Raw genomic sequence first — 72,089 nt, 5'->3', positions numbered from 1 at the left:
CTCACTTTCCAAATGGGTCACAACCCCATTTCGTGGTCCGCTTTTTCTCTCTTTTCCTCCATGGAAGCTCTCTCAATCCGCCACTCCTCTTTACCTCCATGGCAACGCCGTCGTTTTCCGCCGTAAGGTGCAGGCTTTTAATCTTCACCTGCTCAGAACTACCGCTGTTTTTCCCACTAAGTTTGGCCAGGCTTTGTTGGACTATCGGGTTGAGAAGAGAGAGTCAGTTGATGATGGGTTTTTGGAGAGCTTTGTCAATGTGCCCAATTTGATCTCTATGGGCCGATTGATTTCTGGTCCTGTGCTTGGATGGTATGGTTTCTTTTGATAATTTATGTTCTCTTTAGTTGATGAGAATTTTGGGTATTGATTAGAGGGTTTGTTTGTCTTGTGAAAAGCTGAGACTTTTATTATTTATTTATCAATGAAAAAGGTTGTGTGGGTAGATGAGGAAATGAGAAGAATTTTCTGATCTTAGATAGTTTAATGTTAGATAGGTAAGGGTTATTTTGCTAAGAGCCTCGTAGCTTAATTGGCAACTTCCCATTGAATTTTAACTATAAAAAAAATTAGTGGATATTTTGCTTTGATCAATGTGCTGCGTAAAGTTGTGAATTCACATTTTTACTTAGTAACAAGTATATTGTGTGAAACGAGCCAATGACTTTTGGAATTTCCTGCTAAATCCGAACGGACACTTTCAGGGTTCAAATCCCCTTTCCCCCACTTAAAATGAATTAAAAAAAATGTATATTGAGTGAGACGAGATGAACACTAAAATGGGGGATTAAATTGCACGCTATTCAGTTGATTTCACTTCAAAGAACTGCATAAGGGACCATTGTAATGGTAGCTACTCATGTATGTCTATAGAGGGTGACTTTATCTAACATTTGGTCAGATGTTGTTTGGATTCTAGGGAGTTATAGTCATCTTGTTCTTTGCTAGGAATGACTTTGGTAAGGCCTAATTAATGGTTGGATTATTAAGATCTTGAATGAGGTCAAGCCTTGTTGCAAGGGCAAGTGCCTTCCACCAAAAGTGCTAGGTCACAGGTTGAGTCTATGAATCAGACACTCCAATAAAAATGGGGGTAAGGTTGACTACCATGACCTCTCCCAAACCCCACAAAAATGGGAGCTCATGCACTATGTACAACCTTTTTTTTATTTTTTATTAAGATCTTGAATGGGAATTTGAGAAGAGCAAGGGCCATATAGGTGGTAATCTAAATTTTTTAATACTAATTGATGTGGTTCATTTGGGAAAAAAATAGTAGAATGTTGGAGGGTGTGGAAATGCCACAAATTGTTGTTGCTTTAATCTTTCTTCTCTTGAACATAGGTTAACCCAGATTTTGATTCATCTTTTTACTTATTGCAACACTTGGATGTTCTTAGCTTGGACAATTGATTGTACTCTCTAGCTAGGGTCTTCCCTTGTATACTTATTGAGAAAGTTTGTGCGCACAGTTTTTGTGTCACAACTGTTGTCACAACCCTCACATGTGCGATTGTGAGTGGTGGAGAAAAAGTGATGGGTCCATAGTTCATCAATCACAGTGTTTGGCTTTGTTTCACCTTCTTGAATAGGTATGTCTCAAGGTGATTGATGATGGGGTGCCTAAGCGACCTGCAAACTTGGGGACACGAGGGCTTAGGGAGCTTAAGGGGCATATTTCTAATGTTAATTATGATGGAATCTCTTCTAAGAGTAGGAGCAGAGCTTCTTTGACTGATGTTGGGGTTGTTGGTAGTTTTATATGACTCTACGACTACAACCTGGAATGTGAGGGGGCTTAACAATCCCCAAAAGAGAGAGGTTTGTAAGAATCTTCTAAAAGAGTGGAAGTGTGAGATTGTATGTCTCCAAGAAACGAAGGTATCTTCTATCGACGCTGCTTTTGTTCGGAGTTTATGGGGTAGTGACTGTAGTCCTTTCATTGATTGGGTTGTTTTGGATGCTGTCCAGACTTCAAGAGGGGTCTTGCTGATTTGGGATAAGAGGGTTTTTGAAAAGATGGATGTAATTGTTGGACAATCTTTAGTCAGTGTCTTATTGAGAGGGGTGGTGGATGACTTTGTTTGGGCTTGTACAGGTGTGTATGGCCCCAATGATGATGGACAACAGTCTATTTTGTGGGAGGAGTTATTAGGGGTGTGTGCCAGGTGGCCCATGGCATGGTGTTTAGTAGGTGATTTTAATATTATCAGGTACCCAAGTGAAAGGCTTGACTATGAGTCTTTTAGCCTTGCTATGTTTGCATTCTCGAATTTTATAGAGTAATTCTTTAGTTGATTTACCATTAGAGGAGGCTTTCTTCACATGGTTTAGAGATTTTGGTATTCCCTCTATGTCAAGAATTGATAGGGCCTTGGTTTCTTTGGATTGGGAGGGACATTTTGAGACTGTATCCCAATGGGTGCTTCCTCGTGTTATTTTAGATCACTGCCTGCTTTTGTTGGAAGTTGGTGTTGTTCGACGAGGTCGAAGTGCCTTTAAATTTGAAAATATGTGGTTGAAAGCTGAGGGTTTTGTTGATAGAGTTAAGCAATGGTGGAATGGGTACAGTTTTGTGGGCTCTCTAAGTTTTATTTTGGCACAAAAGTTGAAGGCTTTGAAAGTAGATTTAAAAAAGTGGAATAGGAAGGAGTTTGGTGATTTGGCTTTTCGAAAGAAGAATTTGCTGACTGAACTTATGGGCTTAGATGCTAGAGTGGAGTTGGTGGGTCTATCAAATGAGGATCAGATTCGTCGTATTCATCTTAAAGGAGACATAGAACATTTGGCTTCTCTTGAGGAGATTTTTTGGAGACAAAAGTCTCGTGCCTTGTATGTGGAGGGGGGAGATAATAATACTCGTTTCTTTCATAGACTAGCAAACTCCCATAGAAATGCTATTCAAATTAAGAGGATTGAGGTGAAGGATGTTCTTTATGAGGATGAGACCGATGTGTGCTCTCAGTTTGTTCTCTTCTAACGGGGTTGTATGAGGAAACAGTGGTGGGGCGCCCTACTATGGATGGGTTAGATTTTGCATGCATTGGAGAGGAGGAGAGGTTGTCCTTAGAGAAGGAGTTCACGAAGGAGAAAGTCATCCAGGTTTTGAGGGAAATGGAAGGTGATGGTCTTGACGGTTTCACCATGGTTGTTTTTTTCACTAATGCTGGAGTGTTGTGGAAAAGGATGTCATGGATTTTTTGATTATTTTCATCGGCAATTTGTGTTTGAACGGTCTTTAAATGCTTCGCTTCTCACTTTAATTCCTAGGAAGTGTAATGTTGTTAACATTAAGGATTTTTGCCCTATTAGTTTGGTGGGTAGTGTGTACAAGCTGTTGTCTAAGGTGTTGGCTAATAGGTCGAGGACGGTTTTGGATAATCTCATCTCTGAGACTCAAAATTCCTTTGTTGGCGGAAGACAGATTCTAGATTCAGTGCTCATTGCCTGGGAAGCACGGATGCGGCGTTTGGGCCACCGCACCCACGTCCGACGTGGCCCGATGCGGGGACGCCCGGGTGACGCCGCTGCCTGCGCGTCCGTGCCGCGCCGGGCATTAAAAAACTAATTTTTTCGGCGCGATTCGCATTGATATGGCGCCGATTCGGGCTGACGCGCGCGAAATCGGGCCGATTCGCTCCGATTCGGCCTGAATCGGTACGTATCGGGCGCAAACTGATACCGGCCGAAATTCAAAAAAAAAAAAAAGTATTGCTCTTCAGCTAGGTTTTCTCCCATTCTCTGTATTCTAGTTATTATTTACTATTGCTCTTAAAATTGGTATATATTTATATAATGTGAAAAAAGTATGTTTAGCAATATATTAAAAATATAAATAAAAATATTTTTAATCGCCGCACCTTGCCGCACCCGCACCCTACTTTTTCAAAAATTGCCGAGTTCCGCACTCGCTCTCGCACCCGCACCCGCACCCGAATCCCGAAACGCACCCGTGCTTCATAGCTCATTGTAAATGAATGCTTGGATAGTAGGTTGAAGAGCAGATTACTAGGTGTGGTTTGCAAGCTTGATATTGAAAAAGCATACGACCGTGTGAACTAGGAAGCCTTGTTTTATCTGTTGGGTTAGATGGGTTTTGGGTTGAAATGAAGGGGGTGGATTAAGACTTGTGTCACTTCTGTCTGCATTTCAGTCCTGATCAATGGATCCCCTGAAGGTTTTTTCGATAGCTCTCGTGGGTTGAGATAAGGAGACCCATTATCCCAACTTTTGTTTCTCTTGATAATGGAGGTTTTAAGCAGACTTTTGAGGAAGATAGAGGAGTAATCTTATTTAGGGCTTTCATGTGGGAGTAGGGAATTCTGTCGGTGTGTATTTTCCATTTGTTGTTTTTTGATGACACTATCTTATTTTGTGATTCTTCTGGGGAACAGATGCTATCCATAATGGCATTGTCTAGTTTTCAAGTTTTACGGGTTTGAAGGTCAATGTTGGGAAAAGTGAGATTGTCCTTGTTGGGGAGGTGAATAATCTAGATGTAATGGCTAATATTCTTCATTGTAGAGTGGGCAGTTTGCCTATGAAATATTTAGGAATGTTGTTGGGAACTTCTTTTAAGACATCTTCGATTTGGAATCCTATTTTGGAGAAGATGGAGAAGAAACTATCATGGTGGAAACATCTCTATTTATCTAAGGGTGGTAGGCTCATGTTACTAAAAAGTACTCTCTCAAGTCTTCCAACGTACTTTTAATCTATTTTTACTATTCCTAAAGCTGTGGTTGCTAGATTGGAAAGTATTCAGAGGAATTTTCTTTGGGAGTCTTCTAAGGGGAGTTTCAAATACCCTTCGGTGGCTTAGGAAAAGGTGTGTTTACCCATTGAATTGGGCAGTTTAGGGATAAGAAATGTGGTGACGTTTAATCAAGCATTATTAGGAAAATGGTTGCAGAGGTATGGTCATGAAGTTACCCATCTTTGGCAAAGAGTTATCTTCACAAAATATGGTGAGGGTCAAGGGGGGTGGAGTACTAAAGTTTGCAGGAGGGCTCATGGATGTGGTCTTTGGAGAAGCATTCATGGAGGGTGGGAGAAATTCTCTAAGCATTTTTTTTTTGTAGTGGGTGAAGGCACTCGTATCTGCTTTTGGCATGATAGGTGGATTGGTGATAATACCCTAAAAATCTCTATCCTAAGCGCTACATGTGTTCAGTAGCCAAGGAGGCTTGTATTTTTGAGGTTTTGTGGATTCCGGAGGAGGTACTGTTAGAGTGTGGGATATAAGGTTTTATAGAGCTTTTGAAGACTGAGAACTAGCTACATATTGCTCTCTCCTTCAATTTATCCAATCTCATATTCCTCGGGGTGAAAGGAGCAATACTTTTTGTTGGCGGCTTAAAGGAGATGGTAATTTTGACACCTAGTCCTACTACCATGCGATTCGGGGTAATCCGAATTCTTTGTTTCCATGGAATGGTGTTTGGAAACCAAAGGTCCCTAAGCAAGTGGCTTTCTTTTTGTGGACAGCTGCTCATGATCAGGTTCTCACTTTGGATGATCTTTTGTTTAGGGGTCGCCCTTTAGCAAATCGGTGTTGTATGTGTTGTTGTGATGGGAAGTCGGTGGACCATCTTTTTCTTCATTGTCCAGTTACACATATCATGTGGACTTTTATGCTTTAGGCTTTTGGTATACATTGGGTTACACTAGGATTAGTGGCGGAATTGTTATTTTGTTGGCATCAGTGGCTTGGGAAGTATAATTTGAACATTTGGAATTTGATTCTAGGTTGCTTAATGTAGACTGTTTGGTTAGAATGAAATCGTCGTTCCTTTGAGGATACCGAGAAGATGTTGGATGAGTTAAAGGTTTTATGCAAGCGTAGTCTTTTTGAGTGATCTCGTTGTTGGGGTCTTACTGATTATTCTTCTCTCTCTGGGTTTATGTTTTCTCTTAGAATAGTTTCCTGATTTCCCTCTCTTTCGATGTTTGTTTTATTTTTCTTGTTGTTCATCATCATGAACTTGTACTCTTCCTTATTTTTTCATTAATATAGTTCTTTGATTACCTATCTAAAAAAAACACACGTAATTAAAGTGTGACAAAAGTTGTGGCAAATGGTGTGGTCTTATAAGAACTGATAATTATTATCCAAATAGTTTTAGGTTTTTAATTTCTTCTAGAGTTCATTTGATTTAAGCATGATTTATTTATTTCTCCTCCCTCTTATTCTTTATTAGATTTGCTTGAGCATTGTAATTGAAAGATTGATTGTTCTGCTCCCTGTGTACACTGCCGGTGTACATGGGTGATTATATTTTGGTTTAATAATTTTTTGTTACTTTAAAAAAAAAATTTGCCCTTATGTCCTCAAATTTTTGCTTATGCTTTAAAATGAATGTTTAAACTTTTCAGCACTTTTTACTGGAAATGTGATTAACAATTGTTATGCAGGATGATCACAAACGAGTGGTATTCATCGGCACTCGTTGGATTGGCTATCTCTGGGGCATCTGACTGGGTGTGGACACATTTTATTTTTATAGGAAATATTTTAGTTAGTATGCTTGCTACTTTAATTGATGAAAGCTTACCAAAATGAGATGTTAAATGCTTTTATTTTTCTTCATTCATTATGTAGCTAGATGGATACATGGCTAGGAAGATGAGAATTAATTCTGTAGTGGGTTCCTACCTTGATCCCCTTGCAGACAAGGTAAAAGTTCAAGCCTCTCTTCCTTCTTTCTTTTTGACCGACTCTCTTCCTTCTTCTTTTTTGGCTGACTCTCTTCCTTCTGAGCTCAGTATAATTGGCCAGTTGCTCGTTGCAGGTTGTATTTGGCTCATTTAGTCTGCCCTGTAGCTGAATTATGTTTTTGTTCCCCCTTCTTGATACAGGTTCTTATTGGATCTGTTGCTTTGGCAATGGTGCATATGGATCTTCTGCACCGTAAGTGATTATAGTCCCTCCCCCTCAATTTTTTGGTAGTGAAATAGTGGTGGTGTAAGCACATTGTCTTGCTTTTGCATTTGAACATATAATATTAAGCTATGACAAGTTTCCTCTCCCCCCTGGCTACACACACACACACAAGATGCTAATATTATCATTCATAAGGAGGATAGTGAAAATATAGAAGAGGTTGTGCTTGAGTCCAATAAATAGGCTACATTCAACAACGCACAGACACACACAATGCTGATATTATCCAATATAAGCATAGCAGAAACATAGAATGGTTGCTTGAGTCAAGTAACGGGCTACATTAGCTAACATTTTTGGGTGACTATCACTGGACTATATATATATATATCTGCAAGCAATTCCAAACCTAAGTCTAGCTAGATAAGCGCTCTATACTTTTGTTCCACATACTTATTCTTAGCACCCAAAAATTACTCTTATTTAATGTAATGACGTCAGCCCGCTATGCTTATTCCAGTATTTATAAAACTAGATGTCACTAATGTACATAGCCAATTTAAAATTACTGAGTTTTCAAATTTGCTGCTTGAACTAGTGCCTATTTAATACAGATGAAATTTAAAAATATGCCCTTTATGCCAATGAGTTTTAGCTTAAATGGCACTTTGTTCTCCCTTTATAATGGGATGGAAGGGTAAAGTCAAGGGTTGAAGAGCCATAGGGTGCATGTGTAACTTACCAATCAAAATGCAATATGTCCTTATCCTTCTGTTTCAAGATGCATGGATTAACACTACAAATGAATGTAATTTGTTTAGTAGATGTCACATGGCAGTAGATATTTGCATCTATAATAAAATGCTGTGGAGCACATAGGTTTGATCTGTATGCATCATCTTGTGTATATGTTTTGGGGGAAATGAATTTCTTATTTGGTTTTTGTGTTGTGAAGCTGGACTTGTTGGACTCGTTGTGTTGCGAGATGCCTTCCTTGTTGGTGGTGCAGTATATCAAAGGGCTAGTAGCTTGGGTTGGGAGGTAATATAGTTTAACTTGAGATCGTTTGTTATAGGACTTTTTTTTTTTTTTCCTGGATCTTTTTCTTCAATTGACAGTCTGTTAGTTATCAAGTTGAAATGTTGATTGGCATTGTCAAGTTTTTCCTTCTTTCAGTGGAAGAGTTGGTTTGATTTCATCAATCTAGACGGTACCCGTCCCCTAAAAGTTGAGCCTCTCTTTATTAGCAAGGTAAGCTTTGAGTTTTTATTTATTTATTTTAAACCTGATTATATGATGCATGCATTAGTATGTTTAGCGCATCTATGTTGTGCAATGTGGTCTAGGATTTGGGATTTTATGGAATAGGTTATATGGTAAGTAAAGCCTTAAAAACTCCTCTTCCTATTTTCCGATGAATTTTTTTATGAAATATTTAGTTAGTTAGTTAAGCACAAAATTTCTAAAAAGCATTTTGATCAGCAGTGTAACTGATATCATAGACTAGTAAAAGATAATTAGCACAGCAAGCTTGCAATTAGGTTGATTGATTTTAAACTCTGTCAGGTTGATTAACATGGAGAGTATTATTCTTGACAGGTTAATACAGTTTTCCAGTTGGTATTAGTAGCTGCAGCTCTTCTTCAACCAGAGTTTGGAACCCAGGAAACTCAGCCATACATCACATATTTGAGGTAATGCAGCCACAACTGTGGTGGTCTGAATGTTGAATCTGATAATGTTGAATAACTCAAGTCCATTTAATTCCGTGCAGTTGGTTAGTGGCATCAACAACAGTGGGTTCTAGTGCAGCATATGGAGCACAATACTTGAGGAAGAGATCTGCCTTGATTAGTAGAAAATCTTAGTTTCAACCTTTACCTTGCAGACAACTGAGATAAAACCATCAGTTTTGAGATATGTACTGGGTCTCAGCATCGAAGGATTAGAAGAAGTGATGGTGGTACCAGGGTTGTGTATCTTTATACCGATCTACAAGGTAAAACTTTTCAAGGTCATCTTTTACAAGTTCCAGATATCATAGATGAGTTTTGGCCTGTTGGAATTACACACAAATACGCAGAAAATTGCAAAACTTGGTTGTGAAGAGTGATAGCAGTTCTTTTTTCTTTTTCCTTGTTTCCTTATTTTTGGGAGGGGGTGTTATGAGCAAAATTGTTATTGCCAATGTGTTTGTAATTTTTAAACTTTGGCAATGCCAAATTTTGAAAAGAATGATAATAAAAGATGTAGAATTTGTTCTGTTGTATAACTTCTTGCCGATATAATTGATTTCTCATTTTGTTACCCGAGGCTTTGCTATTGACAACAACTTGCAAGCCCTGCAATTCAGTATACGATTGAAACTTAAAAATAAAAAACTAGACTGGCAAGAAGATTTGAGTTTTTTGGTTTGAGATGCTGGATCTTGTGAGATTATGTTTTCTACTACATTGCTTTTGCATCCTTACATCCTCAAATGAGAATATTGCCAGGCTACCTAACCCAACTGGGATCAAATGAGAATATTGCCTATGTGCATGACATCATTTTCACTCTGTTTAAAATATTGTACTTTTCAGCTTATCTTTATAGGTATAGAGTAGGCATTATTTAATGTCCCAAATCTTGGATCTGGTATTTAATTAAACAATCTTGTGAATGAATGATCATCCAGCTCTCTAATTTACCAATGAGATCTTTCACTAAGCCTTTCCAATAAGATTAAAGGGCCTCCAGTAATTGTGAAATTTAAATCAGCATATGACCTGACCAAATACAATGCACTTTTAATTTATAACATGACCCCTTATTTCGGGACATAAGTTGTGATTGGTAGTTTAGAAGCATAATCAAGCTCAACGTGCTTTGTGATTGCTTCCTCCTAGCAACTCAAAATGGTTCTTGACTGGCTTTCAACATTAATGAAAATGCATAGATGAAAAATACATTCCAAGCAAAAGTTGTTGAGAAACACAAAAGATGAGGCTAAGGTTAGTTGCTAGCTTCTTTACCAACATGTCAGAGTCAAAAGTGCCAGTGAGCAATGGCTTAAATGACCTTTCTACTTATGAGAGCAAAATGGAAGGTAAAGTCATGGGTTCAAAACCCGTTAGGCGCATGTGCAATTAATAAATACTGATTACAAAACTGTTTTCAATCAAAAGTCTCTCTAGCAGTTGACATGAAGTGACTCAAGGATGTTCAGTCGCTTCCAAACCAGGTTTACATCAACCGTAGAGATTCAGAAGCAATATCAAGAGGAACTCTTGATGCTAATCCACTAACACATCAAGCTTAGATGTCTTCATCCATACCAAATTCCCAGAGCTCATTGGAACCTGCTAGAGGGCCATAAGCTTCTTCCAAAAGACAAGCAGCTACTACACATGTAGTCAAGGAAACAACCTCCTTCAATAACCTTATTCCAGGGGTACTAAGGGGTTCAAGATGAATCTTAATACAGCTGGTGTTTCTCTAAGCACATAAAGCATCTTGCAGATATAGACTGGTCGCAAACTCCTGCTTTTTATCAGTTATCCAATGCAAACAGTACCCAAGACTTGCTGAATCAGAATCTATGAACCTCATGACAGCAGCTCTGTTTCGAACAACAAATCTTTACATAGCATAAAAACTTATCTCACTGAGAGTAAGAGTACTCAAAAGCACAAAAGCTCAGATGATCACGTTTTTTTCCAGATCAGGGCGACTTGAGTCATATCCCCACGTGGGAAAATTTCACTAGATTTTGCTCCGATGAGTTTTACTTCAGTGAATAGATTGGCTCAACTGTATTCCACATTCATTATACAATGGGTAACGCCAATGACCCAGTTGGCACCTGTGTGTCCCCAAAAGGGATATCCAGGGTAACAATCCATACATTCTGATATCAAACAACTCAGTCCATGAGCATCAACCTGTTTCATTAATATCAACACTCAAGTTCGCATACGGCAACCCAAATGTCTAACTGGCAGCTCCTTATTCAATCACCAGGAACCCAATATTTTTATAATGTAGGGACCTACTACCACTAATGTTCTGGAGTTCAATAAATTCAAGGCCATTTGGCCAGTTATATTACAGGAAGCTTCCTGCAATTTATCATATCCCTAGCCAAGAGATAATATTATCTTAGCTGATGCACGAAATGTTTACCCCTTTTTCTTCTTTTCAATTCTAAATTGATCTAAAGTGCACATTATTGTCAACGTGCTAGCCTTGCACACGTATCACAATGACTAGAAAAAAGTGTGAATGCACAAATGTGTATTTCAGGAATGTTACAGAGAATTGTCTGATGTCAAACCCCTTGCTCTTTAATTACAAGATCAAGATGACATGCAAACAGAAACAAATTACTCCAAGATAAAAGAACACTGATCAAGTTACAGGAGCAATGATGAGCATAAGGCATTCCCTATTAATTGACTGTGTGTGAGTGAGAGTGAGAGAGAGAGAGAGAGAGAGAGAGAGAGACGGGTTTTTTTATTCAACATTCAGATAGATCTAGAGGGAGGAAATTTTTCACTCAACATTCTGAATTTCCAGAACCATCAAGACGTGTTTTATCTGTTTCTACATATGTTGGGTTAACACCAAAGAAAAGTACCTGTTTATTTACATTCAGAATATATAAATGTCACGTTTACAATGCTTGGCAGCTTCCAATTTCCTAACCAGCCCATTAGTGCTGTAGTGCTCATTTTAAATGCAAACAGGCTCAAAATAATCCTAGTCTGTACCTTTTAAGGTTAATTTTCATAACCCGGTTCGTAAAGCATGGGCTTAATACCATTCATGACACACTGAGGTAATCTGGAAGTCATTGACAGACAAGCTACTAACTCAACAATATTATAGACATCAACCTCTCACTAATGCAATGCTATCTTATCATCAGTGATCCAATGCCCCTTAACAGTAGTTGTTTCACAGTTTCAGTGTAAGAAAATAACAAATAGAAGTAAAACTGCAAAGATGCATTTTACCAAAAATGAAGCAGTTCTCTGCATAACAAACCACCATAGCAGGATGAATAAAAAAATTTGATGAAAAGATTGAGATACTGGAAGACTATATACATTGTTTAGACCTGAAATTGTCTGAATCAAGAAGTTTCACTATGAGTTTCTCTAGCCTCTTAGAATTTACAGTTGGTTTAACTGAATTTGGATTCCCATAAACAACACAAGGGTCTTTACCTAAAACAGAATTCCCCACACACCAGCCACCAGGAGTAACCTGGCCATCTGATTTCTGTAACAGCTCTCTGTCAATTTTGTTGAGGACTGGATCATCTTTGGCAAACCTACGTGCAAAAGGAGCACCACTTTGCACCATGTCATTGAAATGTTCCAGGGTAAGAGAAATTGGGTGTTGCTTTGGAGGATTATCCCACTTTATATAATGTAAATCATGATTTACAGTTGTGTTCTGGTAGTCCTTGTGGTTACAAACAACAGTGTGGAAGTAGCCCTCAAGGGATGAAAGGAAATTTGTATAGTACATGAGCAAAGTACGAGGGAGATTATCCCATCCCCAAACACAAAATTCAACAAATGATTTTGTCAGCACCACCCATTCAGACCCTGATCAATAAGATCATTTAAAGTTATAGATAAAGAAGTAAAATCAATCTAAAGCATCAACAATTTACTAACATACAAATCACACACACAGACCATCTTTGTCAATTCCTAATAAATACAACCTCATCCATTTCCGTCATCTCAAAATGAAATTTCCAGTTCAAAATCATGTTTGATGTATTGAAAGTTGAAGAACCGCATAATATATTATGGACAATGCCGCTTCCTCTTTCAATTGACGAGTTACAATTGATGAAAATCAACACCATGATACAAGGATTAATCAAACTGGAAGAGGATTGCCAGAGCAATCTTCTACAAGACAATACTGCAACAACATTCAGGACAGAATTCTGTGGTAACAGTCATGAATGATGATTGGTGATATTTCATTCCTTCAAGGAATGATGTAAGAATTTTGTGGAAACAATCTTAAGGATCAACTTGATCTTACAATTTCCAGGCTACACAATATTCAAAACTGCCACAAATTAAGTTAAACACAGTCTTAAGAAAGTCACTTTTCATGCTTTTGTGGTTTGAAAGAATGATTAAGACAGAAGGGTAAGAGGGGCTGTATACAAAGCCCAGAATCCAAAAAGTAACTCCAAGGATAACCAGATGTTGTGTAAATTTTAGATAACTACAGATAATTGTTTTAAATTTTGTTTTCTTTGTTCAAGGACTTCACAAATATATTAATAGAACTGTAACATCTCCATTTTCTAACTTACTTGACTAATACAAGTCTACAACCCCAGCAATTTTCCTAGTCTGTTGTGTATCATCTGATTAATTAATACCTTGGAACTCTGTCAATATCAAATAGGAATGACTTGGTAAGGGATTATATAAATTCAGCTGAAAATATTCGCAAAGGGCACTGTTTTGCATATTTTACACTAGCATATTAAGATAGACCTGAAACAAAGGTGTACCTTTTCTGAGAGCCAGTTTTCTGGTCTCTCACAAAAGGATACTCAAATAACTGAATAATTAGTTTGGTAAAAAGCTAATGTAAAGCAGTACCTGTGAATAACTTGAAAGAAGCAGGCATAGACCTTTTCTCTTTAGCCCAAAAAACACCAGATTTCTTTGACTGATACAAGGCCGGATCTATTATAAGAGGTCTCGCTCTTTGATACCTGCAAGCAAGCATACAATAAGTGTCACACACCATAAGCATAGAAAGAAATTATAATCCCCATATCTATAGAGACAAGATCAAGCAAGAATGGCATGCTCACTCTTTCCATCCAAAATTACTTGTGTGCTCAAGGAAGTTCAGATCCCTAGGCAAGTATGAGAAAATATGCAAGAGATCTAGAACAACAAAATATATAGAAATGTCAGCAAACCCAACAAGATTGCAAACCAGAACAACATATATGCCTAGAATATGATCTTCATACCACTCCAAACTCATTTTTCTTGTATAATTAAGCATAACCCACATCACTAAATTACAAAAATCTCTCTATTACAACATATATGCCTAGAATGTGAACCTCATACCACTCAAAACCCTTTCTTTTCTTGCACAATTAAACATAACCCACATCACAAAACTACGAAAACTCGTCTCCACATCAATCAACAACAACAAATTCATTAAAAATCATATACACACACACGAAAACATCAACAACTACAAAACATAACAATCAAAATGAAATGCAAATGCAAATGCAAATCAAATCAAATCAAGCAATAAGCCCAAAAATTACCGTCTTGCGAAACGAGAGGATAATCCGAAGCACTGAGATTAATAAACCAGTCCCAATCCTTATCCTTTTTCAACAAAATGGCAATGGCGTGAAGCGTAGAAGCCATCATAGTGGGACCCTTGTAGGTAACCAAATTGGCATTACCAACCACCATCACATTCCCAAACTCCCTAAAAACCAAACTCTCCGACTTCACATACTTCGCAAGCTCCAACCTCTCGGCATCCGAAGCTTCCAGATCAAGATGCAACACGTAGTAATTCCTAGGGTGGTACACTGCCTCAAGCAGCCTCTTCACGCTCGAAACGTCCCCTTTCGAACCCGATATCGAGTACGCGAAGCTCGGCAGCTTCGGTAGAAGCCCTAACCGGTCGAAGTTCCGGTCCAGAGCTGAGAATTTCGGCGGTGGGTCATCGATTCCCGAAGAGAACTTAGCGTGGCCTAGGCTTAGCGTAAGAACGACGATGAGAGAGAGTACAAAAATGGTGAGCAAAGGCATAAACCATTTTCGATCTAGGTATGAAGGACTGTAATTTTTTTTCATTTGCTAGAAAAATTTGGGGGTTAGGGTTTGGGGATTTAACTGTAACTGTAACTGTAATTGTAACTGTAACTGTAGGCTGTGTTGGATTTTGATTTAGGTGAGAGAGAGAGTTGTTTATAGTAGTTGGGAGTTGGGACTAGGTTGTCTGGGTGTAGTGGTTGGAGAGGGAAACTATAACTGTTACTACTTTATTTGAATTGTCGGTTACTTTACTCTTTTTTTAATTAATAAGTATTATTGATGTTATATTAATTAGTTAAGTATTAATTATCTGTTACAAAATTTATAAGTTTGTTTCTAAAAAAAAAAAGAAAAGAAAAACCTGTGTATTGGCTACATAACATATAAAATATTTATCCGCTTAAGTCTTACTCCTTGTTTTTTGTTCTTGTTGAACTTTTTTCTATAGTCTATAGATACTAGATTTAAAAAAAAAAAAAAAAAAAATTGTATCTCAAATTTGGTTCCAACCCAAAAAGTTTTCCAAAAAAAAAAAAGTGTTCACCTATGGAATAAACATAAAAGATTATTTAATTTTTATTTTTAAAACACAAGTTAATGTTTAAGCATATGTTTATGTTTAAGTTTTTTTTAATCCCCTCTATTTTTTTTTAAAATCATTACAGATATCATTTATTGTCACTTAACAAGTAGCATCAACATGTAATTACTCTAAACTTAAAGTGTTGTTAAAACCAATAAAGATTGAGAATTTATAATTCAAAATTATAATCAAGAATCTAAGTTGTCAATAGACTAACAACCGCACCCTTAGTGAGTTGGTACCTCCCTAAGGATTAAGTTCTTAAAGGTTGAAGGGGTCTTGAGTCTATTGAGACAACATATTAGTAAAAGTATTTCTAACCATCTTTTAAAAAATGTTTATAGACTACTTAATTATATATTATTATTTGTTTAATTAGTATTTCATATATTAAACTAGTAGACTATAACTTGATAGCTTTGACAAGTTCAAGCCCTAAGCAACCATCATTATTTGCATTGGTAACTCCTTCAACGCTTTGGAAAGGTATTATAGTTGACTTCGTATACTTGTACATTCTTTTTTCCAAGCTTTAACAAGTTTAAGGCATTTGTCTTGTATTCGGCAAAAAAAAATAAAAGAAGGCATTTGTCTTGTTTAACCCACTTTTGATGGTGGAAGAAATATGAAGCTAATTTAATAAATGACCTCCTTATTGTATTGTCTTTTTCTTTTTCTTTTTTTGGGTAGGAAGGATACTGTCTTCAGCATGTCTATAAGGTACAAGACAAATCCTTAGGTATAGGCCGTTTATATATTTATACGATGTGATGAAGTCTTCGATGAATGATGATTGGCAAAACATAAGCTTAGGTATAGACCATGTAGGATGAAGTCTTTGATCGATGATGATTGGCAAAATATAAGCTTAGATGTTTTTTTGTTATATATATATATATATATATCAAGTATGGATGCCTGTATTAATCAAATAGTAAATTGTGGAGTCAAGATTTGAAGATCAGGGGAAGAAAATGATAAAAAGGAATGACAATAATTTTATTTTTTCAGTTGTGTAATTTTCAAATATTAAATATTTGTTTTGTTTTTTAAAGTCCTTTGAGGCCATTTATTTTGTATGAAATAATTAAACTGACATGCATGATATACTTGAACCAACTTACACGTATGGAAGGTCCTTTTGAATATACATTACTGTCAGTTTCTTGAAAATCTTCTCCTCTCTCTCCATGTGTGTGTTAAATTAGTATTCTAAACAAAAAAAAAGACTTACACATATGGACCTTCTCAAAAAAAAAAAAAAAAAAACACAGATAGAGTAATACATAATGATGTACATATAGAATGAACATAACAAAACTTTAATTTATTTCTAATGTGTAACATACACGTTTATGTTTAAGTATACGCTTATGTTTTGATTTTAAAAAATTAACTATTGAAGATTAACATATATTAATTACAATTTCATACTTGTAGGGTTTGATGTCACTCAAAAAGATTTAAATTCTTTAGGGTATAAGTTGAATATCATTTTCTGTAATATTTAATTTTTATAATAATAATAATAATAATAATAATAATAATAATAATAATAATAATAATAATAATAATAATAATTTTTCTTTTAATTGAGTCTTAAGGGCTCTAAATCATGTGTAAAGCATTAAATATAAAGAAAATAGGATTATAAACAAAGTTATTTTCCTTATCTTAAATTGACCACAGACAAAGTTATTTTTTCTTAGACAAAGTTTGGCTACAAATTTGACTACAACTCCACTCAATATCATTTTACTGTATATGAATTTTGACAAATCTATTATTGGATAACATTTTCTTCTTATATCCTCCATATTTGCAAATTTTTCAAAAGATCAACAAGTAATAGCTATGTTATCAATTAAATATTTAAATTTCAAGTTTTTGTAGTCTAAAATTATGTATAAAAAATAAGTTTATAGATTGAAAAGTAAATGATATTCGATTAATATAAAATTTGACATGCATATTAAGAACATAAAACATATGCAATCTAATAATAAATTTTCAAAATATGTTGCTAAATTAATTTTATTAATAGAGTTATAGCCAAACTTTGTCTTTTTTTCTTATTTTAAATTGGACTTTCACTTTCCCTTAAAAACAATGGAAGTCACTATAATTCTCTATATTTACTGTTTTTTATTTATTTTTAGAAATACTGAATAATATTTTTATGCAACTGTAAATTATCTTCAGCAATCGATGACCCACCACCGAATTCTCTAACATTACTGAATAAAAGATGTAGAATTTGCTATGTAATAAACGTACGTTCTTATTGATACAATTAATTTCTCATTTTGTCACACGAAACTTTGCCATCCAGAACAACTTGCAGGCTCTGCAATTCACCATTCAGACAGTCTTCCTCCAAGCACATGAAGCACCATGCGGAGTAGATATTGGCCAAAAAAACTCCTGCTTCTTATCAGCTATCAAGATCAAACACAACCCAAAAGACACCTTTGCTGAATCAGAATCCACAAGAATCTCATAACAGCAGCTCTTTTTCAATCAACAAGTCCTTACATAGCATAAACACTTATATCTGAATCAAACGACTTCTTGCTGAATCAGAGTTTTTGCTCAGGGCCAGTATAGAATTAAGACTCTACCAGAGAATTGTTTCCTTGCTCTTGAAGTACATGATTAGAATGACATGCACACAAGCAAATTATTCGATGATCGGGTGGTCAAAAGAGCTTTCTAAACAATGGAGTTTATGTCAGCATTATGGGAACCTCTATGATAAACCAGTCCCAATCCTTAAGCCTTTTTCAACAAAACGGCAATGGCGTGGAGAGTAAAGGACAGCACAGTGGGACCTTCGAAAGTAACCAAATTGGCATTACAAACCACTATCACATTCCCAAACTCCCTGAAAACCAAATTCTCCGATTTCACATACTTCGCAAGCTCGTAGACTGTGTGTTTGATTAAAATGATTAGGTGAGAGATGTGAGGAGTGAGGATTGGGAGAGAGTTGTTTGTGGATTTGGTAAATAGAACTGTTTGTTAATAGTGGTTGGTAGCTACTCTCTGTGGAGTGGTTGGAGAGTGAAATTATAACAGTTACAATTTTATTTGAATTGTTGGTTACTTTAAGGCTTTTTATTTTTTTATGTGCACGCCTTTTAATTAATAAGTAGTATTATAAATTTTTAAGTATTAATTAATTGAGAAGATGTTATATAGATTAATTAAGTATTAATTAACTGTAACAAATTTATAAGTTTGTATCTATTAAAAAAAAACTATGTTATGTGTTATTTATTGCAAGAGTTATTGAGTGGATAGAAACCTTTTTTCAAAAATAAGTGGACTTAAATCTCCTCCACACCCCCCCCCCCGCCGCCGCGCTCCCTCGCTTTTTTTAAGAGAATCGAGTGGACATAAACTTGATTATAGGTTAAATAACATATAAAATATTCCCCATAAAAAATATATATATATATATATATATAATATTTATCCTCTTATTCCTCTAGTAGATTTTTTTTTGAACAAGATTTCATTCCAAATTAGTTTAAAGAAAAATCATTCAAAATCCTCATAAATCTTTATGTTTTTAATAGACATGTCAAATTTCATTCAAATGTTATTTACTACTTTATCAATAAATTAATTTTTTTTATGCATAATTTTATATTACAAAAACTTAAAATTTAAACATTTGACTAATTACAACGTTATTGATCTTTGATTATCTGAAAATTTGCAAGAAGGAGGATATAATAAGAACATACAATTCAACGATTAGATTTAAAAAATTAGCATCCTAAAAAGATATAAGAGGAGTTTGAAGAGTTTGACTCCAATCTAGCTTGGAGAGAAACATTTTCCAATAATTTTCTACATATAGTAGAGTTTTTTTTTTTTAAAAAAATTGTAACTCAAATTTGGTTCCAAAATAAAATATTTTCAATATCTTTCTCTTTTATATGTATAGGCAAGTAAAAGAAAAATGTACATAGGAATCAACATAGAAAATTATTTAACATATTTTATATTTTAAAAATACATGCTAATGTTTAAGTATATTTTTATGTTTAAATAAATATTTTATAAATCACTACATATATCAATTGTTGTCACTTAACAAGTAGTACCAAACATGTAATTGCTCTAAACTTAAGATTGAACCTTTGTGGCTATATTCATGTCGTTAAAACTAACAAAGATTGAGCATTTATAATTGAACATTATAATCAAGAATCTCGGTTGTCAATAGACTAGCCACTGCACCTTTAGTGAGTTGGTAACCCTAAGGGCAAAGTTCTTGAAGGTTTAAAGGGTCTTGGGTTCAAGCTGCTGGGAGAACATATTAATAAATAATATTTTGATCATCTTAAAAAAATGTCTACAGACTACTATATTGCATATTACTATTATTTTAAATTAGTATTTCTTATATTAAACTAGTAGGCTATAACTTGAAGCAAACATCATTATTTGCATTGGCAACTCGTTCGACATTTTGGCTAGTTTTTGACTAAGTAGGCTTACAAAGATAATGCATGTAGTTGCGCTCCGATAGCATAATTGATGAATTGATTTTCTAAACAGAAACTTAGATCATTGTGATTCATATATTTTTTTCAAATATGTATGCCCCCACTAATCACTTAATAAATGGCAGAGACAAGATTTGAAGATAAGGGGAAAATGTCAAAAACAAAAGAAAATAATTTTATTTTTTCGAGTTTTTTTTTACCATATTTGGTATTTCATTAATTTAAATAAACTATGAATATTGAAATGCTAAGACCACAACCTTGCTTCTTTGATTCTTTATTTTTTTTATTTACAAGGATTTAGAATAATATGTTTACACTTCTCCTCATTCATTTTGTTTTTTTCACTCTGTTGAACATTTTTTTTACATATATGTTTGATTTCAAAAAGTATTTTACAACTCAAAATTTGACTCCAATATAAAAGCTTTCAATATTTTCTATTTTTTCATATAAATAGGGTAACACAAAAAGGTGTACATATGGAATGAACATTAAAAAAAATTTAATTTATTTCTTTTTTGTAATATATAGGTTTATGTTTAAGTATATGTTTATGTTTTAATTTAAAAACTAATTTGATACTTGTATGGTTTGATGTTACCCAAAAAGGTTTAGATTCTTTGGAGTAATAATTGAACATCATTTGCATTTAATATATATATATATATATATATATATATATATATATATTTATATTCTAGTTTTGGTCACATGTATAAGGCACGTGCTTATATTGAACAATTATATAAGATCAAATATAGAACCTATCATAACGTGCACCATAATAAAAATCTCAATTTAAATCAATCTCACTTCTACCATCAAATCCCAATTAAAGAATAGATATTATATATCATCAAACCATGACAATAATTTGGAAAATACCTTTTAGTGCCATTAAAATAATGAACATCATAAAAATTCTGAATATCATAAAGAGTTTATAAACATTGATCGTTTTTTTTTTTTTTTCTAGCTTATACTCATTTGCTAGTCCAAGCTATTTACTCTCAAGTATTCCATTGCCTTAAGCCTTTTAAAATCTTTAGAAATTGGTATCATCGTTTTTACATTTATTCCTTTACGGGATAATGTTGTCTACAATCTACTACACCATACATACAATACAAAATATAAATAGAGTCGGGTTTCCGATTACTCACATCGGAGGAGTCGCCCCCTTCAAGCAGGCGGCCACACAAATTTCGATAGGCAGGAGGATTAGTACTATAAGTAGGAAAAATGCCTTATTATATATATATATATATATATATATATATATATATATATATATATATAATTTTCTTTCATCTTACATATATGGGGAAAAATGCCTAATATAAGTTGTCACAAAGATAAACTAAAGTAATATTCAACCAACCATTTCTTAAACATAACTCTCTCTCTCTCTCTCTCTCTCTCTCTCTCTCTCTCTCTTGTGAGAGAAACTAGCAGTAGCACATAACCTGTGAATATGCACGGTATAATTAAAAACAATTATAATTAAATTAAACACATGTATGGGTTCATATGTGTATATATATATATATATATATATATGAACTTTTAAATTGAATTTTAATTGTTGTTTAATTTTGTATTACGTGTCTAATCTAATTTTTTTTTAAATTTATTCTATATGAGTTAATGTTGTGCAAAAGACAAAAAATTTAATATAAATAAACCATAGAAAACTCAAAAAAAAAAAAAGTAAACTCTTTTTTTTTTATAGTTTTTTTTTTATATACACATGAGTTTACTTTATTTATTTTTTGTTTATTAGGTTTTTGATAATTTATTTATATTAGAGTTTTCGTCTTTTGTATAACATTAACTCACCTAAAACAAAAATTCTATTAAAAAAAAATTGAATAAGACATGTGGTGCAAAATTAGCCAATTATTAAAATTCAATTTAGAATTTAATTGAATTTTCTCTCAGTTTTAACTATATATATATATATATATATAGACACACACACATATTAAAAACATCCTTGTTTTATCCTGGTTTTCAAGTCATATAAATTTCTTTGATTCCAAGCCACGTCTCATTGGGTAAGAAAACAAATGCTTACGTAGAAAATAACGTGTTCTGAAAACTTCACAATTGCCCATGTCCTCTATTAGAAGGCCTACGGCAGTAAAATAATGAGATGAATTATAATTTAGTAAATGAGATATCCATCTGTCTAATTTAACGCGACCAAAAGATCTAACACGAATTGTACAACAATTGTACAACTTCTTCACACACCAATCTGAGCCTTCGCCTTCTCTACAAAGCTATACTCAATTCAAAACACATATTGCAAGAAACAAATAAAAATATGTAGTTTTCTTCCATAAAATACTCTTTATAATTCTGTTTCAATAATTAAATGAAATCGTGTTTTTCTCTTCAAAGTTTCTCACCAAGCAAACAGAGTGCAAAGTAAAACCTTAAATGCAGGGAGAGCTAGAATTGGGAACCAATAGTTGAGGGAGACTGGTGGACCAAGGGGAGACTGGTGTGGATGAGCCTAGTGGTGGACTTGATCTTCATCGACACAGCTTCAGAGTGCTTGTTCATGCATGGTTTAATATGAAAAAAAAAAAAGGAGCAAGCAATGCTAAAGTAATATTTCTTCTTACATATTTAGGGGGAAAATGCCTAATATAGGTTGTCAATGCTATCATGAAGATAAACTAAAGTAATATTCAACCAACCACTTCTTAAACATAACTCTATAACCATTTGTAATATTTAAAAAAAAAAAAAAAAAGAGTAAACATTTAAGGGCATAATCAAATATGTAAATATGATTGGAGCTAATTGATTCACAGAATGACCTTTCTCTCTCTCACTTCAGAGAAATTAAAAACACCCTTGTATTTCTTTGATTCTCATTATTATTAATTGAAAATGCATTCCATTGATTCTCAATTAAAAACTGAAATTTACTATTTTCCAAATCACATATCTGATTTCCATTTTTAAAAAATGAATATCCTTGTTTCCAAGTATGACACATAAATTTCTTTGATTCCAAGCCATGTATCATTTGGTAAGAAAACAAATGATTAGGTAGAAAGTATTGTGTTCTGAAAAACTTCACAATTGCCCTTGTCCTCTATTAGAAGGTCTACGGCAGTAATATAATGAGATTAATTATAAGTTAGTAAATGAGATATCCATCTGTTTTAAGAGACCAAAAGATCTAACACGAGAGTGGAATGCATTGTTCCAATATATACCTTACATTTTACTTCCTAGAATTGCTTTTCTGGTGTATGTCCCTCTCTAAGACTCTAATTCTCTCCACCACAGTGAGATAAAGTAGTACTAATATTATTCCTTATAAATATTGCTATCAACCAATTCTAAGCTGATTAACAAACTGAATATCAGATAAGTTCAAATCCATTGAAACATTCTACCTCCACAACGTTTCTTAGTTAGCAACCAGGTTCATCAGCCAACATTTTTGTGCCTCAATGTAATAGAGAGAGAAAGACAGCATTATCTGTCTCATTCCTCAAGCTACCTTGATACCTTTTACAACAATAACGAAGTCAATTTCCAAACTGACCAAATTAAATATAGACATTATACATAGAAATGAACTTCCTATAAGAAAGTCTCAAGTCTCAACTCACTTGTAGTGTAATGCCAATGGCATTCACACAGAACCACAATTGTACAACTTATTCATCACACCAATCTGAGCCTTGGCCTTCTCTAAAAGCTCTAGTCAATTCAAAACACATTTTGCAAGAAAAAAATATATATATGTACTTTTCTTCCAAAATATACTCTTTATTTATAATTTTGTTTCTATAATGAAATGAAATCTTGTTGGGAAGACTGACGGGCCAAGAGGAGACTGGCGTGGATGGGCCTAGCGGTGGACTTGGTCTTCATCGACCCAGCTTGAGTGTGCTTGTTCACGGCTTAAGATGAAAAAAAAACAAACAAACAAGAAAAAAGAAAGAGCTTCTAACTTTCATTAAACAGAGAGAGAGATCTATGAAGTCATAATATAAAAGGTCCAATAAGGAAAATGAATCATGCAGACCAAGAAAATGAGAAAGAAAGAGAGAGGAAATTAGAAACCGCAACACGCATGACGGTTTCCCAGCAAGCTTCACAAATAATTAATAGCTCAAAGGTGGCCTTCCTTCCCCCATTGTTTTACAAATATTAGTCATTGGAGTGACCATAGAGAGAGAGATTCACTTAAATAAAGTAACTAACATAGGCATAAATACTTCAAAGCTTAGATGCAATTGAAAAATGAAAATCCAAAGTTTGAACTCCGCGGGATTGAAGAGTTAATGACTCACAGGAGAGAAAAGCTCAGCTCCAGCAGTAGATGCATAGTGGCGATTAACTCTAAAAATCAGACCTTGGCTATCAAAAGATGCCTACTTTTCTATACATACTAGAGTTAAACAAAACAAAAAAAAAATTGTAACATAAAAAGTTTTCAATATATTTCTCTTTTATATGTATAAGCAAGTAATTAAAAACAAATGTGCTCATATGGAATGAACATAGAAGATTATTTAATTTATTTGATTTTATATTTTAAAAATACATGTTAATGTCTAAGTATATGTTTATGTTTAAATGGTTTTTTTTAATCATTACATATATCAATTGTTGTCTCTTAACAAGTAGAATCAAACATGTAGTTGCTTTGCATGGTTTTGAAACTTAGTTCAATTAAGGTCGAACCAAAATTCAACTGAGATCGAACCGTAATGAGTCATTGAATTGTTTTAATAAATCTAATGTATAAATTACATTTATATATAATAATTTTCCATATCTAATCAACACAACCCCTGTGGCTCGATGGTTGCCACACAAGACAAGCATATCTACCAAGAGGACATGCATATCTACCAAGAGAATGCAAGTTTGAATTTTCTTGACTGTTTCCATCATTTTATTGCATTTTACTGCACTTATAACACTATCCATCATTTTATTGTACTGATCTTTAGCTTCCATCAAATTATTTTTCAGCTTATTACATATTATCGCATTAACCACCTGCACTTTCACTGGTATTACCTTTCATCATTTTATTGCACTCATCTTTAGCTGTAAGGTGAATTGATTTTGCACTGATCTTTAACTATTAAGTGAATTAATTTTGTATAAAATTATTCTTTTACCATTCCATAATTCATGGTACTATTCTTCTTAGCGAGGAAGGGAAAGAGAAAAAAAATATATTTTCTTTTGGTGTGTTTGGATAAAGGAAGGAAGAGATTTTTTTTATTAATAATTTTTTATATCAAGAAATCAACACTTAGCTACACATACAATAATTGGTATTTCATTGATGGAAGATTATATAATTTATTTAATTTTACATTTTAAAAATACATGTTAATGTCTAAGTATATTTTTATGTTTACATGGTTTTTTTTTTTTTAAATCATTACATATATCAATTGTAGTCACTATCAAACATGTAACTGCTTTGCATGGTTTTGAAACTTGAATTGTCTAAAGAATTGGAAAAATGAAAAGTTTAAAGTTTTTAAAGTTGGACCAAGATTCAACTGAGATCAAACCGTGATGTGTTATTTAATTTTTTTAATAAATCTAATTCATAAATTACATTTATATATAATAATTTATATATAACCAACACAATCCTTGTGGCTCAATGGTTGCCACACAAGACATGCATATCTACCAAGAGAATGCAAGTTTGAATTTTCTTGATTATTTCCATAATTTTATTGAACTTATGACACTATCTATCATTTTATTGCACTAATCTTTTGTTTCGATCTACGTTGGCGTCAGCATGTTACGTTTTGTTTTCGCTGGCATCCACCTTCCATTTTTTTATTACTCTCATCTTTAGCTGTAAGGTGAATTAATTTTGCACTGATATTTAGCTATTAGGTGAATTAATTTTGTTTAAAATTATTCTTCAACCCTTCCATAATTCATAGTACTATTCTTATTAGCGAATAAGGGAAAGAAAAAAAAATTTCTTTTGGTGTGTGTTTGGATAAAGGAAGGAAATGATTTTTTTTTATTAATACTTTTTTTACATCAAGAAATCAGCACTTAGCTGCACATACAGTAACTGGTATTTCATTGATTTAAATAGTCTATGAATATTGAAATGCTAGCATCCTAGGACTACAACCGTTGTTTTCAAAGAAAAAAACAATAATTTACATGCATTTAGAACAATATGTATACAGTTATCCTCTTTAATTTTATCCAATTTGTAGAGTTTCTTTTTCACATGTTAGATTTTAAAAGTATTTTGCAATTTCAATATAAAAGTTCTAATTATTTTATTATGATAATGGAGTGATGCAAAGAGGCGCACATATGGATTGAACATAAAAAATAATAATTTATTTTTTATGTTGTAACGTACAAATTTATGTTTAAGTATATGTTTATGTAAAGTCGTTATTTACAACTATTTTGTATAAGTTTTAATTCTGTGCAAAATTTGATTGTAATTTTGTTCAATCTTTTGTACCCTGTATTTATGTGAGATTTCTTTGTAAGGGTTGTGTGTGAGAGACAAAATGTGTGAAGACTCAAGAAAAATTGAAAATCAAAAGAGTTTTCGCAAGTAGCTCGTGAGAAGCCTTCCCGCGAAGTGAAGCCATGTGCTTAGTACATGATTGGAATGCGAAGAGTCATGACAGATTACGACAACTGGTTTTCGCGAGTAGCTCGCGGGTAAGGCCTTCCCGCAAGGTACCTGTGAAACATTTTGTGTTGCTTTTTTGTCATATCTAATACACCATATTTTTACCCACACTATATATACCCACATTACCCACATTTTAAAAAGAGTGCTTTTCAGAGAGAAAACTCTAACCACAACCCTTGAGAAATAGAGATTGTCATATCCACAATTCTCTACACTGTGGTTTTCCTCAATTCCTACCTCTCTATATCCATATCATTGATAGGTTGATAGTCCAAACACTTACCACACTCATTCTAAGTGTCAAGTGAGGTTTTGGTGATGTTAGGAAGTATTGAAAGAAGCCAAGCTTTGGCAAATGCAATCAGCGCATTGCGGAATCCGAAAAGCTAGACAAGACACAATTCTGAGAAGCTTTGTTGGAGTAGGAGCTTAGAGGGTTTAGGTGCACTAGGTAGATTAGGCTTGGAGGGTCTCTTCCTATTAGTGTATCCCAACTTATTGTCTAATAGATCGATTTACTGCTTAGAGGGTGGCGGAGAGATTTTTGCCTAATTCTTTGGTTTCCTCTTTGATAACACATTGGCGTGTTATCTTGTGTTTGCATTTCTCTTCCCTACTCTTTTAGCCTTCATTTTACTGCTGTGATTTGTTGAATATGGCTTAGAGTAGTTTTATTATTTTTTCACTTGCATTTATTCTATTCCGCACTTAGTTTAAATTAGAGTAAAATCAACTAAGCCGTAAAGTTTTAATTTAGGGTCTAAACAAGCTCTTGTGTTTTAACATAAATCCGAGTTTTCAATTTATATTTTTATTTTAGAAATTAATTATTAAATATTAACATATATTAATTACAAGTTGATAATTTTATAGTTTTATTTTACCCAAAAAAGTTTAAATTCATTGGAGTATGTAATATTATATATATATATATATATATATATATATATATAGATGGGTTCAAGTTAAATTTGGTGTAACTCTACAAGGATTACACTTTTTTTAAGCCATAAATTTTTAAAAAATCTAACGGTCAAAAAAGAAAACACAAACTTTTCATCTCATCATTAAATACTCACCTAATTAATAACATCCTTATTAACTCTCTCCTAATTAATTACTTCTTGTCTCTCTTTTTCTCTCTCTTTATTTCACTGTAATTCATTTTTCCTCTATCACTTTCCTTGTCCATTTTCATAAAATGTTCAAGCAAAAACGTTAACACCAGAAGCAGCAAATATAAGCATCAGCAATTATAAGCAAAAACGTTAACACCAGGGCAACTTAAGAACTATCACAAACTATGGCTTTGGAGGGGCACCAACACTCTCTAAACCAGTAAGATCCATTAGATCTATTTGCCCATTAAAACTAATCCACTTTACAAACTGAAACTCAGGAACAACAACACAATTACAATTAATTTTCTATTACTTTTCTAATTCAAAATTTGTTTTCAAATTTTCTCTTCCATTTTTTTCTTCTTTGGGTCTCAAGAGTTATGGCTGTCAAATATTACCTAGCGGAAAAAAGAAAAAAGAAGCTCTAGATGAAACTACATTGAGATAATAAATAAAATTTAAAAAAAAGTAGGGTGGGAGAGATAATAGATCCAATCTGAAAGTGGCGCAAGAGAATAGAGAGGAGGAACAAAGACTTGGAAAGAAAAAGGAAAACAAAGAAAGATATGACAGACATGTACAAGGAAAGACAGAGTAGCAGTGGTAGTCTGGTAGAAGAAGACGTAGGGTAAGAGAGTATTGTAAATATATTTGTAAAGTCATGTGGCCAAAAAAAGAATACATATGTAAAAGGTTTTAAACAATAAGTATGGAGAGAGAAACAAAACTGCTATTAATTAAGTGAATAATGTGTAAATCAATTAGCATTTAATGCTATTCTTTTGACCGTTAGATCTTTTGGAAATCTATGACTTAAAAAAGGTGTAACCCTTGTAGAGTTACACCAGGTGTAACTTCACAAGAGTTACACATTTTGTTAACCATATATTGTAAAAAGATCTAACGGTGAGAAAGAAATCACTTGACTATGTAATTAATGTTCTAAAATTTTATGTCCACCACATTAATTTAATCTTTACTTTCCAAAATTCCATACATTCTCACTCTTCTCACCCAAAAGTCCTACCCTTTTTTTCTCTCTCTAAACTCACCTCTCACCTCTTCTCTCTCCGCCATCCCTGGCCCTGCTAGGTTACGTGGGCCATAAAATTACTAACTATTTGGATTTGTGGCAAGACAAAGATTTATTGTCACGTTTCCTAGTTAATTTGTCCTAAATAGTTTGTGGGTATGGAAGAAAATAGCAACCTTGCAATCAATAGATTAGGCAGAGAGGGTTGAGCTCTGGCAGTGGAGATGAGCTTAGAGAAAGAAAGGGAAGGACTTTTTAGCATTGTTATTGATTCCGTTCCGTTCCGGCCGGAACGGCCGGAATTTTTCGTTCCGGTATGCAAATCGGTACCAGGATACTTAACGTTCCACCTCGGGCCAGATTTCGGGTAGTTTCGGTCCATTCCGGAAAATTTCGGCCAATTTCAACCGAGATGTGAATTCCGGCCGGTACATGATTTGGCCTATGGAAAAAAAAAAAAAAAAAAATTTGATGGCTAATATTATGTTATAAATTTTGTTGGCTTATTAGTTATTAATTATTATGGGCTTATGTAATGAGTAATGACTTGTTATAAATCTTCTTATTGTTTGATGTTGTATTGAGGTTTAAGACATAAGAGTTAAGACTAAATGTTTTGTATTATTTGATGTTTAGTTATTGTCTTGTAAATCTTCTTATTGTGTGATGTTAAATAGATGTTATATTGATATTTAAGACTTAAGAGTTAAGACTAAATGATTTGTATTATTTGAAATTTAGTTATTTATTAGAATTGACAATTTTATGTTTTACAAGAATATATATAATTTAATTTTTAGGAACCCGAAACACCTTAAAACGGTACGCCGAAATCGGCCGGTACCGAAATATTCCATTTCACTGGATAAACCGAAACGGGGTCCGAAACGGTATTAATAACAATGCTTTTCAGTGAGAAGAGAGAGAATGTAAGTAATTTTGGAAATTTAAAAATAAGTTAATGTGGTGACCATTTAAAAAATAATTACATAGTCAGATGGTTTCCTTTTTATGGTTAGATCTTTTTATAATTTATAGTTAAAAAAACGGGTAACTTTTTTTTTTTTGAAGAAGAAGAAGAAGAAGAAGTTGGGAAAAAATGTGCAACTCTTATAAAGTTACACTTTGTGTAATTTGAACCCATCTTTTATATATATATATATATAAAACAATGATTTTTCTTTTAGTTGAATCTTAACGTCTCCAAATCATGTGCAAAATATTAACTATAAAGAAATTAAGATCATAAAAAAAGTTATTTTTCTTACTCTAAATTGACCATAACCGAAGTTACTTTTTCTTATTCTAGATTGGACGTCAATATAATTCTCTATATTATTGATTTTTTTTTTTAGAAATACCTAATAATCTTTTTATGTGATGCATAAATTCTCTTCAGAAATCGATGACCCACCATTGAATTCTCTAATATTACTAAATATAAAATTTAGAATTTTTATGTTAGCATTCTTTGCCATACTACCCATCTAATATGGGATTAAGATCATGTACAATTATTGTAAATGATTGAGATTTAAAATTGAAAAAAAAAAACTTTAAATCTCAATCATTGAATAAAAAAAAAAAAGTAGAAAAAAAGTAAAAAACTTAAACTTAAAAAGTGAAAATGGTAAATTAAAAAAAAAAAAAATTGTGAGGGGAATGGGGTAATTGAATCCGATCCATTTGGATAGGATATTACACCCAATCCAAATCCATATCATATGGGGATCTACTGAAAGACTGCTAGTGCATTACATCATTTTTGCCACCCATTTTTGCTTTTCAGCTTCTGTATATATATGTAATAATTTTATATTTTGATAGAGTAGCATTATTTAGAGCCCAAGTGATGAATATGGTATTTAATCAAATCATTATATCAATGCATTATTATCTCTCTCCCATTGATTCACAAATGGGATCTTCCACTAAGCCGGTCAAATAATGTGAAAGGGTCTGAAAGAAGTCTGATATCTAAATCAAAATATAGGAATAGGATGTGATTAAAAAGCTCATCAAGCTTCCTCCTCCAAGAAAGAATGCCACCCTAGCAACACAAAATGGTTCTTGGCAAGCTTCCAAACATTTCTGAAAATGCATATACGAAAAATAAGTGAAAAGCATGACAAGCAGAAGTTTTAAAAAACACAAAAGATGAAACTAAGGTTAATTGCTAGCTTCTTCATCAATATGTTTCGATTCAAAGTGCAGCTCCATCTCAAATGACGCATCTCCTTTGGAGCAAAGTGGAGGGTAAAGTCGCGAGTTCAAAACTCAACAAGAGGGAATTTCTGGTGGAGCGGTGAAATGCGTAGAGATCGGAAGCAAATGAAAGGCTTTCATAAAAATTCTCAGGCTTACAAAGTTGACCATGATCAAGCGCTTTCTGGGTCGTCTCAGACCTTGTGCACCTGCAACTGCTAATTACCAATTACGAAACTGTCTTGAATCAAAACACTCTCTAGAAGGGGATAATAATGACTTAAAATGTTCAATTGCAACCAAACTAGATTTACATCAACAGTAGAGGTTCAGAACCAATATCAAGAGGAACTCCTGATGCATATCTACTAACATATCAAACTTGAGATGTCTCAACCTATGCCAAATATACAGAGCTCATTGGAACCTGCTAGAGGGCAATAAGCTTCTTCCAAGAGCCAAGTAGCTACTATATACATCATCAAGGAAATGACCTTCAAAAACCTTATTACAGGAGTACTAATGAATTCAAAATGAATCTTCTTACAGACAGGCTTCCTCCAAGCACATGAAGCATCTTGCAGATAGACAATGGCCAGAAACTCCTGCTTCTTATCAGTTATCCAGATCAAACATAACCCAAAAGTCACCTTTGCTGAATCAGAATCCATAAGAATCTCATAACAGCAGCTCTTTTTCAATCAACAAGTCTTTTCATAGCATAAACACTTTACTCAATCAAACGACTTCTTGCTGAATCAGAATTTTTGCTCAGGGCCAGTATAGAATTAAGGAGGAGGTATACCATGCATCCGATGCATGGTGTATTTTCTCAGAATTAAGACTCTACCAGGTCCCCATATACACTAGAAGTTTTTTACCAAATTTCGTTCCACATTCATGATACAATGCGTAATGGCAATGACCTTGGGTCAGTTAGCATCTCCTGAGCAGCTTGAAGTACATGATTAGAATGGGGTGCACACAGAAACAAATTACTCCATGATCAGGTGGTCAAAAGAACTTTCTAAACAATGGAGTTGATGACAGCATGGGAACCTCTATCCAATCTAAGATAAACTAGTCCCAATGCTTAGCCTTTTCAAACAAAACGACAATGGCGTGGAGAGTACAAGCCATCATAGTGGGACCTTTGTAAGAAATCAAATTGGCATTAACAACGACTATCACATTCCCAAACTCCCTAGAAACCATTTTCTCCGATTTCACATACCTCAAAAGCTCTAACCTTTCGGCATCTGAAGAATCCAGATCAAGATGCATCACGTAGTAATTCCTAGGGTGTTATATATATAGACTGTGTTTGATTTTGATTAGGTGAGAGATGTGATTACTAAGTAGTGAGGATTTGAAGCAAAGACGGAGCCATTCATGGACTAGGGGGCCATTCCCCCCCACCCCCACCCCTTAATTTTTTTTAAATAATATAATTATATGACTATATATTTAGCTACTAACTTTAGCAACTTCGTTCAATAATATTACATTTTGTCCCCTTTATTGATCATTATAAGAGAAATACTACACTTACAAATATTTTTACAGACTATTAAGATAATAAATTCTTATTGGTTTACATCTGGGTCCACCACTTACATCACTTTTTTACTTACTAATAATTACTAATCACAACAACAATTTATAATAAACAAACTGTAAATCTAGTATTTTCCTCATTTTAAAGTCCATAAAAAAAATTTATAGATCTAAAATCTAATATATATACACACACACACACACACACACACACATACACACACACACACACATATACAAGCCCAAAATATTAGCCTAACAACAAAAATTACCGATAGGCGATCGAAAAACTAAAAAAAAAAAAAAAATTGAGACTAATCAACCAATTTTACCAAAAACAAACACCTTAGCCCTTTACAAAATTTAAAACAAAATAATTTTGTCCTTACCAACAAAAGACACACTTTACACGCATAAAAATAATAATAATAAAAGAAAACTTTTGCCAGATAAGCAGTAGAGCCAAAAGTTGAAGCCACCGTATGCAGCTAATAATAAAACTGTCTCCTAACTCCAAGTCCTGACTCTATCCCTGATTGGAAGAGAGTTTTGATAAATTTGGTTAATAGAATTTGATTATAGTGGTTGGTAGCTAGTCTTAGTGAAGTGGCTGGAAAAGGAAATTATAATACTTACAACTTTATTTGAATTGTTGATTACTTTAAGCCTTTGTTTTTTTATGTATACGCCTTTTAATTAATAAGTAGTATTATAAATTTATAAGTATTATTAACCATTAACTATGTTATATAAATTAATTAAATAGCTTTTTTTTTTATGATGTCGGCTCTTGGTGATACCTCTTTATTATCAAACCAAAACACCAATAAGTTTTTCTGTGTAGGCAGGGATATATTAGACCCCAAATCTATCTTCTTTTTCTTTTTTAAGAGAGTTTCAATCTATGACGTTTGCTCATAATAAGTGTTCTTTATCATCAAACCTAGGGATCATTCGGTTTTTGGTGTAAGCAGAGATTGAACCCTAGATTTGCATTTTTTTTTAAAAAACTATGTTTTATGTTATGTATTGCAGGGAGTAATTATTGAGTGGACATAAACCCTTTTTTTTTTCCTTGAGAAGAAGTGGACATAAACTTGATTGTAGGTTACATAACATATAAATATTCTCCATTTAAAAAGAAAAAATAATATGTTCACAACACTTTCACAACAAACTCTAAGTAGTAGGTTGTTATGAGTGGACAAAAATATAATTTTAAATTGTGAATTCAAATTAGAATCAATAACTACTTTTCACATACGATTTGTAATGAAAATATTGTAAAAATGTTATGGACATAGCACATCTCTTTAAAAAACATATAAAATATTTATCCTCTTACCCCTTTTTTCCCTAGTAAAATTTATTTCTATACATACTAGAGTTAAAAAAAATTGTTACTCAAATTTGGTTCCAACATTTAAAAAAAAAAAAATCAATATCTTTATCTTTTATATGTATTAGCAAGTTAAAAAAAAAAATGTGCACATATGAAATGAAAATAGAAGATTTTTTAATTTATTTCATATTTAAAAATACATGTTAATGTTGAAGTATATGTTTATGTTTACGTGTTTTGTTTTTTAATCATTACATATATCGATTGCTGTCACTTAACTAGTTGAAGCAAACATGTAATTGCTCGGCATTTAAATTTGGACCTTTGTGGCTATATTCATGTCATTAAAACTGACAAAGATTGAGCATTTATAATTCAAAATTATAATCAAGAATTTCAGTTATCAATAGACAAGATTTAAAGAGTCTTGGGTTCAAGCTGCTGGGACAACTTATTAGTAAATAATAATTTTGACAATCTTAAAAAAAAAAAAATGCCTATAGACTACTTTATATATATATATATATATATATATATATATATATATATATATATATATATATTATTCCTTATATTAAACTAGTAAACTATAACTTGACATTTTTGACAAGTTCAAGCTCAAGCAACACATTATTATTTGCGTTGGGAGCTCCTTTAATGCTTTGTCTCGGGAGATTTTTAAAAGAATCTTCATTTAAGCATCTTCATTTTACTCCTAGATGGTGTGATTCAATCGTCCATCCCTTCAATAATATAGTGTTAAGTTGCAGTGGAAACTCCTTCCAAGACTCTAATTATGATTGGCAAATTAGAAACTTAAATCGTTTTGGTTTATATATTTTTCAAATATTGATGCTCATATTAATCACATGGTAAATGGTAAAGACAAGATTTGAAGATAAGAGAAAAAAAATGTAAAATACAAAAGAAAATAATTTTATTTTTTCAGTTTAAGTAATTTTTACATATTACATATTAGATATTTGTTTTATTTTTTAAAGTTTTTTAAGGCCATGTAATTGGTATAGAATAACTAAATTGACAGGACATGATGTACTTGAATCGACTAGACATATGACATGCTTAGTGGCATTAATTGATATGATTATTAATGTTTTTTTTTACCAAAGAAACAAATATTCATCTACACATATAATAATTGATATTTCAATAATTTAAATAAACTGTGAATATTGAAATGTTTGGACCACAACATTACTTCTTTGATTTTTTTACATGAATTTAAAATAATATGTATAAAGTTCTCCTCACTCATTTTGTTTTTTTAACTTTGTAGAATTTTTTTTTTACACTTTGGATTTCAAAAAGTATTTGCAACTCAAAATTTGGCTCCAATATATAGTTTCAATATTTTCTCTTTTACATATATGGAGTAATACAAAAAGGTGTGTATATAGAATGAACATAAAAAATTTTAGTTTATTTCTTATATGTAACTTACAAGTTTATGTTTAACTATATGTTTATGTCTTAATTTTTAAATTAATTATTGAAGATTAATGTATATTAATTACAATTTGATATTTGTATGGTTTGATGTTATCAAAAAGGTTTAGGGTATGTTTGGTAACTATTTTTTCTTCTTATTTTCTATTTTCAAAAACAAATTTCTATTTTTGAGAATGAAAAACTTGTTTGGCAATCCAAATTTGATAGAAAACAAAAACTATTTTCAAAATTTAATTTGTGAAGGAAACTGAAAACATGCAAAATAATGTTTTTAGTTTCTAGTTTTTAAAAGTCAATGAAAACACGCATTTTTTTTAATGAATTTGTCTCATTTAATGAGTTATCATTAGAGTTCAAATGCCAGTAACAACATATTTTAGTATTTTCTATTTTTTTTTCTTCAAAAAACTATTCTTTTTTTTAATTTCAACTAACCAAACATGTTTTTGATTAATAAAATACAAGAAAATTGTTTTTTTCTTTATATTCCCAAGTTTTTTAAAATAAAAAACAAAAACTGTTACCAGACATAACCTTAAATTCATTGGAGTATAAGTTGAGCATCATTTGCATTTAATATATGTATATATATATATATATATATATATCATTGATTTTCTTTTAATTGAGTTTTTAGGGCTCTATAAATCTTGTGTAAAGCATTAAATATAAAGAAAAAAAAAATCATAAACAAAGATGTAGAATTTGTTATGTTGTGAACGTTCTTATTAATATAATTAACTTTTCATTTTGTCACACAAAACTTTGTTATCCGTAACACCTTGCAAGCTCTACAATTCACCATTTAGAATGCAATTAAATCTTCAAAAATATAAAAACAGATAGGAAGATTGGTTTTGTTTTTTTTCCTCTTTATTTTTTCGGATATTGCTTTTTCATCCTCAAGATGAAATGAGCACATTGCCAAGCTACCCATCTGATCAGGGGATCAACTGAAAGATTACCTGGTGCATTACATCATTCTTGTCACCCGTTTTTACATTTCAGCTTCTGTTTATATGTAACATCTTAATAAAGTAGGCATTATTCAAAGCCCCGAGTCATAAATATGCATTTAATCAAACGATTATGTGAATGCATTATTATCTCTCCCTTTGATTCACAAAAGGGATCTTCCACTAAGACTGTCAATTAAGGTGAACGGGTCTGCAAGAAGTCTGAAATCTTAATCGAAATATAGGATGTGATTAAAATCTCATCAAGCTTCCTCATCCTTGAAAGAATGCCACCCTAGCAACTCAAATAGGTTCTTGCCAGGCTTCCAAATTTTTCTGAAAAGATGCAAAAAAATAAGTGAAATGCATTCCAAGCATAAGTTTTGAAAACACAACAGATAAAACTAAGGTTAATTGCTAGCTTCTTCATCAAAATTCAAAGTGCAGCTCCATTTCAAATGACACTTTGCCTTTGGAGCAAAGTGGAGGGTAAAGTAGTGAGTTCAAAACTCAACAAGTGCACCTGCAACTGATAATTACTAATTACAAAACTGGCGTGAATCAAATGACTCTCTAGAAGGGGATAATAAATTAATAATGACTTAAAATGTTCAATTGCAACCAAACCAGATTTACATCAACAGTCGAGGTTCAAAAGCAATATCAAGAGGAACTCTTGATGCAGTTCTACTAACATATCAAACTTGAGATGTCTTAATCTATGCCAATTTTCCAGAGATCATTGGAACCTGCTAGAGGGCTATAAGCTTCTTCCAAGAGACAAGTAGCTACTATTTACATCATCAAGGAAACGGCGTCCTTCAAAAACATCTTTCCAGGAGTACTATGGGGTTCAAAATGAATCTTCATACACACAATCTTCCTCCAAGCACATGAAGCACCTTGCAGATAGATAACAGCCACAAACTCCCGCTTCTTATCAGTTATCCAGATCAAGTATAACGCAAAAGACACCTTGCTGAATCAGAATCCATAAGAATCTCTTAATAACAGCAGCTCTTTTTCAATCAACAAGTCTTTCTATAGCATAAACACTGAACTCAATCAAACAACTTCTTGCTGAATCAGAGTTTTTGCTCAGTGCCAGAATAGAATCCCAGGTTGCCAAATACATTAGACGTTTTTTTTTACCAAAATTTTGTTCCACATTCATAATACAGTGCATAATGCTAATGACCTAGGGTCAGTTAGCATCTCCCGAGCAGCTCCCTACTTATTGCCAGGAATCCAACTATTTGAAATATAACATCAGGACCTACTGCCACTAAAATTCTGGACTTTAATAAATTCAAGGCCACCAAGCTGATACATGAAATATTTACCCCTTTTTCTTCTTTTCAATTCTAATACGATCTAAAGTGCACATTAGTGTCGTCATGTAAGGGCTTGCCCACATTACCATGAGAAGTAAAAAGTTTAAAAGTGCGAATGCATTAATGTATCTTTACAAGAATATTACAGAGAATTGTTCCCTTGCTCTTGAAGTACATGATTAGGATAACATGCACACAGAAACAAATTACTCCATGAGGTGGTCAAAAGAACTTTCTAAACAATGGAGTTGATGACATCATGGAACCTCTATCCTGTCCAAGATATAAAAGATTGATCATGTCACAGGAGCAATGATAAAAATAGTAAATAAAACACAGTGAAAAAAAGTCACATACAATCATTCCAACTTTCGTGAAAGAAGAGTGGGCTCGCCAATGAAACAAGTTTGAGAAATAAAAGGTTAAATACCATGACTACACATAAAAGGAGCTTAGCCATCGAAGACGATTAGGTGAGAATACAGAATCCTATGACTACTCATATGGACTGTAGTTCCACTAGGATAAACATCAAAGACAAAAAGGCATAGAGTTTTTAATCATAAGAAAAATCTGGTTTTCTACAAAAGATAAAACTAAACCTTTCCCACAATGGAATAACCAGTGAGACAAAGTTTCCTCAACCGGGACCATCCAAACAAAACAACATCTTCACCTGATTATAACAGATATGGATCTTAATTCAACAAACGAAATGAAAGGGAAAACAAAATAGAAACTCTATGAACTAGGGAGAGTACCGTTTCCCATAAACACATTTCGTGATCATCAAATAAATTTCCATAATCTCATTTAGCTTTGCACCGCCAAGCAATTCTTCTTACTGAGGCAAGCCAGCTTCAATTTCATCCCACATTTCGACATTCTTCGTGACCTTCTCCTTGACTTGCTTAATAACCTCTCGAGCCTCATCGACCTTCGAAACTCCCACAAGCCCCTCCACGAGCGACTTCATTGTCCCAAAATTCGGGACCCAACCCTTCTCCATACTCTCCTTAGCAATGGATAAAGCAGCATCGAAATCCTTTCCTTGGCACAGGAAATACACCAATGAATAATAACAATCGCTACTCGGTTGAAAACCCCTACTCTTCATACTCTTCAAGAGCTTCTTACCTTCCTCCAAATCCCCTTCCTTACAAAACCCATGAATCAAATGGGAATAAGTATCCGAATTCGGCTTCATCCCCCTCGACAACATTCCATCCATCAGAGCCTTAGCCTCGGAAGACTTCTTCAACTTACACAAACTCTGAATCCTAATGTTATAAGTACCAATACCCCTATTCACTCCATGGTTCTCCATCAATTTCAAAACCTTCCCAACATCCTCAAACTTCTCCTCCTTGTAAAACCCAGCAAGCAAATTTCCAAAAGTCGTGGCATTCGGCTTCACAGACTTCCTCTCCATCTCAGCCAAAACAGAGTACCCAGAACTGGTCGAACCCGATTCCGAAAACCCTTTAATCACCGTATTAAACGTATCCAAATTCGGCTGAATCTCATAAAACTTCGGAAACTCAATAAAAACCCGGTTCAGCTCCTTGTAATCCTTAGCCAAAAGACAAGCAAAAAGCAAAGCGTTGAGAGATTTAACGGTTCGAGGAAAACCCAGATCGCGAATTCGCTTGAAAGTGTCAATGGCTTGTGGGATCATCTTGGCTTGACCGTACAGAACGATAGCGTGAGAAGCGAAACGCTCCGTTTTGAGGTCGGGACGAGAGGTCAGGAGGTCGTCGAGGAACTGGCGGATTGTGTCGAAGTGGTTGGATTCGGAGAGCTTGGAAATGGCGACGGAGAAAGCGATGCGGTCGAGGTGGGACTCGGGGGAGAGAGAAGCGGCGTGGCAGATTTCGAGGATTTTGTGTGGGTTTTGCTCGGACTTGAGGAGGGAGAGTGCCGATCGGGTCTTGGACTTGGAGGAGAGAGGGGTGGAGGAGTTTTGGGAGAGGATGGATGAGGTGGAGTAGAAGTGGTGGAGGTGGGTGGCGACGCGGTGGGAGTATGTGAGGGAGTGGCGGAGACGAGTGGTGAGGGACATGGTTTTTAAAAGAGAGAGTAAATCAGAAAAAAATGGATTTTTGATTTGTGAGGGAATGATTGGGGTTTTAGCTAGTGAAGTGTGTGTGACTGAGTCTAGGTAGTGAGTTTTTTTTAGGGTTTATGAAGAGGAAAGAAGAGAAGTAAAAAAAGAAAACAAAGAAAACAAAAACGGTTGAGAGAAGGATCGAACGGGGAAATTGAACCCGACGTGAATCGAACACGCAACCTTCTGATCTGGAGTCAGACGCGCTACCATTGCGCCACGGATCCTTTTGTTGTATTTAATGCTGGTATAGTTTTAATTAAATGATGATTATTTGTTTTAATGGAAAATTAATATTCATAAGTCGTATGAGCCATCAAAAAAAAAATTAAGTTCAATTTTTTAAGTGAGTTAGGTCTTGTTTGGTTTGTGTTGGGTGTGTATTCATTTTCTATACTCAAATCTTATACTCATTTTTTTTGTTTGACACCAATTTTTTATTCTAGTTTTTGTATTGCGTACTCCTAACTTTTTTCTGACAACCCCAACAAATAAAAAATAGAAGAAACAACACAACACGGTATTTTTTTTTTCATCCCTTACAACACATAACCCATAAATACAAACAAATTTCAGCAAATTTGCCCCTTAAACACCTCAAATCCACCATTGGATACGCCTTCAAACAAACAATCACCATAACCACTTCAACAAAACCAACTCCAAAACAAACACCAACCCTAAAAGGAAATTGTTAGCAATGAGCATTGGCCACAGACTAGTTGAATTTCGTTCAAGACAGAGTGAAATCCTTTGATTGAGAGATAGGGGTAACACTAACGTTGAAATTGTGTGCTTCGCGGCGGAGCCACCATCGCCACACACCTTCACTGATCTCCCCTTTCACAGGTCGATCAGAGAGAGAGAGAGAGAGAGAGAGAGAGAGTTTTATTGATGAGACAACTCACTATTAGTGGGACCCACGAAATTCTTTTTTTACAAAAATGCCACTATATCCATTTTCACTAGAAGGAAAATGACCAAACAATTATTCAATTTTTGTATTCAAATCAGGTTTTTTTTTTTTTTTATACTAAAAATGAATACTTGATTCAAATAACATAACCAAACCAAATTTTTAGTGGTGGATCTAGCCAAAAACTGAAAATGAATACAAAATATCACACTTTTTTCCTTAAACCGAACACCCTCTTAATGTGTGAAGTGGTAGGACAATATGGAAATGTTATGAAATTATAATAATTTTTTGTTTGTATCAACTTTATTGTTATGTGTGGAAACTAATCAATTTGGTTGTAGTATTTTTAAATGTTAGGAGGAAAGTTTTTTTTTTATAAATAATTACAATATATTGCTAACCCTATAACTCAAATATTTTCTCCCCTAGACCTCCAAACTGAGCATTTTGTATATAGGGAGGTGCCAATTAAGTTATAAGTCTCTTGACCGGGGGAAGAAAGATTAATACATGTGTGACTATTAAACACATTGTTTACTATCTTTTGTTAAATTAAGTTTTGAAATTTATACAAACTAGGTTGTATATCATGTTCACACACAAAAACATTCAATAATGATGATAATAAGGTAATCATCTTTTTTTGTAATGAGTATTATGAATGAATTACTTGACACCAAATTTAAGAAAAAATAATGTGAACATTTGAAACAAATTTAGATTCAATTTACATTGTTATTTTAATATATATATGTGATAAGTTCTAACCGATTGATTTGGTCAACATCATACCAAAAGGCAAAATTTCATACCATTCTAAATAATTTGAAACTATCTTTTAAAAAAAAAATCATTCAACAATAATTTGGTCAAATCCCCACATGAAAAAACTTTTTGAAACTTTAAAATTAAACCAAAAAAATCTTCAAAATTAATTACTTTCAATAAGGGAGTGCTTTTTTTGTATTTTGGGTCAGATATTATTTAACCATAACCCTTGTGTGTGTGTGTGTGTGTATATATTATATATAGTCTTCTTTTTTCTTGTGCATAAAAATGGTCCAGTTCATACGGAATTGTTTACAATATTTTTTTTAAGTTTAGAGCCTTTTATTTATCTTTTTTAGAAACACCCACCCAAGATAAACTTGAATCCACATTATAAATTTTTTTGCAGTTACTTTATCTGCCATTAATCATTATGAAATGAATGATAAAAATTTGCTGAAATGATAAAAAAATTCTAAAATTCTACTGCACTAATAAATTATGGACGCCTAACCATGGTTAAAGACCATTTAAAATCTGTCTATCAATGATCAAATCAATATATATATATATATATATATATATATATATATATATATATATATATATATATATATATAAAAGCAGAAACCTCATGTAGGAGAGCATGAGGTTCTGTTAAGTGGCACATTAGTTGAGCTTCTCTCATTTAGACTTCCAGCTCATTAAAGTTTACACTTATGTAAAACTTTTAATTCATTAAATGTGTCAATGAATAGTGAATACACATTATCTATAAGAAAAAACAACACGTGAGAGACTATACGATTCTGTCATGTGGTGCTTTGTAAGAGTAATCTTTTACTTAACTTGACACTTCAACTTCTTTATATATTTGAATTATAATAAAATTCTATTAACGGGATATCACTATTGTCACTGATTGTTTAACTTACCACTATCATACTTCAATAACATAAACGTGACATCATAAATTTTAGATGATATTTCTATAAGCCAACTAAACATTTACTTTTTTCTCCAAAAAAAAAAATTACATGAAATTACAAAGTTTTTATGCTAACTCCAAGCCAATGTAGGAACAAATAATATGATTAAAAATTTTAGCAAAAAAATAAATGATTAAACAAACAATCAACTTATTACATCACATTTGTTTTTTAGAAGATATTACACCACAATAACTAATTTCTAATTTATGTAACTTTTTCTCTTTAGTTTAAATTCTCCATCCCTTAATTTTGTATTACATTATTAATTTAACAAAAATCTCTTCATGTTATTACAACATTATTTCATATTATTACTTTAAAATATTTTGGATATATATATATATATATATATATATATATAAATTTTTCACATAACAGCTTAAAGCATTATCCGCACATCGCACAGGACCATGGCTAGTGGAATTTAAATGTAGAGCTCTCCATCCCGTGTTTTTAACATGTGGAATTTAGAGTATAAATATTTTGTATAGCAGTATAGGGCTTGCCGAAAATTATGTTCATGCTTCTGCCAGCTCTTCAACTTTGTATCCGGGTTCAAAATATTAAAATAACAGTGGGTTGAATGGATGGTCCAACTCCAAATTTTGGTCAAAAATCAAGGATTAAAAGAGAACCACCCTGACCCTGAGGCACGAGTTTCTATATTTGGCCTAACCTAGGTGGCAATGATATAAGCAGTGTAACAACTTTAAATGATAGATTGACATGAACAAAACAAAAATCTTGACTACTCTACAAAATGTTAACACAGGCTTCACAATGTTCACAGGAAGAAAGGAAATAAAAAAAACAAACATAACAGATAAAACACACTGAACGTCTGAAACCAAATGAGATTGATGAAACAATTTGTAGTTACATCCTAATTTGAATTGACTGAACAGCCTCTTAATTTGTTTTTTTTTTTTTTTTTTTTTTGATATTCGCCTCTTAATTTGTTGTATTGCTTTGCCAGACTCACCAACATATAATTATTATACTTAATTGGATTTGCTGATTGCAATAGACCCCGTATCTCTATTAGGCCAGATATAAATAATAGGCCATTATGAACCATACTGTTTCTCCATTGATCCTGATATAAACATCCTGAATTTGTGAGAAAAATTACCTTGCATTTTATTAGAAACAATTAGCCAAAATCCGTTAAAGAGAAACAGAGTTTAAGTGTAGAGGAACATCTTCCATCCACATATTAAGACCACTGACATGTTTAGTAAGGTTATGAATAACAGAATTCTTTTGTCTACAAATTTGAGAAAAACTAAGAAAACAAAAAGATCCTGAAAAGAGTTTAACCTCAGCTATAAGATGTCCATAAGAGGAGAGAGATTCATCTTCACTATCAAGAGCTTTGATGATAATCTCAGAGTCACCTTCAACAGGTGAAGTTGAGTTCTTGAGCAAAGCTTAGAGCCCTCACTACAGCCATGGCTTCAACAGCAGCAACCAAGTGTGGGATAAGAACTTTCTCTACCAAATATGCTAAAACTCAGACTATTCCCTCAGCGACGAACTAGCATAAGGCTGAGGGAGGCCATTCCCCCAGCCTTCACTACAAAACACGCGGGTCTTAGGCCGCGTTTTTTTTAGCCGTGTTTGCAAAAATGCGGCCTAAGACCCTAGTTGAGCCACGTTTCCCTGAAACGCACCCACAGCACCAGATTTATGGCCGCGTGTGTTAAACGCAGCCCAAGACCAGGTCTATAGCCGCGTTCGTTGGTTCTACAGCTGCGTTTTTCTAGAATGGGCTGAAGCCACGTTTATAGAACATGGCTATAGGTCTGTCCTAAAGACGCGTTTATTAAAAACGCGGCCATAATCAGCCTGAAGCTGCGTTTTTGTAAACGCGGCCTAAAGCATCCCTGAAGCTGCGTTTGAAAAAACGGGACTATAGCCCCTACTATAAATTGGAAAGAAAAAAAACCCCTAAGGCACTGATCTAAGCCCTTCAAACCTTTCTCTGTCTAAATTCAACCCTAGCCTCTTCAATTGCACACCAGCCTCTACCCCTCAAGCCCGATCTCAACCCTCACCCTCCAAGCCTCCATCTCTCAACCCTCATCCTCCATCTCCGATCTCAACCCTCTGGCTTTGATAAGAGAGATTATATATGATTTTTATATATCCAGGTAGAGGGATGTATATGGAAATTTCGGAGTGAGTGGTAGGAGAGCACATACAGGTTCATTTTTGAGGAGCGGTGCGCTTCACGATCTGGTGGTGGTGGTGAGGGTTGCTGACAGTGCCAGACGTGTCGCCGCGTGGGGAGACGGAGATGGATCTGTTGGGAGAGATCGAGCGGTCATGGTCGATGGAGAATCGCACCGAAGGAGACAATGGAGGGGAGATGCCGTACATGTTGACGCGTGGCGGTGAGGCAAAGCGGTGGTGGTTGTTGAAGAAGGTCGTCGATCCGGACGAGATGTTGAGATCAGTGGGGCTTTGCCACCGGAGAGAGATCTGACCCGATTCATCAAATGGCCTAAGACTGTTCAGCTTCAGAGGAAGAAGAGGATCCTCAAGCAGAAGCTCAAGGTCCCCCCAACTCTCAACCAGTTCACCAAAACCCTCGACAATAACCTTGGTATGTATACTATTTGATTCTTACATTTTTTGTTTTTTTTTTACTACTCCAATTATTTGAGATTTAAGGAATCATATTGTTGTAACGTGATGGAGGTTTTATGTTTGGTTTGGCCACTTTGAATTAATTCATGTGATTTATGAGTTATTATATCATTGATTGGAGTTCTTCAATGTCTCTGTTTAAAATGGGCTTATTTTTAATAATTTGGGTCATATATATATCCGTTCATATATTGTCGGAGGCTTTTGGGGTTTGCTTTAATGGTTCACTGAGTCTGAGTTTTGAGGTCTTGCAAAAGGTGTATATTTTATCATGGAGAGAAGCTTATTTCTTTTGTTTTTTGTTTTTGTTTTCTAACTGCATATGGTCATCCATGAAGAGTTACAGTAGTCAACAGAAGTGGCTTCCAATCATTTAATGACTATTTAACTATCCTTTGTTGTGGTTGACTAGTTTAGAGCAGCACTCCATGTACTTGTGGTTTTTATGGAGAGGCCTCCACATGCTCTAACCATGCAAGTAATCAAGGAGGTGATTAACTCTACCGTAGTTGAATATGTAGAAAAGGTAGGTATGATATTTTATTTTATTTATATATTTATTTAAATCACATGATTTTTTACTTATTTTTCTTTTGTCTCCTTCATCTAGACAATGCTCTCTATTTACTTCAATACGTTAGCTTCATTAATGTGCTTGATAATAGTAGGTGAATGCTTTCAAATGCCTGCATTTGATGGTAGGAAATTGAAATCATGGTTTCAAATGCTCTCTTATTTTTCCCAACAAATAAATGATTTGTTGTCCAAATCAGATTTTGGCAGTGCTGGTGGTGGCAGGAGTGGATAGATAGCTTATTGGGTGGTTGGAATTCAATGTGTAGTTTGATAGTCTTGTTGCGTTGAGAACCAAAATATGGGATAGTCTTGATGGATTTTGTGATTTTGTATGATTTTATTTGGTTGTTTGTAATGGTGGTGGCTTGCTCTTTTAATGGGTGGCTCTGTTTTGGGTTTAAAAGGAATGTACGCCAGGTGCTTGGGAAAACTTCTCAATGAATTTCAAATAGGGGCTGCTATCAACCTCTTGGAGCCAACCAGCCAACTGAAGGGAGCTGATTGTTGTGCTACCTGATTTTTGTTTTAAGTTTCTCATTAATATTAGAAGTCTCTTGGTGAAATTTAATTGAAGCAATCAAGTAAATATGCCATGTATCATTTTTTTTTTTTTTTTGGTGAGATTTATTTTTACTTTATTTTATATACATACATACATACATACATATATATATATATATATATATATATATATATATATTTTTTTTTTTCTTTGGCTGAGTCAATGTTGGCATTAAACTTCAATGGCAGTCAGGTAATAAGAATTTACGCTTTTTTTTTTAGGGGTAGGAGTTTACTCTTCTTTTTTTAGGGGATTATGCTACTTGGTTTCCCAATTTAAATCAAACACAAACTCTTTGATAACAAACCACTATTATCTTTACGTTTCTTCTTTTTTTAGATGTAGGAATTTATGCTCTTTTTTTTTTTATGATTTAAGGAGAGAATTGGAGAGGTTTACTAGAGAGAAATCGTATTGGAAGCGATATATTTACTTATTGTCCATTTTGCTGTTTGAGAATTTGGATTGAAATTCGCTTAATTGGATTTCATATTGTTAAACTTTGTTGCTGATTGTTTGCCTTTGGCCTTTTGTTTTATAGGATTAGTTATGCCATGCCATATATGAAGAGCTTGACGGCCCAAAGACATGGAGCACACAAGAGAGGTGTAAGGGTAAGTTTGTGATTCTTCAGAACTTCTTTTTGTGTTTGGTAAAGTTGATGTACTGCATTAAGAGTTAGGAGTCTAGCTTAACCCCCCCCCCCCCCCATTATCATCTAACAATTAGGAGGCTCGCTTTGTTACTCATTTCACTATTCTGAATGAATTCAGTTGAATATTTAACCTGTAAGTCTTACTTATAGTAACCATACGGTGTTTCATTATTTTGCATGTCGGTATTGTCCTGAGGACATTGTTTTTTTCTCTAATTCTTGTTATATATTTATTTTGACTTTGTTGTTGTCTTGTTATTTTGAACGTTTGCAACAAAATCTTGTGGGCATTGTAGAAGGAATGTTCTAGATTCAAAGAATTTTAGTTATACTGTTAGCACTAGATGACAAAAGGCAATCCTTATAACAAATTAATTATCAAAAAGAAAACAAAACTCTCATAGTTCTTTTGAATGTTTTCTAGCTCACACCAAAGAATCTGCTAATGCTTTGGTGAAAACAATAAAGATGCCATTTGGAGAGGCACCATTGGCTCTTCTGGTTGCAATGGCAAGTGACTAGATATGGCTCTACATTAGAATTTTCTATTAACTGCATTGGTGACTCAATTTGGTCCATTGGGTTCATTTTGTCTATTCGGACCAATTCAGCCACTTCGGTCCAATTTAGAATATTTGGTCCATTTTGGCCTATTCAGTACTCAAATTTCTATTATGCAGAGTGGTTTTGTCTTGATAGAGATAGAGTTGAGTAAATGTTGGTTATTTTCTCCTTCTTTAGTAAATACTTAAGCTTACATCTGGATTAGCTTTTTAGTTCCATTGCTTATGCGCAACTTTTTGAAATCTTGTTTTTTTTCTTGATACAACTGTACTTTTACCCACTTTCAGCAAACCAATAAAAAACTTGTTGTTTATCCTTCAAAGAATTAATCAGCTTGGTAGTTTGTTATGTCCAATGACACTGGTTTCTATTTTGTAGGATGTTTACTTTTAAGTTGGTCTTGTAATACAGAAATAAATTTAGTTTTGCTGTTGAGGTAAAACTTAAAATATTATCATGGTGTATAATTTATAGATGACATCAATTTGTTTTACTTGCCTCTTTTAGGTTTGGACTCTCTAGTTTTTGGAAGTATTTAAATTAAGTGCACTTGAAACAAGGGAAGAATGGGATAACTTTATGACCTTTTGAAAAAGAAGAAACAAGCACCTGAAACTACAGGTGCTATAAAGAAAGGTGTCAAATATAAAAGTCGTGCTTTATATTTCTCAGATTTTAGTTTTTTCATTTTGGAGCTACTTAGTTTTTAGTTTGTAACTTGGTATAATTCAAAATGATTTTTGCATTCTTTGTTTGAATGTTGTATTATAATTGGTGGGATAACTTGTAAATTCTTTAGTAGTTTTCATGGATCTTGTAAATCTTAGATTGTAATTCTTTTGGAAACCATTTCAGAGTTCTTTTAATGAAATTCATTATTACTTATAAAAAAAGTATAAAAAGAAAAAAATCTTCTCCACGAATCAGATATGCCTTATATCACTAGGTTTTATTCTTGGGGAACATATATCTACATAGAGAGCATATTTTTCTTTTTGATTGGCTGAAAAATCATTCTTGGTGTAGGAGAGCAGGTTTATCCATACGCATTCTTGGACTCTCATTTATTTTACAGCTTGGGTACACCAAAAAGCAAGAGGAAAGACATTTTTGTGGAGTCATCACTTTGGAGGTAAGGATAACAGTTGATACTGTTATACTGTCAAATCTGTGATTATTGGCTTTCAGTGCTGATTGGAATTACCTTTATATTTGTTGAAATTACCTTAAATATCACTTGTCTTATTGTTGAGATAGATGCCAAAGTGATTGTGGATGTCTTCCAAAATCCTGCCTATAAAAATGATAATAGATACAAAAGAACTCAAGTTGCCTCTTATATAGAGTTGATGAGTTATGCTAGGTTTGGTTCATTGGGAGGCTTTTTGCCTTCACAAAAATAGCATTATTGTTGTGATGTAAGCAAATAAATTTTTGGAATTTCAGTGTATAGATGCTTTGTGGAAACTAGAAAGTCTCTATGTTTTGAAATATTGTTGTTATTATGATAGTTATATCCTGCTGTTTGAACTCTGGGCATCAATTTTGTGTTTCATTGCTGAGAAAGTGTAGGAAAGTCAAAGGAAAAAAATGTTCCTAGTGTAATTGTGTTCCTTTTGATCTTCTTGAAGGCAAGAGAGAAGCTGAGGGTGTAGAGCAGGCTGTTGTGAAGTATTCAGGGGTATAGCTACGTTCAAAACGTGGCCATAGTGATGGGCTGAAGCCGCGTTTTAAAAACGCGACTATAATCCTAGCCTAAAGCCGCGTTTTTGAAATGCGGCTTTAACCCACAACTATGGCCGCGTTTAAAAAAATGTGGCCATAGACCCCTCAACCTATAGTTACGCATTTTAGGCCACTATTAAAAACGTGGTCTAAAAAAACGCGGCTATAGAACAAATCGTCTTATAGCCACGTTTTTCTGAGCTATAGCCACGTTTTAAAAACGCGGCTATAGAACCTTTTTTTTGTAGTGCTTTGAAAAAAAAAAATCAACTAGTATATATATATTAACATAGAAAAAAATTTACTTTTGACTCTAAAATTTATAACTTGGCCCCCCTTCCCAAAAAATTTACAAACTAACCCATGAAATCCCAAAAATAGATAACAAAAAATATATTTTTAAAAAAATACATATTTTTAAAAAAAAATATCTGGATAATAAAAAAAATCTTTGGACTAATCATAAATCTAGTCTAAGCAAAAAAATAACAACAAATCAATTACAAATCCTAGCAAAAAAAATTACAAAAACCCAATAACCTTTACCCAATTTCTCATTCTCTCATTTGAGTGTTCTATGCCCCTCTCAAATGATTCCACCCCTATAGCCACATAGACATCTCCTATGCCACCGATCACTCCATCCACACACCAGTTAATATCACCAACAACTTGAATCAGTTGTTGTCTTTAACTCGAACTGTGAAAAAAATTTATTTATTTTTTCAAATGATAGAATTTATTGATTTTAATGTTTTATTAACTTTTGGACACACTTGACATGCATGCATAAATGGTAATACACATGTAAAATAACAACAATTTATTGCTTTGTGCCTTACCTAAATGCCACCAAAGCATGTGTGTGATTTGTCCCTTGGTAATAAAATTTGTGCCTTAGCTCAATTAATGTAATGATGGGAAAAGCTTTATTATTTACTTAGTTAAAAACTCAAAATTACCATCCGTTATCATATGATTGTTTAATAGATCTTTTTTTTTAATACTATTTTTTCAAAATTGCAATTTTTTTTTAAAGGAAAAATCTCAACCTTACCACGACACCAATAATTCTCACTCTTTTTTTCGCTAAATATTAATGCATGATATTTATTAATCATTATTTTAGTTGTCTATATATATATATATATATATAGCATTACGAATTTATTAGTTATTGAATTATGTGAAAAGATTTTTTTTTTTAAATTTATAACGTGGACAAAATAAAAGAATCGGACTAACCTTCGTTAAACCTTGAAAATATTAGGACTTGCCCATTGACTTACAAAACTCTTGTTTATAAATTTTTATTATTGATTTTTCTTCAAAAGAAAAAATACAAATAATTAAAAAAATTAATTCTAATAATGCATTGTTGTCAACCTTTAGTATTGATATTCCAATTTTTTAAAATCTTTAAATAAAGAACTTAAGCTCCCCTAAATTTAAATCATGATTCCGCCCCTATAAATCAGGGAGAATTACCCCAAGTCCTGCTTCACCAGTCTCTTTAAAATTGCACTACCAAAATTAATTTTAACGATGGGAGGGGAAGGTGGAGGAGACCATGTATAGAACCCAATCTCCTCCACATTTGGGTTGGCCTTGACAAAATCCAAGAGGACCTGATTGGCCATTGGGATAACATCCGAGATGGGGGAAAGGTTCGTCCTTGGAAAACAAGTCTGCACCGCCCATGTGCAGGTTTGTCCTGTTGGGGAAAGGTATGCGATATCAAAATTAATGTTGCTATTCCTATAATATTTCGTAGTCCTATTCCTTATAGAATTCGATTTTTTCTTTTTTATTATTAAAACGGTAGCTAAGCTAATACTATATATTTTTATAATTTACTTTCAACTAGAATTCTACTAATTTTCATTAAAAAAAAAAACTCTACTAATTGTCAAGCACCGACTTACAAAGTTTAATTTAATTATTATTTCATATTTCCTAGTCCTATTTCTATTAGACTTAAGTTCAATTTAATTGTCCTATATCTATTACAGTTCAACTATGTTAGGATAATAAACTTTCAACTAAAACTCTTCTAATTGTTCAGCACCGACCATACACTCCTATAAATAAGCACCAAACCCTACTCAGTCATTGGTGTCATCTTTCTATTCCGTAAAATCTTAAATAGGAGCAGCTAAGCCATACTGAAACCTGTTCTCTTTCTTGTTCTTCTCAATACCAAACGGCTGAACTTTCTCTCAGAAGTGTAACCTGCTTAACCTTATTCATTGGTGTTTGCTGCTGCTTCTTCTTCTGCCTAAATGACTTTTCATACGTATTTGTCACAACCTAAACATGTCAAAGCCTTCTCTTTTCTCAGTCTGCTTCTTGGTTTTTTCTTGGTTTAGGAAACTAGGCTCCATGGTTATACGCAAGACAAAGAAAAAGGAGGAGGAGTCTCCTACTCTTCCTAAAGATATGATCTTTGAGATTTTGAGCCGGATAACATTAGGAGATTTTGGGTGGTGCAGACTTGTTTCAAAGGATTGGAACTTGATAACGTATGACTCAAGTTTCATACAGGCACATTGTGAAAGAACCAAAACAATTGATGGTTTTTTCATTCGAAGTTTAAAATGGAGTAAACCCGTCAACAAGTTTGTATCCATCAATGAATCAGATCCTAAATCTAAACTCTCGCTTGACTTCATACCTGGACCGGTCTCCATTATAGCTGCCACTAAACAAGGTCTTCTTCTGTGCGTGGATGATTATAGTTGTAGAAATCATAAATATTATGTTTGCAAGCCCTGTACTAAACAGTGGAAGAAGATACCAAATCCTAGAACTCGGTATTTCACCAAAAGATGTGCAATGGTTGTGCTCAAGTCAAATCCTTTGCACTATAAGATCTTCAGATTTTCAACACACCCCTTGTGTAAATTTGTGACCTATAAGTCTATGAGGTCTTCTTTTCTTTTTGTGAGATTTTTGATTCAAAAGCGTGGGCATGGAAAAAGTTGAAAGATTTAGTATTGTTGCCCAAAGATGAGTGGTTGGGCTTGGGATTTGACCCAGTTGTATCTGTTTCTGGCTCTCTTTATTGGCTAACTAACAACAATATGGTGTTCGTTTTTCATGTCGATTCCCACAAAGGGACAACATTTGATCTACCTTTTCCATTATGCAAGAAAAACTATTTCGATCCCATGAAACTTGTTGAGTACCAAGGGTGTGTTGGGATGCTTTGCAAGAAAGGATGTGATATACAAGTATGGATGATGGAAAATCATGGAGTATGGAGTAAGAAACAAACTGTGAGTATTGAACCTGCAAAACTTATTAGTACTTGTTGTTATCCAGTTGCTTTCCAAAGTTCTGACATTATGTTGATGAGAGACGATACCAACATGATACATTACGACTTTAGAAGCGGAAATTCGAAAATGAGCAATGTGTGGACCACGCCGATGGAAATTTTCCCCTTTCATTCAGATTTTGAACTTGTTGATTTGAAGAATAGGTGTTATAAGAAAAAAATATGTAAAGGTTTCAGTTAGATTAAGTCGACGGTTTAGTAGATATTTATTTAAGTTTTTTCGATGAAGAAAATTTTCCTACATTTAAAGAATAGAGTTTTTTTTTGTGTTTAAGTTTTGTTAGTATTATTGTTTTATATTTGACACCAGCAGGATGTATTAGTCAAATTAATTCAACAGATTAGTAGAGATCTATTTGAGTTTTTTGGATGAAGAAAATTTTCCAACAAGAATTACCATAAGCTTGATTTTATCCCATAAAAGTTTTTCTCAATCAAATGCAGATTTTAGGGATTTTGTGAAAATTTCTAGATCCTTCAAACCTTTCTTGGAGGGTTTTGCAAGGAAAAAGTTTTTCTACAACCTGAATTGGAGGAAGTCTCTCCAAACTGTGATGTGTCCATATCAGAGAGTGACACCTATCCAACCCCACTAAAACACAAACTCAAGAGATAACTTCTATTAACTCGACTTTTCCATAATCTTTTTATTAAAAAAATTATTTCTCTCTGTCTCCTTCAACACTTAGTCCTTTCTCTCTCTCTCTCTCCTTCAACGCTTCCCCATCCCTCTCTTTTGTTCCAGAGATGAAGAGGAAACCGAGAGCGAGAGAGAGATCTATTCTCTGAAACCCAAAAACAAATCTACTTCAGCGGCTCCAGGGAGGTGGTTTCGGCGTCTTCAGCCCCCATTCGATTTCTCTGGCCACCCATTCAGTTTCTCCGGCCACCCTCAAATTGCAGAGAAACTTTTTCCCTTATTAAGCAGTCCTACTAGTATCATGGTGTGCCGAAATCTGAGTCTGGTCTATGTGTTTGGGTTGTTTGCATTCTTCTTGGGCAGCAGAACTGGGTTGATGTGAAGAACTCCACCGCTAGTAATGGTCACACCCTGGAGAAGCTTTTCAAGCTCCTCGTCGTTCCTCATGACGAGCAGCACGTGCTGCGGGTTGATCCTAGTCTTCTTGTTGTCACGTGTCACGTTTCCTGCCAACTCCAGCACCTACATTCCAATCCAAAAATCAAAATCATTAGAGAGAGAGAGAGAGAGAGAGAGAGAGCTGTTTGGATGCCGAGAAAATGTAATACAAGAAAGGAATTTGAATTTTGAATCTAAGAATTTTGTATTTGTTTATGAAATAGAGAAAGCCTGTGACCTAAAAAATTTACTTTCCACACATTTTCCTCGATTTTCTCTGTGTCCAAACAAATTTTAACACAAGAAATCAAACCCTATTGTGTAGAGAAAACATGAAAAACAACAAAAACTATCACTTCCGCTTCCATTTTAATTTTTCTGTTACTCACAAACTAAATTTTACATTTCATTTTCCCTAACTTTCTCACCAACCAAATACCAAAATGCCAACCAAAATGTGTTTGCCAGAGAGTGAGAAACAGTCCCAACAAACAAAAATATCTATTTTCCTTCAATTTTTCCATCAGTTTCTCTCTCCTTCTCTCTTTCGCTCTCGGTTTCCTCTTCGTCTCTGGAACAAATGAGACGGATGGGGAAGCGTTGAAGGAGAGAGAGAGAAAGGACTGAGTGTTGAAGGAGAAAGAGAAAAATAATTTTTTTAATAAAAAAAATATGGAAAAGTGGAGTTAATGGAAGTTATATCTTGAGTTTGTGTTTTAGTGGGGTTGGACAGGTGCCACTCTCTAATATGGACACGTAACAGTTTGGTGAGACTTTCCTCCCATTCAGATTGCTAAGAAACTTTTTCCATTTTGCAAATCAACAACTTCACCTTGGCACTCCACCAACAATTACACCATCATCAGCTCCCCATCTAGCTACCATAATTTACACTTCAGAAATACATGCCAACATGGATGGAACAACCTGCACAAGCATTTAATGGTATACGTTTTAAAACTAACCTGTATTACATGCTCAGGATTTGTTATGCCAAAGCCAACTCCTACAAGTTTGATAATTGCATGTCATAAAAATTGAAGCATCAGCTTATGTAGAGAATTAGAAATCACTCATATCATCAACCTAAAGTCTTTTGTTACATGACCACTTCTCATGCGAATTGTAGATAATTATCCATCACCACTCCTGAAAAAAGCAGTTTAAACATGTTTCATATCATGCTAGGCAAGGGTATTTTCTACATTTCAAGCATCTAACAGACGACAGAGTTATACTTCAACGATACTAAGATAATGAACTCATAGGTATTTAAAATTAAATTATTGAAATGGCATACTATCTACACACCCAGCACCACAACTAGATTTCTGATACTTGTACTTCCTAAACATAAATACCATTTGGGGGCATATAACTGAGCTTACCTAGTATTCAAAAGAATCAACAATTAACTCTTCAGCTTAAATAAGGTTGCGAGATAATTTTATCTCTCTTTTTCTGAAATAATTTTCACCACTGTTCTAAAAACAATTGCTTGCAAGAGCTAAGACAACTTCTTCAAATAAGATGGCTACAGAGTCCTTTCATGAAAGATCAGGAAATTAAGTTCTTGTTTGGATACTTGTCTAGTCTGAAACATTATTGTTAATACTTACAAATTTCATTGCACTGACAAAAAAAAAAAATTTACAAGTCCTCATTAGAACATAAGTTCTCTAATGAAGCATATCCACTTTCTTAAATCATAAAGAAGTATTACACAAGTACTGCTAAGTACTCAAGAGCCATAAAAAGAGTCCTCAAAAATTTTAAAAACATATAGAATGGATGAAATTAGTTTTTGTGTCTTGAAGTTAGTTGGAGACCAAAATCAAGAAAATGAGTGTCCAATGCATTAGACCTGTATCAGTATCTCTTTTTAGGTATGTGGTTCACTATAAGCCAGTGGACTATTCTTGTATCTGCAAAATTAGGGAAGTATACCAAGTTAGTTAAAGCAACATCAAGCCAATAACAGAGGTGTGAACTTCCATTTTTTAAATAACACAAATTCATTGTCAACAAACAGACAATCTCCTGAGCCATACACAGATCGATATTTCTAAGACGAATTTCTATTACTGTTACTTGAATCTACTTTCTCACATGACAAGAGTAGCAATACCTTAAGTGTCATACAGGGTACAATAGAAAGATAATTCCACTATGCAGCCTCATTTTTGTTATATTTGGCGGTTAAAATTGTCACCATCAATGCTAATGCTCTAAGAGGACTTATTTTAATTGTAGGCAATTGTTTTTTGAGAAACACACATAAAAAGTAATCAAAATTTTTTTTTTGTTTTTATAAAAAGTTCTTCAAAATATTATCTAAACCAATGTTCTTAGGACATTTGTTAACGTTTTCTTTTATAAGAGCAATGTTTTATATACAAAAAATTTGAAAATTTTTTCTTCATATATATTAAGTTGCCATGTTTTATTGGTTTTAATTTGGATCTACCATTAACATAATTTTTTTACCTTCCAACAAGAGTGTTTCCAAATTAAGGCGTGTTGTGTGACTAATTGAGGAGTACTGCTTGACTAATTCCATAACATTTTCACAATAAATCTTAGATGACATATTATTGGATTTTAATTTGAAACCACCATTAAATTTTCTTTCTTATCTAACAACCTATTTCTTAGGACTCTTACATGATAGGCTATTGACTCATCTTTATGATTGTATTGTACACTATTGCACTCTTTTTAAAAACTAGTATGGTCAAAAAATTGAAAAAGAAAGTGGTTCTTGGTTATATGCTCGAACCAAAATCAGAATAATAGTCGAACTGATGATATCATAATTAATTAATTTATAATTTTAAATTATAAAAATATATATTAAAATAATAAGTTTAAATTTAAAAATATATAATCTTAAATGCATAAAATTTTTTTAAAAAAACATGTGTGAGTTTAATTATCCTATCTTATATTTAGAAAATTAAAATTATATATCCACAACTTAGATATAGTATTTTTTTGAAAGGGGATAAAATTGCATTGCAATAAAGAAAGGGGGTACAACAGAGAAACCTATCATGCAGGTTTAGTTCAGCATATCAGCTTGTACAATTTGTTCTAAAAAGGAAAGGGTAACCCCTCTCCACAGATAAGCAAATCTATTCCTACGAGCCAATTGAGCAAGCTCGTGGGCTACATAATTAAAGGCCTAGTTGAGATGCTTGAAAGAGCGGAGATCAAAGGATGCTTGCTTGAGTGATATCCTGGATGATGTGCCCGTAAGGAGTCCCAAAAGCTAAGTCATTGATGGCATTAATCACTATAAGTGCATCACTTTCAAGCAGAACCCGAGGGAGTTGTAACACTTGAGCAAGCAATATACCTTGTTCCATAGCTAGAATGTCATAACTATTAGTATGAAATTAATTAATAATTTTAAATTATAAAAATATATAATAAAATAATAAGTTTAAAAATAAAAATATTTTTTTTTAAATGCATAAATTTTTTTTAAAAACATGTGTGAGTTTAATTATCCTATCTTATTGTAAGTGCACAATTGCACCTGGACCCAAGAACAGTTATGGGCTCAGGCCCAATGAGCCTTAAACAATGAAAATTTGTAGAGAGTGGGCTTGAAACCCAGGTTAGAAGTGAGTGAAGATTAAATGACAAACTAAAGATTGCCAGTATTAGGAAACAGCAAAGAGTAATGTAAATAGGTCTCCTCGGACGTAAGCCGAGAGCTGTTCTTATATTATCTCTCTCTCTTTGTCTTTTTTTCTTTTTAGGTTACAAAAAGTTCCGTCCTCATTTCTGTTCTAGGTCTTTCCTTAAATACTCTTCTTCTTAATACTTTATACACGTGTTGCCCCCAACTCCTCCCTTAGTATAGATATTTCTTTTCTTAGTGTCTTTGAACAGTAACTAGAAGTTTCCCTTCCACTGTTTAAGTGTCACCTCCCCATTAATGCGGCCAGGGTGGTAGGTGCAGGGTCTTTAATGTGGAGGTAGCAGCCTTTGTCTTTGACATTTCTTCAACACTGGTGCTTCTGGGGCATTCAAGGGTTCACCCCTTTTAACCATTGGTCTTGACCGTGTCATTCCCTAACCTGTACCATGAAGTCCTGGGTTCTCTGGTGTCAGTCCGAGGGTAAGTTCACCCTCGGCTGGGTCCTCGGACCCTCGGCGCATGGGCCGACCCATAGTATTAACAATTTCCAAACCCAGGGTCAGGTCGGCCCTCCTTAACACGGCCCAAAAGGCCCATGTTCCCATCAGGATCTTTTTACCCCCCACACTTATATTTAGAAAATTAAAATAATATATCCACAACTTAGATAGATATAGTATTATAACTATTAGTATGTGTGTGGGCCTTTTTTGCAAGTATTAGGCTGGGCCGCCTGCTGCAACACTGGGCCCAAAGATTTCTGGATCAAGGAGTTAGGACCGATCCAAGAGCAAACTTCCTTAGTCCGGCTTGTGCGCAAACAATGCCCCTTGCCAACCAGGCTTTGATCATATGTCTATGGTAGGCAGAGCTGTTATATTAACTACGGCAGACAGATACAATAAGGACTGTAATGGAAATTTCTTTAGGATTCAGATAAAATAAACAGTGAGCTTTGTTAAGGAGTGCCCATTTTGCAAACGACAACAAAATAACAAGTATTGAATTAACAACAGCAAGCTTTATTGAAAGAAATAAATGTCGGCATGCCGTGTTAAGTTACTGCCAAGACTAAGTCAAGAAGGTGAAACCACCTCTTCAATGCGACTAATCTCCTATGAAATGGGAAATTAGCTGCTTTGAAGGGGCGGGCCTAAATGACTTATATTTTTGCAAGATCCTTTCTCGTCACCAGAGAGCATGGGTTGAAGAGGGAGAAGGAAATTGACCTATTTGGTGCATGTCTACCGCTCAGTTCTCTCTCTGTTTTCTTTTTACCCTTCCCCCTATTCCTTAATTCTTTCCTTTCTTTCTTTTCATTTTTTCTTACTCTCTCCCTTTCTCTTTCTCCCAGATTCTTTCTCTCCTTTCTTCTTGGTTTTACTTTCCTTGCTTTTATCTTTTTTGTGATTCTAGTGATTATATCCCAGAGGTTATCGTTCCCTCTTGCCGTGCACAGCAAAGGCTCCTTATATAGTGCCAGTCATGCTTAGCTTTTACCATTTTAGCCTTTAACCGTCTTTGTCTGGTGTAGGTGTCTTTGCCGACCATCACTGACTGGTCAGTTACCCAACCAGTGTCACTTACCTGCACTGGCCGCGCCACTCCACCTCACTAGACAACGAAGGCTCTTTTATTTGTTTGCTCGTCGTGGCACTCTTACCTGTCACGGTGTAAGTACTCTCCTTCTCTCCATCTCTCATGGCATGCACCTAGTGGTTCCAACTTAGTTTTGCCTCTTTTGGGTGGTATGTCATTCCAGCAGGACATTGCCTCCAAAAGAGCTTGAGCAAGAAACACGAAAATGGGTTTCTTCCCTTCCCCACCGCCAGACCATACCCTCTTACCTTTGACCCATGACCTCACCATTTCCTGTATTGGCTGGGTACAGACTGGTGGTGCTTGGGCCTTGCGCGTGCCTTGCCTCCACGCTCATTGCTCATATGTCTACCGCGGTCTGAAAGTCAACTTGTCCAATTTGCTGCTCATCTTTGGCTTCTTTTGGCATGGGCTACTTTTCCTGACTTTGCATTTATTGTTTGCTTCTCTTAGGGGCTGGGCCTAGCCTGTTTGTGGGCCATTCTTATACTTCCAACCCTTGTCATTAGTTTCCTGCCGCGTCATTCTACTATGCCTGCCATGAGGTTTGCTTAACCCAAGTCTGCTGGGCCTCTTTGGGCTCTTCTATTCATTCTTTTTCTAAAGGCTCAATAAACTCATTAGGCCATTTACTACTGTGTGGACTCCCTCGTCCTACCTACCTTCCTTCGGGCATTCTTAGCCCATTTACTTTCTTGAAGCATCCTTGACCCTTTTCCAATTTTACGTTTCCCATGGGCTTTTACTAACTCCTTGGGTTTCCTTGGCCCAAGTGCTTCTTACTTCATCCTTGGGGCTCATGGATTCTCTATTGCCCCTTACTTTCTTTACTTACACCACTTTGGGCCTACCGTGACAGCCGTGGCTTATTCTTGCTTTTCTACATCCATACAGCCCATGGGTTTGTTATTTTTTTCTTCCGAGCCTTCTTAGGCTCATTTACTTCTTTAGGGTCCATCTGCTTGCGTTATGGACTCATGATCCATTATTCCTACCACTTAGGCTTAATGGCATTTTCTATCCTACTCTTCTTCTGCCCATGTCTTTGGGTTTCACCTCCTGCTGGGCTTCTAAAAAAAATGAGCATCTACAGTATGAAATTAGCAATGCATAATAAATTAATAATTCTTTTAAAAAATACATAATGATAAGATTGTACTATTATTTATTATTTATTTTATATGAATTATTATTGTACATATATTACATTAATTATATATTACTATTATTTCTATATAAGATCGCATGTAAAATATTTTATTTTCTTTATGTAAAAATTGAAAGTTCATGAAAAAAAAAATTAAGCCCAGAGGTGACCAAAAGTCCAAAAAAATTAAAAAGTAAAAACACACACATACACAGCACAGAACAACGACACCTAGCTATTCTTTTTTAATAAAAAAAATAAAAATAAAAAAGTCACCATTAAATAGCCACTAAGAGCATTCTTATCAAACATTCCAAAAAATTTAGCATTTACCATCTCAAAACCCAATTTTATAACATATAACACACCACTTTACAATACAGCTTATATCAAAACTTCTATTTTTTTTTACCAATTCATTTAAATATTGTTTCTTTATTATTTTTCATTTATTTTTTATTTTTTCTCTCTCCTCTGTCTCTCTCTTTCTCACAGCACCGCCGGCGCCACACTACCAACTATCACCACAAAACCCACCACATCCGCATCCGCATCCCACCACATCCACTTACCACCACCAACCACAACAGGAAAAACAAAAAACAAAAAAAAACAAACCTCCACCGGTGAGGGTGAATTGGAACCCACAACCTGTAAATCACCACATCCACATCCACAACCACCATATCCACTCACCACCACCAACCACAGCAGCAAAAAAAAAAAAAAAAAACCCTCCACCAGTGAGGGCGAATCGGAACCCACAACCTGCAAATCGGAACATAAGAGGGAGATAATCATAGATCTAAACCGATGAGGGCGATGGGAGGGCGAATCAAAGGCAGCAGCGACTTGGCAATGTTGCGGCCAAAGAGTAGAGATTGAGTGACTGAGAGTAGAGAGATCGGCGACATTGCAGACGAAGAGTAGAGAGATCGAGTGACTGAGAGCCGAAAGATCGGCGACGTGTATAGACCGGCGACAAGCAAAGATCGGCGACGTGCAGAAACCGGCGATGAGTAGAACAGAGAGAGAAGAGAGAACATGAACCACGGAGAAAGAACAGAGAACAGAGAAAAGAGAACAGAGATGAAAGAAGAGAGATAGAGAGAGAGGAAAGATAATGAGAAATCAAAAGGGAATAAAAAACTATTTTTTGTTTTACAATACAGCTACAGTGCCTTCTCAAAAATGAGATTGCACTATAGCAAGGTTGTAAATTTTATAAGATATAACAAGTTTGATAGAGATAGTTTTTTGGGGTTTAGAGGCTAAAAAATACGATTTATAGCATATGAGAGACTTGATAAGAATGCTCCAATTAAATACCCCCACTGCCTAACCCCACACCCCAACTTTTTCTCTTCTTCTTCTTTATGCCATCTACCTCATCAGTCATTCATCCCCCACTTTTTCTGAGCCAAAACTTATTTCTCTCTTAACTTTTGGATCTTCTTTTTCTCTTGTTTTTTTTTTTTGACAGGGGCGGAGCTATGTTGAAAGGCGGGGGCATGACCTTCAAAAATTGTAAATTTTTTTAAATATATATAATTATTTAATATTTTTAAAATTGGTCTAAAAAATAATATTTTCAATTGAAAGATTTTTTTTTTACTTATTTTAGTATAAAATTTGATAATTAGAATTGAAAATAAAACTTTTTAAGAATTTCATTATGAAAATTATAAAAATGAAATTTATTGTATAAAAGATTGCCATCAAACATAACTTTGATTGAAAATACTAAACTCTTTTTTTTATTAGATGTGTGTATATATATAACTTATCAAATAAAAAAGTGTGTGTATATATATGTGTGTGTGTGTGTGTGTATATACATGTGTGTGTGTGTGTGTGTGTGTGTGTGCGTGTGTGTGTGTGTAGGGTAATAACTTAGCTCTCTCCAAACAAAAATTTCTGATTCCGCCCTTATGATTCGTTTGGTTGGGAGGATAAAAAAGTGAGAGGATAAAAAATAAAAGGAGAATGGAAAAGTAGGAGAATAGAAAAGTTTTTAGTTTTCCTCATTTGTGTTTGGTTGAGAGGATGGAAAAGTAGAAGGATGATTTTTTTTTTTTTGGTTTGGTTGAAAATAAGGTTTGTATAAATTTACCATCATATCCTTCTTAAATAAAACAAAAAGTAATATATTATACTTTTTTTAAAAAAATTGTATAGATGAAAGTGGACATTTCAAAAAATAGCATAAGAAATCATCCAAAAGTGTTTTATTAAAAAAATTAAAAAAATTAAGAAAATATATAAATATATATGGAAAAGAAAAAGAACCCACCACCTCACAAAACCAAGGAAAGAAAAAAAAACAAAAACAAAAACAAAAAGCTAGCATTATGAAGGAAAAGTCAAAAGAGAAAAAAAAAAAAAAAAAAGGTGAAAACCACATTTTCATGCGATTTTCATTTTGGTTTCTAACTTTTATTTTCACCATTTTTAGTCCTCATTTTGAAAAACGCATTCCGTTTTAGTTCTTACCGTTACTCATTTAACGGTATTATCTTACATGGCAAACGGTCCAACAGTAAATGCTAACGTGTCAATTAAAATAATATTAAAAAAATTATTTACATTTTTAAAAATGCCACATTAGCCATTTAATTTTTTTTTAAAAGCCACATCAGATAAAAATAATATAAAAATTTCTAACCTTATTATTTAAAAAAAAAATTTAGTTAAATTATTATTTTTTTTTTTTTTTTGGAAGAACAAGAAGAACACAGAACTCTGAGTTCTTCATGTTCTTCCCCAACTAAGCTTGCCCAAAAAATTAAAAATTAAAAATTTACTTTTTTTTTTCTTGTATTTTCTTAGCAACCAAATAAAAAGACATGCCTATAAAAATTTACAAAACACAAACATTCAATAAGATCTTCTTATGCTTTGAAACCAAACACAAAAAACACAAAACTCAAACGCATTACGTTTTAGTCCTTACCATTTGTCACGTAGGATAATTCTGTTAAATAAGTAACGGTAAGGACTAAAACAGAATGCATATTTTAAAATGAGAACTAAACATGGTGAAAATAAAAGATAGAGACCAAAATGGGAATCGTGTGAAAATGTAAGAACGAAAATGTGGTTTTCGCAAAAAATAAAATAAAATAAAGTCAAAAATGTTAAAAGAGGTGAGGGCAATTTTGGCCAAATATTTTTTTCCATTTTTCTCTTCAATTTGGAGAGATTGTAGTTTGAAGAGTGGGGAAAGAAAAGTTGTGGACCCCACCACTTTTCTCTCCCCCTTCCCATTTCAACCAAACACCATTTCCACTCATTTTCTCTCCTATTTTCCACTTCTTCTTTTTTTTCATCCTTCCTAAATCCACCCAACCAAACAGATCATAAAGCGGAGCTAGAAATTTTTGTTTGGGGAGCTAAGTTATCCCCTACACACACACACATATATATACACACACACTTTTTTATTATATATACACACATTTTTTATTTGATAAATTATATATATACACACATCCAACAACAACAAAAAAAGTTTAGTATTTTCAATCAAAGTTATGTTTGATAACGATCTTTCATTAAATAAATTTCATTTTTATCATTTTCATAACGAAATTCTTAAAAAGTTTTATTTTCAGTCTTAATTATCAAAATTTTATACTAAAATAAGTAAAAACAAAAAAAACTTTCAATTGAAAATATTATTTTTTAGACCAATTTTAAAAATATTAAAAAAATTATATATATATATATATATATAAATTTCAGAATTTTGATAATTCTGCCGGGGAAGCTTTGTACTATGATTCGTTGATATTCAGTTAATGAAAGCCAGATCACTTTCAAAAAAAAAAAAAAATTCAAAATTTTGAGGGTCATGCCTCCGCCTTTCAACATAGCTCCGCCCCTGTCAAAAAAAAAAAAAAAAAATCCAAAAGTTGAGAGAGAAATAAGCTTTGGCTCAGAAAAAGTGGGGGATGAACGACTGCTGAGTTAGATGGCGGAAAGAACAAGAAGATAAAAAGTGGGAGTGGCTATTTAATGGGGACTTTTTTTATTTATTAAAAAAGAAAAGCTAGGTGTCGTTGTTCTGTGCTGTGTATGTGTGTTTTTTACTTTTTAATTTTTTGGACTTTTGGTCACCTCCGGGCTTTAGTTCTTTTTCTTTTCATGAACTTTCAATTTTTACATAAAGAAAATAAAATACTTTACATGCGACTTTTCTCTCCCCTTCCCCCTCTTAATCAAACACTCTCTCTCTCTCTCTTAGACTGTTTGATTGGCTCTCTCTCTCTCTGAACTAAGCTTCGCGCGGTTTCTCAAAGAGATATTTGACTTTTTTATTTTTCTTTTTGTGAGAGCATTCTCAGATGAGCAAGTTAGCTAGCAGTAGAGCAATAAAAAACGACGAGAATAAAATAATCGGACTAACCTTCGTCAAACTTTGAAAATATTAGGACTTGTCAATTGACTTACAAAACTCTTGTTTTATTAAAAAATATTTATTAATTTTTCTTCAAAAGAAAAAATACAAATAATTAAAAAATTAATGCTAATAATGCATTGTTGTCAACCTCAAGTATTGAAATTCCAATTTTTTAAAATCTTTAAATGAAGAACTTCGGCTCCCGTAAATTTGAATCCTGATTCCGTCCCTGTAAATCAGGATAATTACTTAAGTCTTGGTTCACCAATCTCTTTAAGATCTGCACCACCAAAATAAATTTTGACAATGGGGGGAAGGTGGAGGAGACCATGTATAGAACCCAATCTCCTCCACATTTGGAGCATGCGATGTCTGTGGGTTGGCCTTGACAAAATCCAAACTCTACTAATTTTTCATTAAAAAAAAAAAAAAAAAAAAAAAATCTACTAATTGTTTAGCACCGACCTACAAAGTTTAATTTAATTATTATTTCATATTTCCAAGTCCTATTTCTATTAGACTTAAGTTCAATTTAATTATTATTTCATAGTCTTATATCTATTACAGTTCAACTATGTTAGGATAATTTACTTTCAACTAAAACTCTTCTATTGTTCATGAGCACCGACCATACACTCCTATAAATAAGCACCAAACCCTACTCGGTTATTGGTGTCAACTTTCTATTCCGTAAAATCTCAAATAGGAGCAGCTAAGCCATACTGAAACCTGTTCTTCGCTTTCTTGTTCTTGTTAATACCAAACGGCTGAACTTTCTCACAGAAGTGTAACCTGCTTAACCTTATTCATTGGTGTTCGCTGCTGCTTCTTCTTCTGCCTAAGTAACTTTTCATACGTATTTGTCACAACCTAAAGATGTCACAGCCTTCTTTTTTCTCAGTTTCCTTCTTGGTTTTTTCTTGGTTTAGGAAACTATGCTCCATGGTTATACGCAAGACAAAGAAAAAGGAGGAAGAGTCTCCTACTCTTCCTAAGGATATGATCTTTGAGATTCTGAGCCAGATGACATTAGGAGATATTGGGCGGTGCAGACTTGTTTCAAAGGATTGGAACTTGATAACGTATGACTCAAGTTTCATACAGGCACATTGTGAAAGAACCAAAACTATTGATGGTTTTTTCATTCGAAGTTTAGAATGGAGTAAACCCGTCAACAAGTTTGTATCCATCAATGAATCAGATCCTAAATCTAAACTCTCGCTTGACTTCATACCTGGACCGGTCTCCATTATAGCTGCCACTAAACAAGGTCTTCTTCTGTGCGTGGATGATTATAGTTGTAGAAATCATAAATATTATGTTTGCAAGCCCAGTACTAAACAGTGGACGAAGATACCAAATCCTAGAACTCGGTATTTCACCGAAAGATGTGCAATGGTTGTGCTCAAGTCAAATCCTTTGCACTATAAGATCATTAGATTTTCAACACACCCCTTGCGTAAATTTGTGACCTATAAGTCTGTGAGGTATTCTTTTCTTTTTTGTGAGATTTTTGATTCAAAAGAGTGGGCATGGAAAAAGTTGAAAGATTTAGTATTGTTGCCCAAAGATGAGTGGTTGGGATTTGACCCAGTTGTATCTGTTTCTGGCTCTCTTTATTGGCTAACTAACAACAATATGGTGTTCGTTTTTCATGTCGATTCCAACAAAGAGACAACATTAGATCTACCTTTTCCATTATGCAAGAAAGACTATTTCGATCCCATGAAACTTGTTGAGTACCAAGGGTGTGTAGGGATGCTTTGCAAGAAAGGATGTGATATACAAGTATGGATGATGGAAAATCATGGAGTATGGAGTAAGAAACAAACTGTGAGTATTGAACCTGCAAAACTTAATACTTGTTGTTATCCAGTTGCTTTCCAAAGTTCTGATATTATGTTGATGAGAGACGATACCAACATTATACATTACGACTTTAGAAGCGGAAATTCAAAAATGAGCAATGTGTGGACCAGGCCGATCGAAATTTTCCCCTTTCATTCAGATTTTGAACTTGTTGATTTGAAGAATAGGTGTTATAAGAAAAAATATGTAAAGGTTTTAGTTAGATTAAGTCGACGGTTTAGTAGATATTTATTTAAGTTTTTTCGATGAAGAAAATTTTCCTACATGTAAAGAATAGAGATTTTTTTTTTTTTTTTTTGGTGAAATTTTATTAGTATTATTGTTTTATATTTGACACTAGCAGGATGTATTAGTCAAATTAATTCAACAGATTAGTAGAGATCTATTTGAGTTTTTTGGATGAAGAAAATCTTCCAACATTTAAAGTTGCAATAGAGATTTTTTTTTTTTTGGTGAAGTTTTTTTTAGTATTATTGTTTTAAATTTAGACACTGGCAATATGTATTACAAAACATTTTTTTTCCTATTTTTGTTTTGTTTTGTTTTGGTTTTGTTTTATTTTGTTCTTTAGCCACTTAAACACATGATAAATTGTGATTGTTGGAAGATAAAAGTAAAACACAAAATATGTAACAGATGATTTCTATTCCTATTTCCTTAATTAGTTTTTTTTTTAATAAGTTCTGAGTTGATAGTCTTCTATAATTGGTTGCAAGTCTTTGACATGATCCCAAAGTAAACGTATGGCTATATGACTGACCTTTTGCGCTTACTAGGTTGCCTAATATGGGAACCAAGATTGATGGCTCTTGGCGGTTTGAGAAACAAAAAGGGCAACAAAAAAAAACTACTCGTTGCTCAAAAAAATGGAAATTTTTTGAAGTTGTCGACATATGTCACAACATTAAACAAAATGTATTCTTATTTTATTCTAATGCATATCAAACTTGACAACAAGAATTACCACAAGCTTGATTTTATCCCATAAAAGTTTCTCAATCAAGTGCAGATTTTTGGGATTTTGTGGAAATTTCCAGTTCCTTCAAACCTTTCTTGGAGGATTTTGCAAATCAACAGCTTCATTCTGACACTCCACCAACAATTACACCATCAGCTCCCCATCTAGCTACCATAATTTACACTTTAGAAATACATGCCAACATGGATGGAACAACCTGCACAAGCATTTAATGGTATATGTTTTAAAACTATCCTATTTTACGTGCTCAGGATTTGTTATGCCAAAGCCAACTCCTACAAGCTTTATAATTGCATGTCATAAAAATTGAAGCATCAGCTTATGAATAGAATTAGAAATCACTCATATCATCAACCTAAAGTCTTTTGTTAAATGACCACTTCTCATGCGAATTGTAGATAATTATCCATCACCACTCCTAAAAAGGGCAGTTTAAACATGTTTCATATCATGCTAGGTGTAGGGACACAATTTTCAGACCAAACCCAAAATGTAAGGGATCTTGACCCAGTAAACCTAGTACAATAAATTTGTAGAGAGTAGGTCAAAGAGCTAGGCTTTAGTGCTTAGATAACAGTTAATATGGTTTTGGATGATAAGCCAACAAAAATTGAACCCGGTTTGTGCGAGAAAGTTGGTTCTCGGCACAGTCCGAGGAGCTCTGTTCTAGCATATATTGGATGACAATGGTTACAGGAGTTGTTGAGATTGCTATAGTGCTTTCTCTTCTCCTTTTTTCATCCCCTCTTCTCTGGGATCTCTACCCTTATTTATGTTACATCTCTCCCTTCATCCTTACCCTACACGTGGACCACATGTGGACAGTTGATGGTTGTCTCATCAGCTCCTTCTAAAAGTCTTTTGGGGTGGCTGTAAGGCTGCCATAATACTGTTCAGAGGTCACTTCCTTATTAATGCGGTGGTAGCAGTTTTCCCTTAGATATTTTTGAGTCCTTATCCCTCTTGTATGTTCATGATGCTCGTTGCTATCATCAGGAAGGTCATCCTTGATCATTAGGACCTATACCAGATTTGCGTTTGGCTTTATCCGAGGAGATAGTACTCCTCGGACTCGGACCACCCATGCTTCTCGGCCAAAATCATATGCTCTCGGCCAAAACCACATGCTCTCGGCCAAATCCCAAAATCCATGACCCCACACTAGGCAAGGGTATACTCTACATTTCAAGGATCTACAGATGACAGAGTTATACTTCAACGATACTAAGATAATGAACCCATAGGTATTTAAAATTAAATTATTGAAATGGCATACTATCTACACACCCAGCACCACAACTAGATTTCTGATACATTTACTTCCTAAACATAAATACCATTTGGGGGCGTATCACTGAGCTTACCTAGTATTCAGAAGAATTAACAATTAACTCTTCAGCATAAACGAGGTTGCAAGATGATTTTATTTCTCTTTTTCTGAAAGAATTTTCACCACTGTTATAAAAACAGTTGCTTGCAAAGAGCTAAGATGGGTACAGAGTCCTTTCATGAAAGATCAAGAAATTAAGTTCTTGGGTTGGATACTTTTCTATTTTGAAAAATAATTGTTAGTACTTACAAATTTCATTGTACTCACAAAATAAAAAGATAAACTACAAGTCCTCATTAGAACATGAATTCTCTAATGAGGTAAATCCACTTTCTTAAATCACATAGATGAATTACACTAGTACTGTTAAGTACTCAAGAGCCATAAAATAAGTTGTTAAAAATTTTAAAAACATTTAGCATGGATGAAATTTTAGTTTTTTTGTATCTTGAAGTTTGATGGAGACCAAAATCAAGAAAATGAGTGTCTGATACATTAGACCTGTATCAGTAATAAGTCTTTTTAGGTATCTGGTTCACTATAAGTCAGCAGACTATTCTTGTATGTGCAAAATTAGGGAAGTATACCAAGCTAGTTAAAGCAACATCACACCAAGAATAGAGGTGTGAACTTCCATTTTTTTAAGAACCACGAATTCATTGTCAACAAATTGACAATCTCCTGAGCCATATGCAGATATTTCTGAGAGAAATTTCTAGAACTGTTACTTGAATCTACTTTCTCATATGACAGGAGTAGAAAGACCTTCAGTGTCATACAGGGTACATTAGAAAGATAATTCCAACAGAACAGAAGATATCAAAACATGCATGGAATTTTGTAACAACAACAACAACAACACACACACACACACACACACACTTAATGATAATACAAATGGACCAATAAGAAAATACTATAAACATATAACTAATGTAGAATCCTTATGTTTTGGCTGGCACAATCAAAATGATTGATGATAACAACAGCAACCATTATTCTTGTTGACTTGTTGCTATTATTGTAAAAATATTTACTACACTACATTATATCAAGAATGCCATTTATCAATTTTTTTTGTGCAACAAGCATAACGCTACTATAGCAGGAAGAGTTTTTTCAAATCCACTTCAGCAAATGAGTTTTCACTAATAACAAAGGTGTTATGGCGTAAGTCAAATTACTATGCTTCATGAGCATCTGAAAAAGACTTGATAGTTGATGTTTTTCCTAACACAAAAAATATGAAAAGGCACAAGAAAGTAATAGAGTGTATCCTTGTATCTTGATCTGATGATGACAAAAAATGGCATGGTATGCTGGTCATACCTCCTTCAGCATAGAAATAAGTGCATTGTGATTGGTCCATCTTGCCAAAGAACATGTAGCTGCAGCATGAACAAAAGATAGATCATTAAGAGAAGTCCACACATTAAATTTAACAAACATAAAAGACAACTATAATACATGGATAGCCAGACCATCAACCAAAGGTCAGAATGTGGCATACCCAGCTTAATTGTGTCTGATTCATAGGAGTCAAGAACCTTCAATGCTTCTGTTGTGGTTGAAGGGTTAGGATCATCAGCCATGATTTATGGATTCACAAATAAACTTGCTCTTTAAAGAGACTATCTGATGGAGATTCTTGCATATTTAGCAACTACTTATAACTGATCCCAAATGATATGTAAATGAAATTATTAGTGTTCATGATTCAATGAAATGAATACATCTGATTTCACAATTTGAGAAGATGCCAAAATCTGCAGTACAGGATCTTAGCAATTACAAGAGATATTAGAAACCTATGCTTTAGATGATGGCAAGGGAATTGAACAAAGATTTTTCTCTTCTTTTTTTTTCTTTTTTTTTTTTTCTTTTTTTTCTCTTTTGGTGCAGTTCAATTTTGGGGTGTAAACCTCGAGAAGTTGGCAAAGCATTGGCCAAGTTCACATCAATACTAAAAAATGAAATACAGTTGATTTGCAACCTCTTCCTCTCTATTTTTTTCATTGATTATTTACTAAATAATCTTGTATGCATGACCTCACCCTCCATTTCATTTTATGAGGGGAGGAGGTACCATTTGAGTTAGAGGTCACTGCCAATGGCAAGAGCACAACTTAAGACCTAAAACGACAAATTATCACCAAAAACTGCCGGGAGGACCAAACAAGATCCCAGTTTGTGGAATATGGTTAATAATTGAACTTAGAGTTGGTAACTAATCCAGACATATGCATGTGCACTGTGTTCTATGCCTAGTCTTAGACAATTACAAACTTATAGTACAATTGAAGACTCTACAATAATACCCAGATATTCATAAGAGAAACATGGAAATTTTGCTAAAGACCTTTACATTAAGTGGGTAACATCACCCTAAAAATCTGATTATTCAGTATCCAAAACACACAGTAATTCAACAGGCTGTTCTATGACCCATCTTCTCTTACCACATTCAAACACACACCATGAACTAAAATCCACAGGGTCCTCAACTATTTGAACAAATTAAACCCCTCACAACACAACCTTTTATCTCCAAAGACTTGAACTCATTCAAAAGGAACAATTGCATATAAAATAGAAAACCTGCCAAGAGATACCCCACAAAACAAATCACCCCAAGTTCCCAAATTTAAAATTAATAGCTCATGCTCCATTACCAAAACTATCAAGATCATAATGGCATATATAATAAGATAACTGGGAAACCATAACGAAAAGGTGCACAGCAACAAATATACCAGTAGTCCAACATCAAAACACCCAAAACAGAGAGTGAAAGGTATGGATTTGAAATCAAAATGAAAGATGCTTGCTTGCTTACTTTGGCTTGGTTTTAACAGGGACATTTGCTTTGGTCAGTTGGTGCCTCTACTGCTTCAAATTCCTTAGTTAATCTCAACTGTTACTCGTTCTTGAACTCCACTCAAAGTGTCTTCAACTGTTACTCTGTTCTTAATTACCACCACCAAGGCACCACCCATTGATACTGCCTCAGCCTTGGCTAATTTAATTATTCACTTTTTGAGCCAATGATCGCCCTTTACATTCCCAAATGGGCTTTGCAATTATAGGATGCCTTTTATTTTATTTATTTATTTATATGTTTTTTTCTATATCTAGGCAAAAATTTATAATAAGCATTAACTGGTAAGGTCCGGAGATTTCATTTAATCCACTTAAATTCAAGTCTCGTGCCCAATAAGAATTTGTTGGTGGGCTTTCACACCAGTTGGCTCATGGGCTATAACCTTAATGTCCTGTTCGAGGGCTAGCATAATCTAGCTAACTCCTATTTTCTTTAACCCAAAAAAAAAAAAAAAATCTATAATAAGTAACTTATATGTTTATCTTTTACCAAAAAAAAAAAAAAACTTATATGTTTACATTGTACTTTTAATATAAATTTAGGTTATAGAGACACAAAAAGTACTATAAATTATACATATTGCAAAAAGTGGTAAATATTGTATATTTTTTATATGTTTACCATTTGTATAATATTTGTCACTTTTTATATGTTTACAATGTTTTTAGTCTTTTAGGTTGTGTAGTACAACAACGTAAAAGAATAATTTCTTTTCTAATAATTTCACAACGTTCTAAGTTAGTAAATCACTTCACATATGGACCATTAAAA

The 72,089-nt window shown here is 33.8% G+C and overlaps 4 protein-coding genes, 2 long non-coding RNA genes and 1 other non-coding gene across 10 annotated transcripts in view; 3 read left to right on the top strand and 4 right to left on the bottom strand.

The window, feature by feature from the left end:
* Positions 1 to 9,190, top strand: part of LOC142636710 (cardiolipin synthase (CMP-forming)) — a 9,402-nt gene extending 212 nt beyond the window's left edge. The window contains exons 1-8 of the mRNA XM_075810997.1: positions 1 to 312; positions 6,415 to 6,481; positions 6,602 to 6,676; positions 6,859 to 6,910; positions 7,839 to 7,924; positions 8,060 to 8,134; positions 8,483 to 8,577; positions 8,658 to 9,190. The exon at positions 1 to 312 is cut by the window's left edge and continues 212 nt beyond it. Of these exons, the coding sequence (XP_075667112.1) occupies positions 1 to 312; positions 6,415 to 6,481; positions 6,602 to 6,676; positions 6,859 to 6,910; positions 7,839 to 7,924; positions 8,060 to 8,134; positions 8,483 to 8,577; positions 8,658 to 8,751 (856 nt within the window). The 3' untranslated portion in view covers positions 8,752 to 9,190. The remainder of the gene's footprint in view (positions 313 to 6,414; positions 6,482 to 6,601; positions 6,677 to 6,858; positions 6,911 to 7,838; positions 7,925 to 8,059; positions 8,135 to 8,482; positions 8,578 to 8,657) is intronic.
* A 2,660-nt stretch (positions 9,191 to 11,850) lies between these two features.
* LOC142633885 (beta-glucuronosyltransferase GlcAT14C) lies at positions 11,851 to 14,884 on the bottom strand. Its single transcript, XM_075808141.1, has 4 exons — positions 14,208 to 14,884; positions 13,728 to 13,803; positions 13,510 to 13,625; positions 11,851 to 12,480 (listed from the first exon to the last, which is right to left on the bottom strand). Exons 1-4 carry the CDS (start codon positions 14,749 to 14,751, stop codon positions 11,966 to 11,968), a joined length of 1,251 nt encoding a protein of 416 aa, XP_075664256.1. The 5' UTR covers positions 14,752 to 14,884; the 3' UTR covers positions 11,851 to 11,965.
* Positions 14,885 to 36,761: 21,877 nt separating this feature from the next.
* Positions 36,762 to 39,714, bottom strand: LOC142637155 (small ribosomal subunit protein mS86 (rPPR1)). Of its 2 annotated transcripts, none has more exons than XM_075811435.1 (2): positions 38,286 to 39,714; positions 36,762 to 37,169 (listed from the first exon to the last, which is right to left on the bottom strand). In XM_075811435.1, the coding sequence occupies exon 1, from the start codon at positions 39,584 to 39,586 to the stop codon at positions 38,366 to 38,368; it is 1,221 nt and encodes a 406-aa protein (XP_075667550.1). In that variant the 5' UTR covers positions 39,587 to 39,714; the 3' UTR covers positions 36,762 to 37,169; positions 38,286 to 38,365. The 2 variants fall into 2 exon arrangements, with proteins under 2 accessions (XP_075667550.1, XP_075667549.1); XM_075811434.1 differs by lacking the exon at positions 36,762 to 37,169 and adding an exon at positions 37,186 to 37,797.
* A 72-nt stretch (positions 39,715 to 39,786) lies between these two features.
* TRNAW-CCA (transfer RNA tryptophan (anticodon CCA)) lies at positions 39,787 to 39,858 on the bottom strand. The gene has a single exon. It is a non-coding gene; the product is annotated as a tRNA-Trp (tRNA).
* Positions 39,859 to 44,270: 4,412 nt separating this feature from the next.
* LOC142634234 (uncharacterized) lies at positions 44,271 to 49,037 on the top strand. Of its 2 annotated transcripts, XR_012844084.1 has the most exons (5): positions 44,271 to 44,918; positions 45,375 to 45,488; positions 46,642 to 46,714; positions 48,346 to 48,451; positions 48,951 to 49,037. It is a non-coding gene; the product is annotated as an uncharacterized LOC142634234 (long non-coding RNA). The 2 variants fall into 2 exon arrangements; XR_012844083.1 differs by having other exon boundaries at positions 48,346 to 49,030.
* A 16,164-nt stretch (positions 49,038 to 65,201) lies between these two features.
* LOC142635671 (F-box protein At5g49610-like) lies at positions 65,202 to 67,319 on the top strand. The gene is made up of 2 exons (XM_075809793.1): positions 65,202 to 66,147; positions 67,138 to 67,319. Exons 1-2 carry the CDS (start codon positions 65,202 to 65,204, stop codon positions 67,317 to 67,319), a joined length of 1,128 nt encoding a protein of 375 aa, XP_075665908.1.
* Positions 67,320 to 69,455: 2,136 nt separating this feature from the next.
* On the bottom strand, positions 69,456 to 71,502 carry LOC142634171 (uncharacterized). Of its 2 annotated transcripts, XR_012844064.1 has the most exons (3): positions 71,274 to 71,502; positions 69,948 to 69,995; positions 69,456 to 69,825 (listed from the first exon to the last, which is right to left on the bottom strand). It is a non-coding gene; the product is annotated as an uncharacterized LOC142634171 (long non-coding RNA). The 2 variants fall into 2 exon arrangements; XR_012844065.1 differs by lacking the exon at positions 69,948 to 69,995 and having other exon boundaries at positions 71,274 to 71,459.
* Between the last annotated feature and the right edge of the window lie 587 nt (positions 71,503 to 72,089).

Source organism: Castanea sativa, chromosome 5, assembly GCF_040712315.1.
Source record: "Castanea sativa cultivar Marrone di Chiusa Pesio chromosome 5, ASM4071231v1".
NCBI lineage: Eukaryota > Viridiplantae > Streptophyta > Magnoliopsida > Fagales > Fagaceae > Castanea > Castanea sativa.
This window is presented reverse-complemented; position numbering and strand designations above follow the sequence as displayed.

Excerpts from the sequence above, each read along its gene's own strand:
- LOC142633885 (XM_075808141.1), bottom strand. The coding sequence starts at position 14,751 with ATGAAAAAAAATTACAGTCCTTCATACCTAGATCGAAAATGGTTTATG. Across the intron at positions 13,804-14,207 it reads TCCTCTCGTTTCGCAAGACG|ATCTCTTGCATATTTTCTCA; the intron begins GTAATTTTTGGG and ends TTGTTGTTCTAG. Across the intron at positions 12,481-13,509 it reads TTCTTTCAAGTTATTCACAG|GGTCTGAATGGGTGGTGCTG; the intron begins GTACTGCTTTAC and ends CTTATTGATCAG.
- LOC142637155 (XM_075811435.1), bottom strand. The coding sequence starts at position 39,586 with ATGTCCCTCACCACTCGTCTCCGCCACTCCCTCACATACTCCCACCGC.
- LOC142635671 (XM_075809793.1), top strand. The coding sequence starts at position 65,202 with ATGGTTATACGCAAGACAAAGAAAAAGGAGGAAGAGTCTCCTACTCTT. Across the intron at positions 66,148-67,137 it reads TTATCCAGTTGCTTTCCAAA|ATTTTTGGGATTTTGTGGAA; the intron begins GTTCTGATATTA and ends AATCAAGTGCAG.